We start from the raw sequence: 72,089 nt of genomic DNA, 5'->3' as shown, positions 1-72,089 counted from the left end.
GTTTTGGAGTAATTTTGATAATACTAATACTATTATTATCATAGAGGGCCAGTGGTCGGAGGGAGGGAAAGGAACCTGCAGTCCCTGATCAGTAGCCCCCTCCTGAGGAGGACCCTTTTTATATTGATTTAGCAGACACCGATGACCCGATCGGTTCGACTAAAAAGTTGCTAAAGAAAATTGGCAGAGAAATTTTACATTTGGCAACCATAAAGCCTATTACTCAGGAAATAAGAGAAAGGGGATCTGAATTGATGCACGCCTCTGAAACCTTAAAAGTAAGTATTAATGAAATTTGCAATCATAACAAGAGTTCAATAATTATTTTTATGTTATGCTCTTTTATGGCATTAATTAAAAAATGGATGCGTTGTCTTTATAAAAAAAATTGTGTGATTTTGAGCCCCATTCCCATGATGAGGGTGCTGCAAGTGGTTCAGGTAGATCACATGTTCCATTCCCCACTTCTATTTTCCACTGAATATATATAGGAATGATCATAATCATTTACAATACATGCTCGAACAATGCTTTTTTTTAATGCTCTAACAATCTTGTCCATGCTAGTCCACGCGTTCTATATTTATGCATGCTCTAACAATTTTATTCTTCGGCTTCACATCAATTGAATCCTATGATGACGCCACCTCCATCTAGGACAACCACAAATCTCTTTTCGACTACTGAGTCAGCAACGCGCAGTTTATAGGCATCGACTGTTGCACCATCTGTTGGTACACAAATCCCTCTTTTTCTCTCTTATGACAGCAACAAACAATTTTTTTTTACAACTTTTTAACATCAATTATCATTTGTTCTTTTATACTTCGTGACAAAGACTTATGAAACTTTTGAAACTTTTTGCAATAGGAGTTGCATCATCATTTCCTTGATGTTCCTATGTTCCTAGTAGGGGAACGGTGAAGGATGTCATATTGATCATCAGTGACGATGAAGGCATTCCATTAAAAGTAGCCAAAGTTCCAAGTACTTTAGAGTTATTATTATTCTATAGTGATATAATAGTAATTTATTTTTTGATCACTCTTCATCAACTAATGATCCCATGATTGTTTTGTAGGGAATGATGTTTTTTGGAGAAAACTTGGTGATGAGTGTTTGTGAATATTCGGGCCCACCCTGCATACCTGGTGGAACATCATATCCTAACTAAAACCCCAAACCACTATTTTGATTTCATATCATTGCTATAATAGTTTTCCTTTTCATCCATTTCTTGAACTATATTAAAGGTAGCTTCACTTCATTTATGAGTCTAACATGTTTTTTTTTTACTTAAAAGGTGGAATAACCAACGCAAACCATTGAAGGATGATCTTATAGAGAGCATGACCCAACTCTTTGGACCTCGTGCATTTGAGAGAAACAAGCTCCTTGAAAAAGCTGGTTTATGTTTGAAGTATATTAGGGACCAGTATAGAAAAAATTTACGGGATAACCCGAGGTACGAGCGTCCACCCTATGTTCCTGAGGCTGAGTGGCAAGCTCTAATTTTGGATGGAAAGTATAAAGCTGAGAAGAAAAATAATATTACACCAGTGGAGAGTACAACAAGGTATGTGATATTGTTGAGAATCTAATTATGTACTAATTAACCTCTATATTTATACTATCTAACATATTTCAAACTTTTCATAGATTGCCTGACACATCAAAGGCAACAAAGGCAAGACTCGAAAAGCACAGGACACACAAGCTTGGCTCTGGTGGTTTTTCAAAACTTCAAGCAAGAGTTGTAAGTATTAGTAAATGAAAAATTGTATCAATTTTTTTAATATAATGTGATGGGAAATGCTAGGATAGACTAACTTATCTATTCTCCTAATCCTCAACTTGGATCTCAGTGTTCCTCCACACCAATATATGATGCAGAGTAACACGCTTTGGAAGCACTGGTGTAAGATAAAACTCCTAGGCTTAGTTTTCCACTTCCACCAAGAGATTTCTCTTATCTCCTAGTATCCTATGCTTCTATAGGATCTCCTTATAGGATTAGATCATTAACTAAATCCTATTCACTCTTTACTACAAGAGTCACACCTTGAAAACTCCACCTTGGATGATCCACACCTTAATTTTGGTTCTCTTTCTCACTTTCACTTAGATGGATCTAAGTGCCAAATCCACTAAAACATCACAAATTTCAAACTTCATTGTGGGGACCTTCTTCACATTGAATACATTCATATTCCATCCCATTTTACTGATTTGGGAAGGTTCTTGGCTCTTAGGTTTATCATATTCAAGATTTCATCCAAACCCTTAACACATAACATGAAAAAGTCTTCAAAATGACTATAGAACACATCTCAACCACTGTATCAATAGGTTTTAGGCTTCAAGTATGATTTTTCCTTCAAAAATTGAAATATCACTTCAAAAATAGAGTTTTCCAGCCACTTCATTAACTCAAACTTTTTACAATATGCAACCAATGCTTGGAGATTCAAGACATCACTCCATTAGGTATCTTCTCCACCATTCTAGGGCCTATTTGGTCGAAAATAACCTCCCACAATCAAAGGAATCCAAGGCTATACATGTTGCATGGAATATTTGCAATAAGTGCAAAATGTTGTTATGACAACATTCTTACAACACTTGGTAACTTTGATAGATGCCTTAATCCTATATTATAGGCTTCTTATCCTCACATATTTTGAGGATCCAAGATCATTCATGATCATCATATTACTTTAATAACCATTAACCATTCTTAGGCCTAAGACATATTAATGACTTAATCTCCCTAACTCCTAACATTAAGAATTTAAATAACAACTAACAAAGGCTATTTGTGTGACCTTAGTCTTAGTGACTAATTCACCTAGCCAACATAAAACAAGACTTTCTAAGGTCCTCAACCAAATTACACTAACTTCTTGACTTGGCTAGAGTCAAGTACAAGCCAAAATTGACCAACTAGTAGAGGTTAGCCTAGGTGCTCCTGCACCAAGCACCAACAAACTCCTAGCACCTTGGAATAACTAAGCAATTCAAGTTATCACCCCAATCCTCTGTTCTCCACAAGAACATTCAAGGCTTGATTCACCTTCAAACAAGGAACTAATCTGCTATTACAACATCTACTCCTTTAATTCATGGACCCAACTCATCACATAAGGTTGCATACTAGTTACTTCTCCCTTGTACCATTCAAGGCCTCATACACCCAACCTTGACACCAATTGTTTTGGACAACTCCAACCCTCTAACATAAATGGAAACCAAAACAAACATCAACACAACCCAAAACAAATCAGGTCTAAGGAAAACTTGTTGCTACCAGTGACAGGGCAGATTGCAACACTTGACCTTTATTCTACACACCCAACCAAGAGTGAAATTGGATCCTCTAGGACTCCCAAAGACCAAAGACAGTTTAGAACAACTCCAACATGACCAAAATAAGGTGTAACAAGGGTTGGAAACCCTGCTAACTATTTACCATTTCCTTTTGATATTTTAACTACCCTCCATTGGTTGATGAAACAATGCAAGTAAAATTCACCATACCATGCAAAAATGTAGGGCTCAGAGTTCAAGAGATGCCTCGCAGAAGAGGATAAGAGAATTGGCTTCCAACAAGGCTATAGAGTTGTGGCTGAATGGCTACGAGCTGAAATTAGTGTGGAAGGTTCTAATAATGATGCATCTGAGCCACAGGTAAATAAGCTAAATTAAATTTATTTCAAATTGAATACTTTACCAATTAGTCTATTTGATCTTAAGTTCCAATATAAAGTGAGTATATCTGTTTTAAGCAAGCAATAATAACAATGCGTAGGATGTTGGAATGCAGCCTGACAATCCTTCTACGCAATCTGTGGATGTTGAAGGTTCACATGATGTGCATCCCAATGGTGGAGGTATACATTTGCTATTAAATTTTTTATATGTAATTGCAATTGGTGTTTGGATTAACGTAACATTTTGTATAGCAGCTGTAGAGGATCGAGGGGTCGATGTTCATGACTGTGTTGACGTTGAGTCCAAACAAAATGATGTGGTCAGATCTGGTAAAGAGTGCCATAGTTATGTTATTTAAAATAATTAAATACTTGTAACAATTATAATAAATTATTTTTAATTTAACTCTTTTATTTGTTACTGCAGAGGACCCCCCTTTACAATAGCATAGGAATTTGAGATCATCAAGAACAGAGAACAGAACAACTGATGAGGGGGGAATTGATGATGATATTGATGCTCCTCTTAGAGTTTACATAGAAAAAAGAAATAGAAAGAAAAAAAAGAAATGATTGTCATCTACATACCTTAATTGATAATGACTGAATTTTATGTCTCAATGAATTTAATTATGTGCTAATGAATGTTCATGAATTATGTGTTAATGCAGAATATTGATGAATGTTGCATGTTAACAAATCTAATGTGTTAATGAATGTTATCATGTGATATTGATTGAATGTTATATTTTATTAATGGTTGAAAGAATGAATGAATGTTAGATGTTAACGGGGAATGTAGAGTGATGTTAGGGGGAGGGGTTGGGGCCAAATGAGCTTCGACCTTCACGTGGTTGGCCCTGTTTAGTAGAGAATATTAAACTATTCTCGAAACAAAGTGAAGCTCAATAAGATACTAAATATTTCTCTATTTTTTCCTATGTTTATACTGTTGTCCTATGCATCTAAGGCTTCATGCTTTGACAAGCTAGACAAAGCTTATAGATAATTGAGTATAAAGATGCCTTGAACAAATAATATACCAATTTTCAACGGAACCAAAGAAATATCAGCCAGGCCGTGGGTTCATAAATAAGAATCTTTCTTGGCACTCAAGCCTATAGAAGAGAAGGTAATACAATTTTCTACCATGCTCTTGATGTTGAAGTCACACCTCCTTCTGAGCAATACAATAAGAACTTCAAGAATCAAAAATCAGATGATGAATCATATGTGAAGGCTCCTAATCAGCCTAAAGTCACATCTCCTAAGTTAGGAAAAGAATCAAGTAATGAGTTAAGAAGAACAAATCTTTTTTTTCATTGCAAAGAAAATTGGAAACCAGACATAGGTCTCTTGGTAAGGGTAAGGCATACCTTATTGAGGTGAATTCTGATGCAGGCAGTGATGAGGATAAATGGGTGGTTTTATTGGCTTCATTATCATGGAAAACCTTTGGTCATTGAGTTTCTCCTAGATTCCATGTGAATTTAGACATTCCTATTATCTGATGGTAAATATATGTAGACATAGCAGATAATAAGTCAAGTTAGTTCAATTCATATGTATCTACAAATGACCTTTTTGATGAAATGATTGCTCCTCTAAATGTCTCTTCACTTGTTGAGAAGTGGTGGTGAGCCCATGATTTGTGAGAGGATTAGACAAAAGGAATTTATGTGTCAATTTGGAGAACTTCTTGGAAGCTGTCAAGGATGAATGATATCTTAAAAATGTCTATGATGATTGCTACATTCAATGGTGCAACTGCAATAAGAACATTACTAGCTGACCTGTGTGTGAAGTTGGGCGCATTTGAGTTAGAGCAGTTGGTAGTTCTCAAATGTTTTAGCTGCTTGTTCTCATTCATTCGATTAAAATTAAAGCTATGATATAGATTATCATTGAGGAGTCAACACTTTTGGGCAAACAAGACAAATTTACTCATGCCAAATATTGGTAAGTGGTGTAAAAAGTACAAATCTAACTGCCACTCCAATGCATAGTGCTATGTACAAAAGACCGATTCATGCATATGTAGAAGTAAAGGGTTTCCATGAGCTAGAGGTGGAGAATTTAAATCCTAAAGCTACTTGTCTCCATACAACAACCACAACATTTAAACCGAGAAAGAGGAAAAGCTGAAGCCTCACTTGAAAAAGGAAGAACGAGAAAAAACCAAGTTAGGAAGTGAATGGGAGGAAGATTTTCAGAATCTAACCTTAATAGACCACCAAAAATAGTGGTAACAAGATACAAGGAGAGAAAATAGTTTTTGACACTTGGAAGGAATAGAAGCAGTTAATTTTTTGAGTCCTCCTTCTATCACAAATGAAATGAGTACATGGATTGATGATGATTATGAGATTGTGCTTACTGTATCTCAACATTATACATTGAGGATGACATAGTAGGGATTGAATCTAGGGGTCATCATTCAGATTATGTGAAGCTGCTTGGAGATAAGGATGTTGATCAAAATTATCCTTCACCTTTTAAAAAGTACATGACATTGACTAGCATGTCAGTGTTTGTGCATGAGAAGAGTAATATTTCTAATGTCAGTCAATCAAAAAATACATTGTGTGTCAAATCTAATCACCTCGAGGAAGATAGACAAAGAGATGTGATAGTGAAGGATAGGAACAAGTAGGTGAGAAAATGTTTTGATGAAACTATGGCAAGCAAAGAACTAGGGAAATTAAGGGATCGTGCTAAAGATGTTGAAAGAGCTCTATGATATCTAGGCATGCCAAGACGATAGCTTCACAAGAAAGAGAGAAGTTTTAGAAAATTAATTAGGAGAGATTGTTCAGACTAAGTATTGTAATTCAAATATTGCTTCAAGAACTTCACTCACATGTACCTTGTGAAAAATCTCAACATATAGCATTGAAGTCCTTTAAGGATGACGTAACAAGACAGTAAGCAAGAATAGATCAACAACTATATATCGTAGGACCTTGGATTGATATAAGCGAAAAAATGATAAGTTGATAGATGTTCATGAAAACATAAAAAACAAAAAATCAAGGTGTAGGAACAAAACACTTCAAGGAACCAAAAGACAAAGGAAGAAATGATAAAGTGGACAACTGTAATGTCCCCTTTTTAGCATTCATAGCATGATGTTGTCATTAGCCTATTTCCCCACGGTCCTATAGGCTAACCAGGACATTAAAGGGACTTAGAGGCCATTTGGCCTAGATAGTTTCAGTTGCAGGTCTTTCTGAGGGGTTTTGAGGCAACCTTGGGCATACTTACTATTTATAGTAAGTCATCTTGGGCATGGGTGGACATCCAGTGGCAGCGGTATGTCGATGGTAATTGTTTAAAATCGGCAAGAAGACTTGTTTATCATTGATAAGATTTTTTTTGCATTGATAAAACTATTTTATAAAGTTAAATTTAAATATTTAACTTTATTAATGCATAGACTATAGTTTGTGGAAAATATTTAAATTAAAAGAGTCCCCTTTATTTTATAACATTGGAGACATAAGTTACATAAAGGGAGTGATGTTTTATCCCACATTGAGAAAACGAAAGATTGAGCTCTTGTGAGAACACTATAAAAGAAAGGGAAGAGCTTCTTTTAAGTATGCTTGGAAATATCAAAGAAATTGGGGAATTTTCTGGAGATTATATCTCAATAGTTTGAAGGACAAAATCCCTTCAAGCTAAAAATCTTGACACCATGTAAAGATATGGTCTTGAGATTCAACATAGTAGCAATCTGAAAAAGCAAATACGAAAAAGCAGTCCAAAAAAGCGAAACCAAAAAAGCAGGCTGAAAAAGCGGGTACGAAAAAGCAGTCCAAAAAAGCAGAACCGAAAAAGCAAGCCGAAAAAAGCAAAGCAGAAAGGGCAGCATTGAAGGAAATTATTACATCGATCTACAACCAGGTTCTTTTGTTAGTATTGCTTTTTAGGGTGTTATAAGCTTTCAGCTATAAGTGTGCATTATACCAGCATTATCATTTTGTAATCCATGTAAATGCCAAAGTCTTGGCCATATTTCATGAGAATTATAATTTTTATTGCAATTAAGAAGATAATAGTTGCTGGTGTCATTTAAACAATTTAATATCATTATTTATCAGCTAGTTAGTTTGCATACCAACTGTTTGTAAAAATGCCAATTGGCTGTAAGTGTTCATTTCTCATGCTTATATCATATATATGCACTTAATATTGTCAAAATTAGTAGCACACTCATGTTAAGTCATTGTGTAGTCCATTTTAGTCTTCTAGCACAAGATTCTCATTGATGTGAATTGAAGAAAAAGTCATTTGAAGCCAGCTGAAATACTATATCAGTCATACGTCCCTTGCATGTGAATTGTTTGATGAAATTCCTTGAGCTTTCATCAACATTTTTTGAGAGCAGATTTGAGGAGGGTTATTACAGTGGTATCAGAGCTTGCTTGCAAAGTGTTTGATGAAATGTCAAACAACTGAACTATAAATATTTTTGGTGTTTGAAGAAGTTATAACCTCTTGGGGTTATTATAGTGGTATCAGAGCTTGCTTGCAAAGTGTTTGACGAAATGTCAAACAATTGAAGTATAAAGATTTTTGGTGTTTGAAGAAGTTATAACCTATTGGGGTTATTACAGTGGTATTAGAGCCATAAGTCCTACCATCCTGTGGAGGTCTTATTTGGAATAGCCGGATAGAGAGAAAAAAATGTTTGACAACATGTATATCAGTCCGGATCAGGGAAAGCAAAGATTCTTATAGTTATTAGACACCTTGGCACAGGGACAGCGATTAGCAGAGAAGAAAGCATAGGAACAGAGTCAGAGATTAGAGCTTATGATGCAGATGATGGCTTGTCAAATGGGGTTGAATGCTAATGTGGGTGGAGGAAATAATTAGAATGGTAATAATCAGGATGGGGCACATAATGGAGGCGAACAAGTTGGGAACAATTTTGGTCATGCACTTAGCAAACTAGGACAATGATTTTGTGGCCTATGATTCCCATATTTCCTCCTAGAGCTCCAGAGCAGCCCGTACCAGAGCCCCAGATCATTGATATACAAGACCAGGTGAGGAGAGATTGGGAAGCTGGAGGTCTAGATTTTGTTGTTGCAATCACCTTTAGGGAGTATATAGATGTGCGGATGAAGCATATGCCACGTGGACATGACAGGAACCAGAGCTATGAGCTACAGAAGAAAGTAGAGAAACTTCAATTACCATATTATGATGGCTCGAGGAAGTCTACAGCAAGAGCCTGGGTTCAAAAGCTATACACATACTTTCAAATGAACCTTATGCCTGAGGAAGAAGCTATTAAGTATGCAGCAATTCACCTGGATGGGTTAGCACACGAGTGGTGGCATCATGGTATGGTCACTATGGGTCATGCACACATTACCTCATATGTGGAGTTTACGAAGAGACTGATTGAACGTTTTGATAGGCCTAAGGATCGTACCTTCCCTATGACAGGAAAAAACTTGTATGAGGAGTTTAACAGACATGCTAATTCAATATAGGGAGACATTAGCACATCTTCAGGGAATGGTTTACCTGCATCATCTTCACAGGCAGAAGGGGTTTCAGATGTTGTGCAGGTTGAGCCAGTTGCATCAAAAGGTGATATCATAGGCACATCAGATTGCGTGATTGACACAAATAGTGATTCCAGTATAGTTGGGCTGGATGAAGTTACAGCAGTTGAGGATACTGGCATGTTTGAGGATAGTACAGTTGATCAGAAAGTGAGCATTCAGGACTTTGCAGAAAATGAGTATCAAGCATAGTTGGATGCTTCTTCACATGAGATAGAGGCTAGTAGCTCTTCACTTGGTTTGGCAAGCCAGTTGAAGACAGGGGACAAGGATATTGTCGCGGCTTTATCTCATCATGACAGGATGCATGGATTGATTGAGAATCACATTTGGATGATTCAACTGTAGGAGAGACAGAAAGGAGTCACAACAGGTTCATCTTGTGATGACTTACAATAGATCAAGGAAGGCATGGAGGCAATGAAGGTAAGTTACATACACCTACTTTCAGATTGCGACCATCTCCTTAATCTTGCAGGGATCTATTTAGATGCATTGAAGAAGAAGGAGGGGGAGGTTGACTGGCTTTCTCATGAGCTGGAGGATACTCGGAATTCCTTGGTGTATATTCAGTTGGCTCTCCAAGATTCTGAGAGACATTTGGACAAGCTTTGTCTTGAGGTGAGCTCAATTTGGGGGTTAGTGCATATACCAAGGACTCAGTTTTCTTTTACAGTCAGGTCACATGTTGATGATTTCTTAGAGATGACAGAGTTTACAAGACAGTCCCAGTATCTGAGTATTACAGATGATAGCTATTCTAAGGTTACTCCTTTGGACAGTGTACCAGGGATAGAGTATAGGAGTTCGACCAATCGGCACAATCATGTGTCTAGTCAGCTGCGAATTGGCAAGCGAGACATTGCTATTGCGTGCGAACATTTTGATGCTGCTCGCCAGTTGTTAGCAGTTTATGGATGGGGTTCTCCTACTAGTGATGAGCAGGGAGGCATTTATCTTTCCTTGACAGAGATCCACTCTTTATGGGAGGCTATTCAGAATCTGAGACAGAATTATATGCAGTTGGTAGCCGATAGAGATTATCTTATGGAGTGGGGGATTACAGCATACAAAGCATTATTGGCCAAAGAAGATGAGGTGAGTGAGCTTAGTCAGCAGCTCGAGGTGACTTCTGAGATTCTTGAGAGTGCACAATTGGCTTTCGAGGAGTCACAATTTCATTTGGCTAAGGTGACCATGGAGTTAGAGCGACTGCAGTCTTTACCAGATTTTATACAGTCACAAGCTGTGGTGTTTGGTGATCCAAGGATGTCCATGGTCGAGATTGTCAAAGACAGTGGAGATGGGAATGCATCCATCCTTGATACTAAAATTGGCATATCAGGTTCGTTCCCACTAGAGTCAGGATAAGTTGAGTTGGGTGCTGCAGCAGATTGTTGTGGTATGCCTGACATGGTGGTGGCCTCTAGTACTGATGGCACAAAGACTAGAGATGTTGTATCAAAGATCATGTGTGATATTGGTGAGCCGGCAGTTGGCATGGTTCCTGCTAGTAATACTACTCCCTCGGTGATGTCTTAAGAGGTAGTAGTCAGTTCCAACATGGTTAATGATCGATTGCAGTCTAAGCCACTAACTAAGATTGGCGCATTCTATCAGCATTACACTGTGAGGTATGCTCATCAATTTAACTTTGATGACCATGTTGATGAGATGATGATACAGAGATGTACTTTGGTTCCTAGTGCTTGTCATTAGTTACGGGACGGTTTGACACCTCGAGATGAGAGTTGTGATGGGCATGACATGGCATAGGTTCTACGGTTGACAGCTTGATAATACATGACTTAGAGCAGGAGTTTGGGAGTGATGCTTCAATAGTTATTGTTATTGATTCTACGCCTTTGGCTATGACATCTCGTGACTTAACTGGTGATCAGTCACAGTGGGTTGTATCACTTGTTCATGGTGAGATGTTGACTAGGGTTGGTTCTTTTTATCAGCATTATACTGCAAGGTATGTACATCAATTAGCATTTGATCCTTGTGTTGAGGAGTTGATGGCAGGCAAATTTGGTTTGGGTTCCATTTCTTGCTATTTATCTTGTGATGTCTTTTCACCATCAGCAGTGCATGGGAGTTATGGTTATGAGACAGTGGCCAGTAATCTACATAGTTGTGTTAACTGCAGTAGATGTACAGTGTGTGGATTCTTTGTATTTGGTGCAGTTTCATGTGCGAGTGGTCACCATTGTTGCAGAGTTGGATTGTACATTCCATATAGGCCAGTGGGATGTGTTGATGGTATTTATTATGTTGGAAGTTTGGGTTATCTAATCTACTTGGGTTCTGATATTTCGAGAGCTTGTTTCTCATGGGTTCCTGACTTTGGAGTTTGGGTGAGTTGTATCCACCAATTTGATTATGGATTCCTCTTGGTTAATTTTCAGAGGTTGTTGCAGGAGCCTATGTTGACTGATAGCAGTATAGTTCATGACTACATTTGGGATCCAGGTGGATTGATTGGGTTGTTGTTCAACCATTGCTTGGGGACAAGCAATTTTGGGAAGGGCGGACTGTAATGTCCCCTTTTTTAGCATTCATAGCATGATGTTGTCGTTAGCCTATTTCCCCACGGTCCTATAGGCTAACCAGGACATTAAAGGGACTTAGAGGCCATTTGGCCTAGATAGTTTCAGTTGCAGGTCTTTCTGAGGGGTTTTGAGGCAACCTTGGACATACTTACTATTTATAGTAAGTCATCTTCGACATGGGTGGACATCCAGTGGCAGCGGTATGTCGATGGTAATTGTTTAAAATCAGCAAGAAGACTTGTTTATCATTGATAAGATTTGTTTTGCATTGATAAAACTATTTTATAAAGTTAAATTTAAATATTTAACTTTATTAATGCATAGACTATAGTTTGTGGGAAATATTTAAATTAAAAGAGTCCCCTTTATTTTATAACATTGGAGACATAAGTTACATAAAGGGAGTGATGTTTTATCCCACATTGAGAAAACGAAAGATTGAGCTCTTGTGAGAACTCTATAAAAGAAAGGGAAGAGCTTCTTTTAAGTATGCTTGGAAATATCAAAGAAATTGGGGAATTTTCTGGAGATTATATCTCAATAGTTGGAAGGACGAAATCCCTTCAAGCTGAAAATCTTGACGCCATTGAAAGATATGGTCTTGAGGTTCAACATAGTAGCAATCCGAAAAATCGGATACGAAAAAACAGTCCGAAAAAGCGGAACCGAAAAAGCAGGCTGAAAAAGCGAGTACGAAAAAGCAGTCCGAAAAAAGCAGAACTGAAAAAGCAGGCTGAAAAAAGCAGTTCGAAAAAAGCAAAGCAGAAAGGGCAACATTGAAGGAAATTATTACAGTGATCTACAACCAGGTTCTTTTGTTAGTATTTCTTTTTAGGGTGTTATAAGCTTTCAGCTGTAAGTGTGCATTATACCAGCATTATCATTTTGTAATCCATGTAAATGCCAAAGTCTTGGCCATATTTCATGAGCATTGTAATTTTCATTGCAATTAAGAAGATCATAGTTGTTGGTGTCATTTAAACAATTTAATATCATTATTTATTAGCTAGTTAGTTTGAATACCAACTGTTTGTAAAAATGCCAGTTGGCTATAAGTGTTTATTTATCATGCTTATATCATATATATGCACTTAATATTGTCAAAATTAGTAGCACACTCATGTTAAGTCATTGTGTAGTCCATTGTAGTCTTCTAGCACAAGATTCTCATTGATGTGAATTGAAGAAAAAGTCATTTGAAGCTAGCTGAAATACTATATCAGTCATACGTCCCTTGCATGTGAATTGTTTGATGAAATTCCTTGAGCTTTCATTAGCATTTTTTGAGAGCAGATTTGAGGAGGGTTATTACAGTGGTATCAGAGCTTGCTTGCAAAGTGTTTGACGAAATTTCAAACAACTAAAGTATAAAGATTTTTGGTTTTTGAAGAAGTTATAACCTCTTGGGGTTATTACAGTGGTATCAGAGCTTGCTTGCAAAGTGCTTGACGAAATATCAAACAACTGAAGTATAAAGATTTTTGGTGTTTGAAGAAGTTATAACCTATTGGGGTTATTACAACAACCTAGCTGAGACCTATGACCTGAAACGTTGTCCAAAGAAATCAGACAAGGAAAGTTTGGAAAAAGAGAGATTTGACTTCAGAAACAAGGATAACTTTCAGCTTGTTAATAATCCCTTATTTGAGGTTAGAGCTAATGTTTGATGTTCCCTTATATGACTCCTAAGGGTCTGTGACTAAATCCTTATATTTTAAATTACAATAAACTTCTTTCTATTATTACTTATACTCAATTCTTTATTTTGCCACAAATAAATGTTAGGTATTAATAACAATATTTTTTCGAGGTAGATATATCAATACAATTGTGCATGTATCTTGATGTTATGTACAAGTAATATCACCCATGCTTCTGATATATTCTTTAATTCACTGCTAGAGAGATCCAACTGATCTTTGGTAAAGAATATAGACAAACAATATGCAAATGTCTTTTTAAGTAGTTCTGATATCTTCAATCAAACTTTGATAACCAAAAACACTTCCAATAATGATGGAAATGACTTTGTGAAAATTCCCAATCCAATCAATATCAAAGACTAAACAAGGATTATATATATTGAAGTTGGAAGTATAGTGATAGTCAACTAAATGACCTAATGTCATAGATCTTGATGATCTAATGTTGATTAATGATCTACAATAAGTATCATTAGAATTTTTGTAGAGCAATTTGCAAGACCAAGTAATCACTGTTACAGATTTATCATAATGTAAAAGTGATATGTACCATACTGGTCTGAAGTTATTCACTGTATCTGATATCTGCCTTATTGAATGTGATATGATTGATTCTGTTTGGTTTGTAAAGACATTGGATATTTATTTGATCTCTGCTAATATAATATCTTTGTAATGGTGATGACCCAATGATGGGTGATCTATACTGTTGCAATTTCTAATGTAACTCTTGTTACTTATGTGATATATATGTCATTATTCCTGATCTTAATCATTGTACTCATGGGATCTGGCTTTTTGATGTCTAGTGGATTACTACCACTTATGTTTGTATAGAATATAAAGTAACCTTCTGTCTGAATAATGTCCTTGGACTGGTTATTGATGCCTTTTTAATATTATTTGAAGAATTGCAACTCTTCATTGCATCTTTTAGTATTTGGCTCCTCTGTCATTATTGCACCCTTTTGGATAACTAATCTGTGATTAGTATTTGTGATCAGCATGATATAATTTAAAGAAAAAACACTTACATTTTAGTATCAAGCTTGTTCTCTGAATGAATGGAGAAAAACTAACGACATATCCATTTCAGCTTTGTGTTTTTTACTGTTAGTATTTGATTATTAGAACATAACTATACATCCTTGTGAATTGGAGTTTCAGCAAAGATTTAATATTATTTGGATTTCTTTCTTATTGTAGCAAAGATTATGGAGGCCCTGAACATTCCAAGAGGTGTCCGACGTGTGCTTTTTTGAACACTTATTACTGACAAGTATTTTAAGTTTTAATAATATGGATCTGTATAATTCTAGTTTGAATACAATCTTATTGTACATTGATAGATTTTCTTAACAAGTTTTCAAAGTGTTTTCTGTAAAGTCATTGTTCACTCCAGTTCGATCATCTTGACTTTTAGCTGCAGGTGCCTTGCCTTTGGTCAAGCATAACGCTTTCCTTAGGCCCATGTAATATGGTGGGTAATTTGTTGGGTTTCTCCTTACCAATGAAAACTTTGATGTGACCCTTACTGTATGCTTTTGCCATGCATAACATGAATAAAAAACTAGCAATACTACATTTTTGTGCAATGGGTATACTGAAGAGGTAGAAAATCAAATAGAAAAAATATAGTGTTCTATGTTTTGCATGTATTTATGTAATACATAATTACTAGGCACCATTACGAATATCTTCCTTATTTGTCCAATGAGAAAGGACTCTAATTGCAAAATTTAGGAGCATATCTCATGATTTATGTCTTCCTCTTGCTACCTCTCCCTATCTCCATCTCTGCTTTAGCTCTCTCTACTTATTTTATAACCTATTTATCCCTCTATCCCTATCACCCTCTTTCTATATCTCCTTATATCTTTCTCTCTCATTCACCATCTATATATCTCTTTATCGCCCCTTCTCCTTATTCCTCCATATCTCTTTATTTGTTCCTCTCTATCTTTCCCACTTTATCTCCCTGAACATCTCAGCTTTTAGAGAAGCAAAAAGCTTCTGCTAGTCAGGATCAGGTGAAGCAAAAGGCACTGCAGATTGAGAGCATGTGGGCACGAGTAGAAGAAATGGAGAAGGTTTCCAGGGGTACTAGTGGTGTCCTCAAGGAAATGCAGCAGAAGCTTGAAGATATGGAACAGGAAACATCAAGACAAAGACAATGTGCAACAGAAAGTGAGCAGGAGCTCTACAAAGTTAGGCATGATTTTGAGGTTCTAAGGTCTAGTATTGATAATTTAGTTGGTGCACAGGAGTCTCTCTTGTCCTCTAAGAAGTGAATCCAAGAAATGGAGAAAATTTTGGAAGGGTAAGCCTGCTCATCATCTGTTATATATGTTTTATTTGGGCCAACTATCATGATTTTTGAAGCTGACTTTTGACTGATCTAAATTTACTAGGTACAGGTTTTCATTGAATGTTCTCATTTTTAAAGAAATCTTAATGTTTTCTTATTGTATTTCATTCACCGTCATCATTTTATCAAATGTCAAATAAGCTATATCTTCGTAGGGTAGACATCATGCAATACAGATGAGAATGTGTAGTAGGAATTTAGAATTTAATGATATGTACAGGCCATCAACCAATTCTAAATACCATGTTATTGCTTTCTATTTTAATATAAAATGGTATGTTCAAAAGAAATAGAATTATAGTGAGGAGCACTACTCTTGATTGATTTAAAGCAGTGTTTACAATGAATATGGTCCATATAGTTTTTTAGTCATGAAAGTTAGCCACATTTTTAAGATATCAAAATATGTAACTATAGGTCATGGAAGATATTAATTTATTAAAAGAACACTAAGCATTCATTTTTACATGTGAAACAACATTTATTTTCTCTAGATTTTCATTACCCGGATTTATCAAAACTTCCAGGTCAAAAAAATTCATGGAGGGGAAATAGATTTTGCTGATTATTTATTTATGAAATTCAGGCATGATTGAGTGAATGTTGTAAGTCTATCCATCAACACCAGAATATGAGATATTGATCTTCTACAGAATGAGATGCATGATGTAGAATTACATTTTTATACATTTGCTAAACAATTATTTACTCAGACGCCAGGTTAATTTCATTTCTCAGGTTGAACTAACATATTTTTGTTTTTATAATTTCAGTTTTATGCGTGTACTTATTAAAATTAGTACAAGGCTATTGAAATATCCCAGAAATTGCACTTTTTTTTGAGAATTACAGGCTTATATTATTTTCCCATTCTTTTTTCATCATGCCAGGCCGGCTCAATTCTGTATTACAACATTACATTTGTTATATGCCCAGCTAAATTTTTGAAGTAGTTGAATTTCATCTCTTTAGCCATTTTATTTCTTAAATGATTAATCTGGATTGCTCTATATCCTAATATATTACATATGATAAGAGGAAGCTTTGTGAAAGCTTTATATACTAATAGAAGTCAAGTCACAGAGTTTGTTGTATATTCTAGTTCAACACTGGAAACAATTTTTGTGACTGGTAACAATATTCACTTTGTTTTCACCAATTAGAATCATCCACAAATAGAATGACACACTACATGATAAACAAAATAAAAAGATGTTAGAAAATGATTGATTATGGTGTTCTTGTTCATGATGGCTGGAGCACACATTCTGGTCATTATTTTTTCTTTTTTGAGTCACTTAAACCTTTCAAAATTATTTTTATGCTAGGAACTCTAGGTTATAGTCTTAGAAAAGTATTTTATTCATTAATAATTGCTTCAATCTGGCTTGTAGGTGAAGTGAACACAATGTTCTTATTGCTCAAATAAATTTGATCCTTTCTTAGATTTGAGCCTAGAGATCATTCGAGCAGATTCCTTGTTGAAAGCATTATCCCATTACACGGCAGTGGAGCAGTTAGATGGGGGTGTGAAAAGATATCAATGTGAACGATGCAAAGTAAAAGTGAAGGCTCTAGAACAACTCAAAATTGATAAAGCACCACATGTTCTTGCAATTCATCTCAAGCGCTTAAGTGTAGTTGGATTTGGAGGAAAAATTAACAAAAAAGTACACTTTGGTTGTACGTTGGATCTCAAACCATTTGTTAGCAGTTCACATGTAAGTAGCCCTTACAATATTATTTTCCAATGGATCACATTTTCAGTGGAATCTAATAATATAGTTTTTGTAATATCTACTGGTTTTATAATAAATTTTACACATTTGAATGATATTCTAGTTTCTCTATCTATTGATCAATCATAGGAGAGCAATTTTAAGTACACTCTTTATGGTGTTCTTGTTCATGATGGCTGGAGCACACATTCTGGTCATTATTTCTTCTTTTTTGAGTCACTTAAACCTTTCAAAATTATTTTTATGCTAGGAACTCTAGGTTATAGTCTTAGAAAAGTATTTTATTCATTAACAATTGCTTCAACCTGGCTTGTAGGTGAAGTGCACACAATGTTCTTATTGCTCAAATAAATTTGATCCTTTCTTAGATTTGAGCCTAGAGATCATTCAAGCAGATTCCTTGTTGAAAGCATTATCCCATTACACGGCAGTGGAGCAGTTAGATGGGGGTGTGAAAAGAGATCAATGTGAACGATGCAAAGTAAAAGTGAAGGCTCTAGAACAACTCAAAATTGATAAAGCACCACATGTTCTTGCAATTCATCTCAAGCGCTTCAGTGTAGTTGGATCTGGAGGAAAAATTAACAAAAAAGTACACTTTGGTTGTACGTTGGATCTCAAACCATTTGTTAGCAGTTCACATGTAAGTAGCCCTTACAATATTATTTTCCAGTGGATCACATTTTTAGTGGAATCTAATAATATAGTTTTTGTAATATCTACTGGTTTTATAATAAATTTTGCACATTTGAATGATATTCTAGTTTCTCTGTCTATTGATCTATCATAGGAGGGCAATTTTAAGTACACTCTTTATGGTGTTCTTGTTCATGATGGCTGGAGCACACATTCTGGTCATTATTTCTGCTTTTTTGAGTCACTTAAACCTTTCAAAATTATTTTTATGCTAGGAACTCTAGGTTATAGTCTTAGAAAAGTATTTTATTCATTAACAATTGCTTCAACCTGGCTTGTAGGTGAAGTGCACACAATGTTCTTATTGCTCAAATAAATTTGATCATTTCTTAGATTTGATCCTAGAGGTCATTCGAGCAGATTCCTTGTTGAAAGCATTATCCCATTACACGGCAGTGGAGCAGTTAGATGGGGGTGTGAAAAGAGATCAATGTGAACGATGCAAATTAAAAGTGAAGGCTCTAGAACAACTCAAAATTGATAAAGCACCACATGTTCTTGCAATTCATCTCAAGCGCTTCAGTGTAGTTGGATTTGGAGGAAAAATTGACAAAAAAGTAGACTTTGGTTGTACGTTGGATCTCAAACCATTTGTTAGCAGTTCACATGTAAGTAGCCCTTACAATATTATTTTCTAGTGGATCACATTTTCAGTGGAATCTAATAATATAGTTTTTGTAATATCCACTGGTTTTTAAATAAATTTTGCACATTTGAATGATATTCTAGTTTCTCTGTCTATTGATCAATCACAGGAGGGCAATTTTAAGAACACTATTTATGGTGTTCTTGTTCATGATGGCTGGAGCACACATTCAGGTCATTATTTCCACTTTATTCATTCATCCACAGGCATCTAGCATGCTTTAGATGATAATCGGGTATACATTTGCTACAGTTGTGAAGACATGATTAATTTTGTGGAGCAAGCTCATTATAATTTGTGTATAACAAAATACACAAAAGAACTACAATTTTATGTAGAACATTTTCTTTATATGGTAACACTAATTATATTGAAGTTTCTTAGACCGATTGAAGTTATTCTTATGACATTTTTTACTCTAGGTCTATTCAGTCAATGAGAAAAGTGTGCTTTCCCAGAAAGCTTACATGCTATTCTATATACGAGATAAGAAAACTAGCATTCAAATAGTAGGTGGGTCTGAATCTCAGTATAATGGCTCTAAACTAAAGAAGAGGGTGTCATTGAACATTGGACATCCAAAGGAAAACCACTTACAAGATTCATATGCCCCCCAGGTGACAGAAAACATGCATTCTTTCCCAACGACAACAATCTCTTTTAGTGTTGTAGGTGTAAACAAGATATCCCAACAGGTAGAAAAATTGTCAAATGTCAATTTTTTTTCAAAAAGTCTAGAAAAGAACACAAGTTCTGGCCAATCATGTAGTAAATCCAAATCATCAGCAGATCATGATGCTACATTACAAATGGTGCCTCCAAGAACCAATGCTATTCAAACAAATAATGTCTTCTAGTCAAGTCATACCATAAGTAATGGATGCACATCGAATGGGTCTAGTACTAAAGTTAAGAAGCAGGAATCTGAAATAAAGGGAAATGATTCTGTGGGTAATTTTAATATTATGGTTGTTAGACATTCTTGGAACTGTGATGTGAGCAATGATAATGAGAACTATATTGGTAGAAATTCTAAAGCTTATTCAAAAATTAATGGTAACAGATCATGAGAATGTCAAACATTCTACAAATGGTTTGACAGGTATTATTACTTAGCATCATGCTACTAAACTTCCAAAAAATGATTCAAATGGTAAACTTGTAGCTGGTGAGCATCTAGAGAATGGTAGTGTGGTCCACAATTCTATAGACAATGAGAGTGAGGCTGCTAAGCTCCTATCCTTGGAACATGGTTCCTTATTTCAGGTGCTTGTTTTTTGTATTAATGTTGTAGTGTATATGTTTGTTTTTGAGAAAATTGCTTTTAGTCCTAATGAATCTTTATATGTTCCTTTTGGCAGGGAGGCAAAAATGGTACTTTGCTCTGTAAGGGAAGGGAAATGAATGGGTCATGTGTAAAAGCTATGCATCCACATAGGTTGCAAAAATATAGTCAAGAAACTAAATGTATTTCTAGCCAAAAGTACCAAAAACACCATGGCTGAAGGCGCAGCAGGCTGAATATGCTTGCGGCGAGGTCATTGTGGTGGCAACAGCAGTTGGTGTCGCTACCACAGCGGCCCTGTTGCAATGCTTGTCGCGGATGTCGCAATTGCAACATTCGCCCGACCATTGCGACAGAATGTGTGTCGCAGACACAGCGTCGCCATCGCAATTCTTGCATGGACGTCTCAATTGCGATGTCAATGCAAGAATTATGACGGCCGGCAGCATCACCACCACAACGAGCCTGCCGCTAGGTGTCGTCGCGTCCCGTCGCAATTTTTCGAGGACGTCGCAATTGCGACATCTAGGGAAGTAATGGGATGGCTACCGCCATAGCAACCCCGTGGCCAGATGTCGACACGACCCTGTCACAATGCTTGGGGTAGACGTCAAAATTGTGATGTACATCGCATGCATTGTGATGAGATTCGTGCCGAAATAAAGTGGTTTTATTGCTACAGATAGGCGTCAAAATTGTGACGGCAGAGGATAGACATCGTAATTTGCGACTAAAAAACAATGACCTCTATTACTGTCGCAGTGGCGACACATTGCCGTCATAATTGCGACACTTAGCCATCGCAAATCAATGCCAAATGTATTAGTGTAATTAAGTTGTATTGCCCTGATATCAAATTGCCTCAATCCTCGCCTTTTTGAGTTATGGTTATTTTCAGAATAAGCCTCATTTTAAGCATTAAAATGGTCACTTTCCCTAAGAATTTTTGAGAAATTTTTCCCTTCGAATCCTCCGACTAATCACTAGCTTCGTTTAGCACTTCAAATTTTTAAAATCTAGTCCTCAAGTCAAAAGTTCTCACAGGTTAATGGAAGGAACCAAAATACGTATTTTAAACTTGATCATTAACCATTAACCTCTAAAAAGGTTAGGATAATTGTCAAAAAATGTATTTCACTTTGAAAGCTTAACCATTAACCTCTCCATAAAAAGGTTAAGATAAGTTTGTAAAATTAACCTTTTAAAAGGTTAAGGTTTGGGGGTCAAAACACGTATTCCAAACCAAATCATTAACCATTAACCTTTTAAAAAGAGGTTAATGTTCGAGTTCAAAATACATGTTTCTAAGATGGTTATTAACCTTCCAGATGATAAGAATGAAGGAAATGAAAGGTAGAGACAATGGGTATAAGCCATTGACTTGTTTATCAAGACAATATTTCATTACACCAACATGATGGATGTTCCTCGAAGACATGTATACACTCAAGAATTATGGAATCATGAACAAGATATGGAATCACAAAAAAAGCATGCCAATCTCATGGAATGTTATAGCTCATAGCCGAGAGACAATGAAGCATGTGCACCAACTATTCAATAGAGGAGGAAGCTTATTTTATGTGAGAATTGATCATCTCAATGCAAACATGGTAGTGGGCAGGAGTTAAAATACCCAACTTTGATTTTTTCTTCAATTTTATTTTGTGGGAACCAAAAAGCATCGTAGCAAGTGATAGAAGAGGATATGCTTCTTGATGAACAATGTCCAATTGAGGATGATTTGACGCAAGGCATCGCTGCACATTTACTAAATCCATCTATAAAAACTCCAATCAGTATGGGCATTGCTAGTGATTGTGGATCTTGTGAGATGGTCAGCAGTCTCATGAAGAAGATAGAACACCATCTACTCCTAACAACTACTCAAAGCGCATTTCCCATAGAATTCAATGGAAAAATAGATACAAACTTAACTAGAAAGGGAAGAAGAATTAGGGAAGGAGTTGGAAAATTATTGTCAAGAAAAGATAAAAGAAATTAAATAAGTGAGCAATCGAGTTATTGGTTGGGTTCAAAAAAAGGAGAAAATTGAGAAAGACTCCTGGCCCAAAATATGGATCAGCTCCTAAGGAGAAGCTCTGAATAATAACCTTTATGGACTACCTTGACCATTATGAAGATTTAGTTATAGTTGAGGTTTTGCAGTCCTTAAACACAATACTTAAAGCCTATGAAATCAACTTTGTTTTAGCACTAGACAAGAATATCATCATAAAAGTATTCAAATCTTCTTCCAAGGTTGAGGGTGTGCACAAAATGGAGTGTCCAATCATGTCTTAAGCTTGCTTCAATAAAATGCAAATATTGAACATGGATGCTAAACTGTCACCTTGGCTTTAGCCATAGACACCAAGTTCATCTTTTGATTCTATTTGTAAAGTTGTAGGAGGAGCCACCATGTGGAAGAATGATGGATATATGACCAAAGTTTAGATGAAGAAATTCTTTGACATAGTCTTGATTTTGATTCTTTATCAAAGTTGAAACTACAAAAGCGTCATGCTTGAAAATACTATTTTTTGTCATATTTGGCCATATGATAAGCATTTGATTATTCTTGGTTAATTTTATTGAGGTTAATTAAGCTTTTCCAAAACACATATTTTGGAAGTAGTTATTAACCACAGAGGGGTAGTTCTTAACCTCCATGTCTAAATTAAGGAGTCATTTTTGGCTTTGTGGGGGACTTTTTTTTGGATTTTAGAAAAAGGGAACAATGTGCTAAAGTTTTGATCAGAAGATGATATTTGGAAAGTGTGTACAAATTTTTTCTTCGTAATCATAAATTTCTTTTATGTTCTTAGTGAAAAGAAATAAAAAGGAAACACATTTTGAGTTCTCTTTCTACATATCTGAAAGTTGAAATGTTGATTCTTTCTGTGTAATGGGTGTTTTCACGGTATTGTGCAAATGTTCATAAATTATTGAATCAGCATTGTGCTAATAGTAGCCTTCAAGTATAGATCTTGATTGTTGTTATCAGTAGCTTATGTTAATTCAAGAAAGCTTTGAAGTCGTGTGGTGCATTCATCATCATGAGCTTTCTCATCTTTTAAAGTTTGAGTTCATTTTTATTTAAAAACTTCAAAATTATATCATAGGAGGGAGTTGCCCCTCAAAATGCAGAGGAAGGTTGCATACCAAGGGCCTATCCAACTATTGTGAATGGTTTCCCACATACACTCCATTGGGCCATTTTTACAGTGACAAATTTGTTTACCAACAGATTTTTGGCGACTCTGCTAGGGAATCAAAACAAGAAAGATTAATCAGTTCCTTGCGATGAAACCGCATGAGAATGTGCTTCCAATTCTCCAGTTGAATCTTGGTTTCCAAGACATGCAAGAAGATATTATTTCAGATTTGAACACTCTAGCCTGGAGGTGTAGACAAAGTTCTCAACAATATCATCAAGTAAATAGGTTTCTAGAAGAAGAAGAAGAATTTGGGGAAATCTTGTGAAGAGCTCCTATTGGTCAAAATGTTGTAGTCATTGAAAGAATAGTTGTTATTCTAAGAAGAAATAGGCAGAATCTTGGTCACATCCAAGGTCAAGAAAATAATAATCAGTAAGTTGGCTAATGAAGGTACCTTCTCTTGAATGAAGGTTGGTGATTCTATTTAGAAGATTGAATATCAGGGGCTCTACCTAAGTTTCAAATTCAAAGCATGGTTTGGTACAAAGGGAAAGTGGAAAGTGATAGTGATAGTGACTCTGATGAGGAATATTTTTCATATCCAAAGAAACCAATTCCTGATGAGCCTTTACAAGTAGATTTCTCGAAGAATTTCTGTGGTGGCAAAAGGCTAGATCCTAGAATGGTTCATCCTTGCTACAAATTTTTCAAAAGATCAAAGAAGATGATAGAAAAGATTATAGGTTTCTTTCTCATGATCATGATTCTTCATTTGCAAAAGGTTCAACATATAAAGATAAAGATCTCTTCACAAAATGCCTTTCATCTAAATCAGCAATGAAGAATAATGGAAATGTCTCTCATTCACTTGTCCCTCAACAAAATCAGATTTTCATCGATCCTAAGCAAGTTAGCTTCTTGAAGAGTTTCTATGGTGGATGAAAACTAGATCCAGAAAAGATTCATCCATCTTTGCTCTGAACCTTGCAAAAGATAGATGAAGAAGATGGTAAGGATAATTAGTTTTTCTCTCACAAGCCAAAATCATTTTCAGAAAGAAGTTCCACATGTGAGCATAATAAAGAACTTGATCAAAAAACTTATTCATGTGAATTGTGGATGGATAATGGTGGTCAAAAAGGTGCCCCAATTCCTACACCTATTGCTCATCAAAATCATATCTCCATTGATCCCAATCAGGTTGAGTTTTTAAAAAGCTTCTATGGCAATGCACACCTAAATCCTAGCAAAGTCCATCCTTCTTACTTCAAACACTGAAAGAACTTGAGAAAGAAGACCCATGCAAGAATTATTTTCTTGATAACAAAATATCTCTTGATCCAAATGTTAGAAAGGACTCATCTAAATCTTCATGCGTGAAAGAAGATAGAGATTCTATGTCTAATCAAGGAGAAGGTCAAAAAATGAAGTCTATAGGAGAAGAAGGGTCTACTAATGTATCAAGGCATCACTGTGAAGATTTCCAAACCAAGGAGAACGTATTCAATCATCTAAATCCTAATGAGAAAGAAAAAGAAATATCAAATGTTTCTCAAGAAACTACACGACATGTGATTGAGGATGAGGGGAATGTGGATCAAGCTAAATTTCATACTTCTTTTATTCCTACTTGGTGCCTCAATGCTTCAGATGATGACTTCCTCTGTGGAGAAGATCTTTATGTTCATCCTTCCATGATCATTCAAGGTGAAGGATCTATTAACAACATCAGTAATTCAGATGTTATGACACAATCTAAAAACATTACCACCAATAAAGACATAATCTCAAGTGAAATCTTACAGACATCTTCATTAACTCCTGAGATTGAAGTCTTTACTTTTGAGGATGTTGAGGAGTTTTCAGAAAGTGGTATGATCATCACAAAAGTAGATGATCATCTTCAAGAGAAAGATAATGAGTTGTCAAAAAATCCTCCTCAAGGTTACATGCAAGTGGAATATGAAGCTTTCCCATTTTGTGAAGATGGTCATCAAGAAGAATCCATGAACCAAGTTTGTGAAAACATTAATGAAAATTTAATAATAGGTATGATGGAAATGTGAATTAAAGATGGGTTTCACGTAAGAGAAGATGATACATCAAGTTCTCACTCTTCCTCATACATGAAACCTAAATTTGAAGCATTCAAGTTCACAAGTGGAGACTACAATGAAGAAAACATTGTGATGGTATCTCGCACTAAAGAAGTACTTGGCCTTGAAGAAATGTGTTGTGATCTAATGATTGAAAAATGTGAAGATGAAGGCATAGATGACGACGATTCTCTTTTAAAAGAATTTATTTTACATCAATATCAACTGATGATCAATTCTCCTGATCAGATAGGCTCATTAGAGGATGTGCACACCAAAATAGAAAAGATGATTATTTCTTCTTTGAGCGATCTGATGGAAGAAGAGGAAGAAATGCATCATGGGAAGATTCATATTGGAATAATTTCATAGAGAATGCAAAAAAAATCATTCTTGTGGAAAAGAAAGAGTGTTTAGTGTCAAAAATAAATTTAGGAATTCATGATGACCAATCACTACAATTTTAAGTGGAGGGCTTATCAAGAAGAGAAAAGGATCATAAATGCTTTTAAGAACTTGAGAGCCTTATACTTCAACTCTTTCAAAATGAATTCGTGAATGGTATGCAACATGAAGCAGAGTTGATTCTGAAGTCAGAGATTTTTTATGAGACATGGTTATTTGGATACATTCCTTTATCAAATGATGTGAAGCATATTAGGAATCTCAAAATTAGAATTCAAAGAGTGAACTTATACTTGAGTCCACGGGAACCTGAAAGTTGCCACATGTTAGCATGCCATGGTATTTATTTTCCCCAACCAGTGAATGGATTTGCATGATTATACCTTGAGTCACTAGAGGTAGGGAAACCTGCCTTGTATTTAGTCTAGATAATGTTTTGTTGCACCTAGTCTTCCTTTCAGTTGTCCCATTTTTGGTGTTCGTTCCCTCTTTTTCAAAGTCATTCCTGTGTGACTCTATAGCCCAATGGATAAGGCATTGTTCTAATTTTTTTTGGATTCGAGCTTCATCCTTATAATGTCCTTGTCCCTAGATAGAGCTAGTTGTTGCCCTAATATCAAATTGTCTCCATCCTTGCCTTTCTGAGCTATGGTTATTTTTAGAATAAGCCTCATTTTAAGCATTAAAATGGTCACTTTCCCTCAGAGTTTTTGAGAAATTTTTCCCTTTGAATCCTTCGAATAATCACCAGCTCCGTCCAACACTTTGAATTTTTAAAATCTGATCCCCGAATCAAAAATTCTCACAGGTTAATGGAAGGAACCAAAATACATATTTTAAACTTTATCATTAACCCTTAACCTCTAAAAAGGTTAAGATTAATTTTTTGAAAATACGTATTTCACTTTGAAAGCTTAACCATTAACTTCTCCATCAAAAGGTTAAGATAAATTTTCAAAATTAACCTTTTAAAAGGTTAAGGTTTGGGGGTCAAAACACGTATTTCGAACCAAACCATTAACCATTAACCTTTTAAATAGAGGTTAATGTTCAAGTCCAAAATATGTATTTCTAAGACGACTATTAACCTTCCAAATGATACGAATGAAGGAAATGAAAGGTAGAGACAATGGGTATAAGCCACTAACTTGTTTATCAAGACAATATTTCATTACACCAACGTGATGGATATTCCTCGAAGACATGTATACACTCGAGAATGATGGAATCATGGACAAGATATGGAATCACAGAAAAAGCATGCCAATCTCATGGAATGTTGCAACTCACAACCGAGAGACAACAAAGCAGGTGCACCAACTGTTCGATAGAGGGGGAAGCATATTTTATGTAAGAATTTATCATCTCAATGCAAACATGGCAGTGGGCAGGAGTTAAAATACCCAACTTTGATTTTCTCTTCAATTTTATTTTGTGGGAACCAAAAAGCATCATAGCAAGTGATAGAAGAGGATATGCTTGCTGATGGACAATGTCCAATTGAGGATGATCTGGCACAAGGCATAGTTGCACATTTACTAAATCCATCTATAAAAACTCCAATCACTGTGGGCATTGTTGGTGATTGTGGATCTAGTGAGATGGTCAGCAGTCTCATGAAGAAGATAGAACATCATCTACTCCTAACAGCTGCTCAAGGCGCATTTCCCACAAAATTCAATGGAAAAATAGATATTGACTTAACTAGAAAGGGAAAAAGAGTCAGGGAAGGAGTTGGAAAATTATTGTCAAGTATAGATAAAAGAAATTAAACATGTGAGGAATTGAGTTATTGGCAAGGTTCAAAAAAAGGAGAAAATTGAGAAGGCTCCTGGCCCAAAATATGGATCAACTCCTCAAGAGAAGCTTCGAATAATAGCCTTTATGGACGGCCTTAACCGTTACAAAGATTTAGTTATAGTTGGGGTTTTGTAGTCCTTAAACACAATACTTAAAGCCTGTGAAATCAACTTTGTTTTAGCACTAGACAAGAATATCATCATAAAAGTATTCAAATCTTCCTCCAAGGTTGAGGGTTATGCACAAAATGGAGTGTTCAATCATGTCTTGCTTGTTTCAATAAAATGCAAATAGTGAGCATGGATGCTAAACCTTCACCTTGGCTATAGTTGTAGGCACCCAGTTCATCTTTTGATTCTATTTGTAAAGTTGCAGGAGGAGCCACCATTTGGAAGAATGATGGATATATGACCAAAGTTTACATGAAGAAATTCTTTGACATAGTCCCCGTTTTGATTCTTCATCAAAGTTGAAACTACAAAAGCATCATGCTTGAAAATACTATTTTTTTGTCAGATTTGGCCATATGATAAGCATTTGATCTTTCTTGGTTAATTTTGTTGAGGTTAATTAACATCTTCCAAAACACATATTTTGGAAGTAGTTATTAACCACGGAGGGGTAGTTCTTAACCTCCATGTCTATATAAGGAGTCATTTTTGGCTTTGTGGGGGACTTTTTTTTTATTTTAGAAAAAGGGAACACTGTGCTAAAATTTTGATCAAAAGATGATATTTGGAAAGTGTGTACAAATTTTGTCTTCGTAATCAGAAATTTCTTTTATGTTCTTAGTGCAAAGAAATAAAAAGGAAACACATTTTGAGTTCTCTTTCTACATATCTGAAAGTTGAAATGTTGATTCTTTATGTGTAATGGGTGTTTTCACGGTAATGTGCAAATGTTCATAAATTATCGAATCAACATTGTGCTAATAGTAGCCTTTAAGCATAGATCTTGATTATTGTTATCAATGGCTTATGTTTATTCAAGAAAGTTGTGAAGTTGTGTGGTGCATTCGTCATCATGAGCTTTCTCATCTTTTAAAGTTTGATTTCATTTTTATTTAAAAACTTCAAAATTATATCATACGAGGGAGTTGCCCCTCTAATCGTAGAGGAAGGCCACATACCAAGGGCCTATTCAACTGTTGTGAACGGTTTGCCACATACACTCTGTTGGGCCATTTTTACAGTGACAAATCTGTTTACAAACAAGTTGATAAGCTTATTGTGGGAGCTTTGCTCCTAGAATTTTAAGACCATGTCGATTTTTTAATTTTTCGTGATTTAAAAACTCTTTTTTTTTTTAACTTTACGAATTTTTAAATATGTATTTTTGTATAAAAATTTGAAAACATTGTAAGATAGAAACTCTATTAAAATAGAATTTTTGTGGAGACATAAGCACAAATATATATTAGATTGAGACTATGTAACTAATTTTTTTATTGTATTAATATTATATTTTGAGTAACTTTGAATATAAAATTTTAATATTAAAAATTAGATTTAACATTAAATATGATAGAGTTATTTAAATGTGATAAGGAATAAATCATACGATTAAAATTTTAATGTGAATGTTAATTTATTTGTCTTAATAATAATTATATATTTAAAAAAATTAGGCTCCTTTTCAATGAGTTTAGTTTTGAACTTTAATTTTTCTTAGAATGAATTTGTTACACTTTTCATTCTTAAGTAAATTTGATTGCTTTACAGAATGACATATTTTTAACAACTTGGATTTTCTATGATAAACTTCTTAAAGACAATAATCTAAATAAGAATTCTGACAATGCTTTTTTCAAAATATTTTTCATATTTTTAACCACCTTCCAGAGTTGCCTTGATTCTCACATTAAATACATGTCAAGAGGCATGCAATTATCTCTTTTGTTATCTTGTTCTATTTATCCTTTTGATACAATTCTTCTTCTTTTTTATTATTCAATAATTTATAAATCTTGTTTTTATTTGTCATCCATGTCTTTTTGAAAAGTCACAACCCTTCATAATCACAATCATTTTAAAAAATCATAACATTTCATAATTACAATCTTTTCAAAGAGTCACAAACATTCATAGTTACAACATTTTTGAAAAGACGCATCCTCTCATCATTGCAACCATTTGAAAAAACCACTTCCTTGCTTTCTTCTTATTCTTTTCCTCTTCAATAAATCCTTATTTAACTCTTTATCTTCTCCTCCTCATCCTTCTTCAAACTGAAATATCCTCCCTTTTATATCTTAATTTGAAGGAGTTGCATCGCTTCATTACATATCTCTTGACTTTTCATTAGATTTAGTCAAATAATATTATCATATATTATATTATTCATTTACTTGTCTTTTTTTTTTGTGAATTAACTATAGAGGGATCAAATACAAAATAAATCAAGAGTTAATCCGGCGAGGCCAAGTCTCAAATACTGGGAGTTCATGGAGCAATAAAAAATACAAGATAAAGTTTATAGATGAAGAAATAAGTCTAATGTAGAATATAAGTGTGATCTTTGACCCAGGCAGTCCAACCCCTTGGGCCCTCCATCCAAACAATATTCTTCTTCTCCTAAATTTGCGCCAGCATGCTAATTTGATGATCAGTTGTATTTTTGTTCTTGTTGACTTCATTAGTGAGCTTCTTCAAGGTAGCTTCAAAATTGACGATGTTATCCATATGGCTTCTCCAGTCAAAGTCATCCTTAAACTCATAGACGAACATGGTGGAGTGACCAACTTGGAGAAATCTTCTAAGCTTCTTCCTATTCAAAATCATATTCATGTTCACCTGCAAGGAAACTTTGAAATATGTGATTTTCGAAAAAACTCAATAAGGGATCTGGGAGAGTCTTGATACCTTTCTTCGTTTCTACATTTCCAAATTTGCCAAAAATGTTAGAGGATAACATATTCCAAAAAATATTAGTGTCCTTCTTAACATTGTCAATATATCCAATAATAATTTCAAAAATATTCATAGAGAAGGGGTAGTTGATATCAAACATATGCAAAATGCTTTTGGCAAAAGAGCAATCAAAGAAGATATGTTTGCAAGTGTCAAGAAGACCACAAAATCTGCAGACATCAAAATCAGTAGAATCTTTCCTCAAAGGGAGTCTGTCCAGAAGTAGGAGCCATCTAAAACATTTGATCTTAGGTTCAATGGGAGATTTCCACAGTCTGTCAAGGTGATTTTTCCACATATTATCATCTAACTCAATATACTAGAGTTTGTTAATATGGGAAATAATGTCTCTATTGGCATCAATGACTTTGTAAATATTCTTGACTTTAATTTTTCCACAACCGTACCATCAGACCATTTTATCTTAAGAAATCTATGGGAGTCCACATGGCAGACCATCGACAAGTCCTTATAGGCTATGACGATCATGTTATAGATTCAAACCTGAGAAATAAGAACATAATATTTTGTGTTTATTATCATTTATTATTAAATCTTATATAGAAAGGTATCATATGTTCTACAATATTTTCTTTTGCATTTAATTTTATTTATTTATTCATTTATTGTAATTTTAGTATTATTTAATTATTTTAAATCTTATACTAAATATTATTTATTGATAATAGATTATATATATACTATTATTATTTCTTATTTTTTTATATTTTATATTAATTTAAATGTGATTTTATTATCTTTTATTTATTTAACAATATTGTATTATATGATTATTATTAAAATTCTATTTAAAATGGGGACATGACACAAAGTCGATTGGGCAATTATTTCTATGGAACAAGATTGTATGACCAAGACTACATCCACAATGACAAATTTTTGACAAGACATTAATCAAGCTAATAGGCTTATTGTGGGAGCTTTGCTCCCGGAATTTAGTTTTTTGTCAAAATATTTGTAAGACCATGTCAATTTTTTAATTTTTCGTGACTTAAAAACCCATTTTTATAAATTTCTAAAAATAAATTATTCTTTTCTGACACTTTTCTTTTAACATTGTAATTTATCTCATTTAAAAAACTTTCTTAATTTTCGTAGATTTTTTTGAAAATATTGTAAGATAGGAACTCTGTTAAAACAAAAAATTTGTGGAGACATAAACACAAATATATATGAGAGAAAATATGTAACTAATTTTTTATCTTATTAATATTATATTTTGAGTAACTTTGAATATAAAATTTTAATATTAAAAATTAGATATAACATTAAATATAAGAGTTTTTTAAATGTGATAAGGACTAAATCACACAATTAAAATTTTAATGTGAATGTTAATTCATTTGTTTTTATGATAATTATATGTTTGAAAAAAAAATTGCTCTTTTTCAATGAGTTTGGTTTTAAACTTTAATTTTGTTTAGAATGAATTTGTTACACACTTCAATCTTAAGTAAATTTGATTGCTTTGTAATATGACATATTTTTAACAACCTAGATTTTCTATGATAAACTTCTTAAAGACAATAATCTAAATAAGAGTTCTGACAATGTTTTTTTCAAAAAAAAAAAAAAATGACACAACCTATTGACTCATTGTTGCACATACACAAAAGTGCAACTACTAGTTTAACTATCAATGACAATTGATTTTAAGAGTATATAAATTTTAATCATATTAAGATGGTTAATAACATTTTTAAAGTGGATGATCACAAGCTTAAAAGTCTTTTAAAACACCTCCATAAAAAATTAAATAAAAACGAGGACAAAAATTTATTAATCACTAATGCATATGATACATTATCAACACTAACACCTTACACTCTTAACAAGATTGTGTACATATAAGCAATGATGGGAAACTCCTATTTCACACCTCCGATATATAGGCAAGGAGAAACCAAAACCACACACAGTTATACCAAAATATAATGAATGGCAAAACCATAGTCATGCAATACTACACCCACCTTTGAGGCCATCTTTTGAGAATAAAATATACCTCATAAGACTTTAGATAGGCTCAATTAATGAGTTCTTCAACAGAAAACATAATTGAAAAGTAATCTTTGACCAATGACTCCCTAACAACCCACATCCTCAAATCTAGTGCTTTATTTTAGTATCCACTAACTCATGTAATTTATCAGTCATAACAAGATTTTCCACTTCTTCCACTAGCACCTAAGTTCTTATAACGTGTCGTACTTAACCACGATGTCAACCATAATTATCACTAGCGTGTTACCACCTCCTTCATAAGTGCACATAACAGTGCCAAGAATCAAAGAAATTAAATTTTACAAATTGTTTTTCAATTTGCATTCTATGTATTGGACACGCATAAGTATACATGCTAGATAAATACCACCTTAATCCTAACATAAATTGAGTGTCCTTGCTTAACTATGCAACAGCTACTTCAAAAAATTACTCTTTACAGTTTGGAAGAACTACAAAGTCCCGCTAAGAGTGGACAACAAAATGGTATCAATCCAAGGAAGACGAGAATATTTTATAACAAAGTGGTACATTAAAGCTGACTACCCAAACGAAAATATCCATCTCAATTATACTTAGACATCAACTTGCTTGCCTTGCACCAACTGTATAATTTTAGCTATGAACAACTATAAGCTCTTAATGGAAACTAAGCCTCGACAATTCAAGTAGAACAATTCTTAATCAATTCCCTAAACCAGACAAAAAATAACAAAGCAAGCATACGCAATCCAGCTATGTCGCTCACAGTAAGATAATAACCATCTAATAATAGAGTTTCCAATATCCAGTAATACATAGCTAAAAGTGTAGTTCCTTATAAAATATACATAACATAGCCCATAATGGTAAGATGTTCAACGCACCAATTGTCTCCAACTCCCCAATCATCAATTTTTTCAAATCAAAGTTTCACTAGAGAGAAAACGATCAGGCAGTGTCTGCTTTAAAAGGTATATATCACTTTCCACATTTATTATAGACAATATTTCCATGTACAGATATCAAAAAAATGCAAGATTTAACAGGGTAATATCCTCCACAATCTGCTTGCATTTCTTCATGAGACAGAGACATCATGCTTGAAACAACTTCTCCAGAGATGTCAATGCCATTAAACCAGTTTCGCAAATGAAATTATAATAAACACAACAATGTGAAGACCTAAGATGTACCCAACAACTAAAGAACGTAATATCATAAATTTTCGATAGCCTCCTGTCCGTAAGCCTAAAGCATCTGATGCGGCATGCATTAGCTTGCTTCCAATCTCTCCAGCGTCTTTGTTGACTCTTGTACGGGCTCCAATAGTTGAAACCTTTGATTCATCATATCTGTTATTTATAGGCAATAATGCTGATGATGATGCCAATATAGACCTCCCTACTTTATTCCTTTTAGAGTTTGTTTCCCCATTTTCAACATGTAGTTTCCTCCTGGCCTCATTTGCATCTTCTAGTCTGAACTCAAGAGCGTTCCTCTCATTTGCTAATGCTTCTAACTGTGTCTGCCAGGGGTAAGTCTCAAACAAGTTATTTTAGATATTCATAAAAGACACTTTTGACAACCTTGTAGCCTAAATAAACCTTGCATATTTCTATATTTTGACAAATCATTTGCAGAATATTTAGTTGCATGGTATGAAAGGGAAACAAACGACCAAACTTGAATTTCATTTCATTTACTCAAAGCTTGCATCCATATATTTTTTTAGTTTTTAAATTTTATGTAGGACAATCCCAGGGAAACAATGCAGCTTTACTCACCCAATACGAATCCATCTATAGTAATCCCACAAATTTCAGATGAGTTAGAAACCTTCCTATTTGTTTTTTCATTTGTGGATCAATAAGTAAAATTTTCCCTAATAAAATTTAAAACCAATTGGATTGATCCTAGAAATTTCATAGCCAGTACCATTGACCTTGAAAACTGAAAACTTATAATTTAGCACCTACATTCATAACTGTACTAATAGTCATCAAGGCTAGGTTTAATAGAAAATGGTCAATTGTCTATCTATAATATACCTGCTTGGCCATTAGCTGCTCTGTCACGCTCCGTAGTCTACGTTCTAGCTCCTTTTCCCTTTGTGCTAGAAAAATAAACAAGGGATCATTTCTTCATGAACAGTTTTAAAAGCATTTTCATCCTCCGCATCTTATAGAACACTGGTAAATTGAAAATACTCAACATAATCAAGTCCATCTAAGATAACATGATTTATATAATCATTTAGGCCATAATGGTCTGTAAGTAACTAATCAAAGAAGAGCCTTGCTATCATTTACAGACATACCTGGTGAAAGCTGGTGAGATAAATTATGCTGCAAAGTGTTCCACTTCTTCTCTAGTTCTATCAACTTATCCTCCCAGGATTTCTAGGGGAAAAAAATCAAATATTAGTAAGCTATGTTTCATCTTGTATCATAAAGTCATATAAAATATTAATATTTTGCCATAAATGATAATATAAAATAGCCAAACCAGCTCATTTTTCTTGTCCTCTATCTCATCTTCCTTCGTTGCTGCCACAGGCGATGAAGAATAGGAACCTGTTTTGACACCAATTTCAGGTCCATTTCCAGACCTGTGCTTTTCTCTTTCTAGAACTAAATCTTGTAACTCCTCCAACTCAATTCTCTGATTCCTACTGAGTTCTTTGACTTCCTGTGGAATACTCATAGTTCAGAAACAATTATTAACAAAGATTTGAGCCAGTGAATGGACAGTAAACAGTACGACCAACGAAGTAAAAAGCAAGGGTAAAAAAGACAAAATCAACTAAAACAATTAGAATTTAGCCCTATCATGTTCTGACTAGAGAATTACTGGTGCCTATGTGCCTATGTATTTTAATTTAAGATACCGGAGGGATTATTAATTTATTTGGACTTCCTTTAATTGTTAATTTAATATTTCTATTTTTTACAAACAATCATATATGAATTAAGCAAGCATTACAAGGAGTGTAGCACACTGGCTTCCACAAGGCAAGCCTACCACACTGAATTGGATGGAATTTTCTAGGTTGGGTGTTCCTGCCACTCGTCAGGCCAAGGGGTCGAATTGTCTTGGTTGGGTGTTTTATACCCTTGGGCTTAGTCATGGTGAACAGTCTCTGGACACCCTGAGTTAATTGTTGAAAAAGAAATTAAAGAATTCAACTAATATTACATGGTTGGATATAGACTAAAATTAAATTATTAGTGCAATTGATTTATATGCATTTATAAGTTACTGGAACCCTAATCCGTAAGGAAATAAATAACCTTATACATCACATTCCAAATGTTGACTAATTGTATTGCAGGTTGAGCCAAAGTTTATGTTGGATAGACAATTTGTAAGTTTGTATTTTAATGAACTCTATCTCTTAGTTTCATTGAACTTGCGAATCTAGGGCAAGATTTAGGTGCATCCCACTACAATTGGTATTCGAGCATCAATCGTGCTACCCTGTAGGGACAAACCTACTTTGGCCGCTGTTCAATATTACCATTATTACAAAATTATTATATTACTAAAGTCATCATATTATTATTATGTATATTGGATTTAAATATATTTAATAATAGTTTTTTTTTTTTTTAGACTGCAGGAATCGGTGTAACATGGCCCCCCTATAAACTGCAGTGCGCCTAGTAAACTTTTTAACGTGACCGGTAGCGCTAGCGCGACACGCCCACCAGTACCATTCTTGTGGCCTTACATTACTAAAGCTCCATCTGCTCCAACACAAGCCAACTTTTGGGCAATCATCATGTCATTTATACCTCCATGTTCTATTAGAGAACTCTTTACTAGTTCAAATATGCTTTCCGTTTTTGAATTATCTTTCATTTTAACAACAGTTGGTAGGTTGGGTTGGCGGACAAAATTGTGTACACTATAGACATGAATGCATACATCACCTCATCTAAAGATAATGCAATAAAATTCGACTCTTTAATTTTTGCCTTCACATTTTCCTTTTCAACCTTAGCAAGACAACTTGCCCATTCTCATCCGTTGTTTACTGACTAGTGACTCCTCAGATAATAACAAATTTCCAAAAAAGTGTAATAAAGCACTCAATGATGGGTAGTCATCATGACACTTCTTTTTCTCAAAATATAAAAGACAACACTTAAGTGAAGAGCTTTACCCATTTCTTCTACTTGTATTGCTTTTCCAAGAAGAGATACAATTGAGCCTTCTACTTCAATAAGCTTTGTTTGTATTTTCTCCTCAAATTAGAAGATTTCTGCATTCTTAACATGTTGACATTCCTCCTTGGTTTTCCATCTTGTCACTGATTTTTCCACTCCATCTATGATTTTCTTCTCATAAACTTTACCCATATGCTTTTCTACGGTGTCAATTTTTAGCTGCAACATCTTTTTATTTTTATTTATCCTTGTGCATATCATACATCTACATTCTACCAAAGTGATGAGGAGATAACAAGGACAAAGCCTACAATAGGCTCAATATTGGATGGAAAGAAGAAATTTTTAAAAAACTACAAGGAAACACCAAATATGAACAACACCTTACAGGTTACATGTGTTCATTCATGGCAAGCACATAGGGATGCTGCCTTACCAAACACATGTTTCTTCAAACTGTAGCCAATTCCTACAAATGGCCATGAAGAAAGTAATGTACATTACTCCTACCCGCTCTCCACCACACTCAGGCCACTTCACATGGTGATTATGCGAGCAAGAGGCATTACTGCCCAATTTAATTTCCAAAGATTCTAGTGTGAGTCTGGCTTCCTACAACAATAACTTCTACAAAAAGAAAAAAATGCTACTACTACTATTTTATTCAGAAAACAACAGATATGATATGCATCCCTGATCAATTTGTAGTGTGAATAAAATAAAACCAAAACCCAAGTAGCAAGAAAGCACTACAATTTTATTTATTTCATTTGTTCATCTCAGTCCTTCACACAGAAAAGAAAAATCTCAAATCATACTCTCCAAAAAGATTTCAGAGAGAATTTATAAACAAAGCCAAACAGTTAAGAACTGGTTTTGGCAACCACCAGACCCGTAAAGGTTTTGTTTAAACCTTTACTAAAGTTATAACAAAATATTAAATTAAGCCCTAAAATTAAACACCACTCCGAATGCAATGCAAACCCTAAAATTTAATAATAACAAAAAACATTTAAACACCATCACAATTGCAAACCAAAAATTTATTCCTATGCCCAGCACTTTCTCCTGCAGCACAAAGGGTCACCTTCATTTGGATTGAGCACAAGTTCAATGGATGAATACTTTGAGGCTCATTCTATTTGAAAATTAATGATTGATAAATCCTAGTTCTTTTTTTTGGATTTCACATAATTTTTTGCTTTGTATTGCTTTTTCCCTTTTCTAGTCGTGCACCATCACCATCTTTGGAATTCTCGTCAAAGTCGATTATATTGTTTTGGCTACTCTGGGTATTGACTTGAAGTTCTTGGCTACTCTAGGTATTTACCTGAAGATCTTCTTCAAATTCATCATGATCAAAGATATCAGGTTCACCAGCATCTTCAATATGTATCAGTGGCACTAGCAGTGGTTGGGAATCTTGTAAATGTACTCATGATGTTGTAGCTTCCTGATTTTGGCCACTAAAGTATGATGACAATGCTCTGCAAGTGCTTTTGGTTGGTCTTTCTTGGCTTCCACCACATGCAAGACTCTTACCCTTGTTCATGTTCGACATCTCCAAAGAAATACATGCTGCCAAAAAAATCAACTTGTTGAAAAAAGTGCCAATCAACTATTGCATATATTTATCTAAATACGATCCATTGGTTGTACAACCTACACTATAAAATATTGATGTCTTAGGTCTAGACCACCAAAAGTCTAACTTGTACCTACTAAATAAGAACAAACTAAAATTGCAGAGTCTAGATAGATAGGGCTCTGAGTTACTCACTTTTGCCTAAATTGCAATCGTCACTCACCAATGCTCTCAGCAATTTGAGAAATTGAGACTCCGTTGCCGATTGGAATTGAGAGAACCTATTGATCTATGAATGTATTTATACCAATCCTTTTTGGCAAATTCCGCAAGAATATTATAGTGTATACAAAATATTCGACGAAGCCCGCATTATAAAAACACGTCATATGTTATTTCCAAGGTGAATATGGTTTGTCCAATATATGGCCGTGCATTATAAAGTTGGCAAAATTGAATTAGTGTGGGACATGCAAAATATTTGTGGGGCAAATGTCGTCCCTCTCCCAATAAAAACATTTAAAACTATGGACGAATTTAGTCCATCCAAAAAGTTCCCTTCGAAAATCATAGGCGAATGTGTTTAATTTTCAGTGAGCAAAAAATAATTTGATTGGCTATATTGCGTGAAAAGGAGAATCGATAGCATAAATCATGTGGCAATGGGCCCGAGGGTGTGACCCATTTTTGGTAAAGTCGGGACGACACGCCCTACCACATGTGGAAAAAATTCACCAATCAACGTAGACCAATGAGCGAAATTAGCCAATTGGCAAATGTTTGCCACTAAAGTTAACCTTGCCCATAAGTTGCATCAAGGATCTCCTGTCCATCCAATGTCCATAGCTTAATTGCTCCATTTCCGACAAACTTCTCTTCTCTGTTATGGACCAAGCCACTTGACTTTACTTTCCTAATTTAATCTCATTTCTTCCATTATATTTCAATACCAATTGCCCAGGAATGAACCATAGCCCTCTAAGATGTTTGTCATGCCATATTTTGTGCCTATGTTGTGCTACCTCGATCGCCCATTTCATCATCATCTAACACTCATCCAATTTGTTTAGGACATATAACCTCTCCCCAAGGCTTTCCATATCTCCAAATTGGTTCTCTATTGAAATACTTAGGCTGAAAACCATGAATTATGCAAGTGCAACAGCTTCATGTCTGTACATCAGCTGAAATGATGTTTGTTCAACAGTTACCTTGTACATCATATGATATGGCCATAGTATTGACAGTAGCTTCTCTTCCCAATCTTCTTGGTCCACTCTGCACGATTTGTACATCACAGACACCAATATCTTGTTTGTCGCTTCGGCTTGGCCATTTTCTCTCAAGTAATATGGGCTTGTATAATAAACCCAAGTTAAGCATATTTAATTTCCTAAATAAATTTTCTTTATTACTAAAAGAATAATTAAATAATTAGATGATATTATTATATTATTATTATTTTAAAATATAATAAAGATTTAAATAAATATCAAAAATTAAATATTATTATAAACATATTATAATATATTATTATATTATAATATATAATAAACATTTTTCATATCTTATAAATACACTCGAATGAAGGAAATATTCAATACTATTTCCACACTATTGGAAAAATCTAAGACTTTATATATTGTTATAATAAACCTTATCTTAAGACCCAATGGAGCTTCCGGCATAGGTGAGATAAATAAGTTTCCATTGGAAGGAATACGAGCTATGGAGAAACGATATCACCGGTGGAAGGAAAGTACGCAGGGGATGAATAGGGATAGAGAGACATTTCCATTCAAGCAACCCAAGATGGAGAATAGGAGAACATGACGTCAGATATTACAGGACAGCAAGCAACACTAATGTGAATCAAAGGAAGTCTATTCAATCCGTTGAATCACAATATCAAGCAAGTTATTAATATAAGTCATTAACACCTTCAGACAATCAGAAAATTTGACGTGAATGTAGACCCCTGTTGATAAGCGGAGGAGGAAGAATTGTGAAATCAGACAGGAATGGGTTACTATACCATTTAAACTATTATCTAATACGCTCTATGTGATGCACGGTGGACTATGGTCCCTGCCTAAACAAGTATCATAAGGAGGAGTGACAGTTATATATAAACTGTTGATTATATTTGAAACATCGACTACATAGATACGGGTTTATCTTACTTCATGGGTGATTTGACTAACCGATGTTATGAGTGGTATAAGCAATCTATGTTAAGATAGCATAAGTTCTGATTATGAACTAATGAAATCATAAAGACAATTCTGTTGAAAGGTCACGACTCCTGCAATGTAACATATAAGTAGGTAATGAACAAAAGATACAGGGGAAAAAAGGGAAGACATCCGGAGATTGGAGAGCGCCAAGACACAAGACAGAGATCCATTTCTCATATCCACACACACGGGGATATAAGCTGTTAAATTGAGAGGGGAAGAAAATACGTAAAAGTGTATTAACAGATAGTGCATCTTACAAGGGATTCAAAGGGGATGCAGTCACAGCGAGAGATAAACAAGTAACTCAAGGGAGTCTACAGACGAATGGTTTGATCAAACAAGAAGCAAACAAATATCGGGCAAGGCTAGGAAAAATAGCTTCGAACCCTCCATACAAAGGAATCAAAGACAAACGGGACAACGTACAGTCAGGAAAGAAAAACAAAAGACAGAGGAGTCTGAATAATAAAAGAAATGGTGACACAATTGTTATAGTGTAATTCCATCATTGTATAACATAGCGCATTAAGATTGAGAATATCCAGGAAACACTAATCGATATAAGACCATAACCAGTGATTAGAAACTGCTGTGAATTCAGTAGACACCCTGACTGTAAATAACAGGCTGCCAAACACATCTTTTTCTAATTCAGCATAGTACCAATTACATTTATATACCAGAGTATTATCAATCTGATGGCATAACCAAGACAACTGCATATATTCATTTCTGATATAGGAGGATATTATATCAAGATTTCCACGACTTATATAGTAATTATTCTAAGCTTGGAACTATCAATCACATCGGTCACACAATCAGCCCCTTATTACAGATATAGAGGAATAGCTCATCATTATCTATCTCTGATTGAAGATCAAATAACTGTTAATAAAATAATCGGTTAGAAGTTTGGATTGAAAAGCACTTCTTTCAACTAAGAGTGTCTCAAAGCTTTAAACCAAAGGAAGGAACATTACAGCTTGACAAAGAATGGAAGATCTTAAATTCCATGGTGAGTAGCCAGATAACATGATTTACGAAGTGGTCCTCTCTGTCACTTGTCAGTTAGATCAGGATCCCTTACCTCGTGATAATTTGTTCATAAATGAACCTTGTTCTGCTCAACGCCGAGTTGTACAACAAGGCCCCCTACTCCACCCACTTCGTCAAGTACTTCATTGCCACAGCGATTTATCTACACCTCCTTGCACTACTAGCTTTCAGTGGCCCGATGAAGCCACCTTTCGAATAACATTTGCACTAGTGAGGGATTCAAGGGCATGAAGTCCCACTTCAATAGTTTTATGGTCATCTGACATGTGTGACACCCAACAATCCACTCTCTAGGATCATTGTATAACATAGGCCACCATGGAATTGCAAGTAGAACCTTCCTCACCATAGTGTCAAGTCCCATGTGTCTATCGATCAGACTTTCATGTGCCTCCTGAAGCACACTCAATACTTCTTCCTCCATGATGCACCTTTGGAGTACTTGGTTTGGTCTCATCTTATACAGCAATTTGTTGATCAATTGAAACACATCCTACTCGTGATCTAATCTCAACAACGCCCATTATAATGGGGTCCACTATCCACAACCAACATATTTTGGAATGGAGTAGAAAACTAAAGCAATCCACTATAGAGATTGATTTTGTAATGCAATTCCTTGTCACTATTTGCCCAAATCTGTTCAAACACTTGTAGGCCATGGACACTATTTAACAGATGGGGATTGATCATCATTTCAAAATCAGAGATATTAAAATTGAACCAGAAAGATTAAACAATAAACTCTGTACAAAGAATTACCCTAGGAAAAACCCTCTTCACAGAGGGAAACAACCCAGCCCAAAAAAACCTGTAATTTTTATTATCAAATAAGCTTTTACAGAGCTCTAATTATAGAGTTATCACGAATTCAAAATGGATTGACTAAAAACAAGACTATTGAATGCACTCTATAATAATTGAGGCATTACAAGAACTCATGGAACTTTATTACACATAACATAGGACTTCAAGAGAACTCAAAAAGTGTTTTCAATCTTTAACATATTGAAAATCGATAGAATAGTGCTAACATAGAGATGACTGAATTAAACTCCATTAGAAAACAACGAATGAAGAAATACAAGACGACTGAACCTGATGTCATGTTTTCCGGAAAATAGAAAACTTAGCTGAAAAGCATATCCATCATGATATATGCTTTTGTCTAAGAAAAACATTTCAAGAAGTATCACCAAGAGTTTTAACGGAACACTGAGAAAAACTTCGAGCCGTGATTCACAAGCATCATCACATAACTGACAAGCATGGCCATTCAAAGTCGCAGTGATTGGAAGACAAACGTTACCACAACTATTGACAATTGGCTATATGTAGATATGTAAATGTTGTCATTAATGGCAACACACGATGTACATGCTTATAGTAAACCTCGGAAATAAAGATACTTATCTTTTTGGTACTCAGAAAATTGTCTAAGTATGAAAATGGTTTACAACAGTGTATTGTTTTCTGTATAACTAGTTTATATGATGTTATTCTTGAGAGAGAAGATATATAGAGACAGTATACATGTTGATGATGATGTGTATAACCTCAAACATCAGTCAAACAGTACGGAAAAGAGATATTTAAGATGTACAAAACATCGGAATGGAAGGTAAAGGAATTATTTTGTTTACAAAATAATTACTTGACCAATTAGGGACGACATCCTAGATGTTTATTTTAAGGTGGGAAAGTTTATTTTGGTCTTAGCTGACCTAGCAACAATTTGTGAAAAGGCATGGTATTTATGCAAAGATATCTTGCAAGATTATTTGGAAGTGACACGCAAAAGTTGTGAATGCGAAATTTTGTATCATATGTAGAAGTGAATTTTTGATAACCTGAGTTTGTGATCCGAGATCGAGTTGAGGCCAGAGATCAGCTGAAAAAAGGTGCAGCATCTACTTTTGTACTCAAGGAACTTTAATTACTTGTTTGGGCAATGAGCTCTTCTTGTAATTGAAAGTGCATGTTTGGGCAGTGAGCTCTTCTTGCACACATTGTACCACAACTCCTAACAGGGTTGGAATCTCCTAACAGGGATTCAAAGTCTCCTAACAAGGACTACTGAATGTGTTTATAGACTCCTAATAGAGTCCATCCTCTAACATGGAACATTTATATTAGTACATCATCTTGTGGGTATCATCCCCACCGGGGTTTTCCCTTGGCCAGGGTTTCCCTAGTTAACAAAATATGGTGCTATGAATTCTCTCTGTGCATGGTTACTCTTACTGTTCAGCATTACTTGTTTACTTTCTTATGCATGGTTCAAAGTAATTAATAATATCCAGTTGGTGACAAAAGTTTGTAGAATATTGATTCTCCCCCGCCCCCAATATTCCCTATTTCTAACAACATCTTAGCTTCTCTCCATACCGCCTCTCAACAAGCGAGACTAAAAGCTCAATGACAATTATTGCCAATGACTAAGCTTGCCACGTTATCATATGCACATGAAGGAGCAGTCGAAATTTTAAAAAGCAAAAACTTCAAAACTTTTAAAATAGATTTCTTAAAAGAGGGAAAAGGTAGGGCTAAAGTGATTATTTAATTAAATATTAATTTTTATCAATATTTAATTAATAAATTTTTAAAATAAAGGAAACGGCTTTTTTTTCGAAAATAGATGTGGTGGTGGAATTTTGTTTTTTGGATTCACATTTAAAATCAAATATAAATTTTATTAATATTTAATTGATTATTTTTTAAAATAATCCAAAATTCATTTCAAATCTATTTATACCAAGCTGTGTCATAAGGTGATACAAATTTGAAGTCCCAGATTCAAACATATCATATCTTTTTAAAGACATTCCTCTATAATCATCAATTTAGATGTTACTTATTGTCAATTTGGATTTCCTTTATAAGCAAGTTTTCATTTTCATACACAAATGCGTAAATGACACACAAACATCTTCTTTGGTCTTTTTAGTGGTCACCGTAGGATTGAGAGGTCAAAAAAACACTTCCAAAAGTCTAAAAAAAATGTTCGGAGACCAAATTCAGTCCAGGTCTAGACAGCAAATTCTTTAAAATTCGTTGCAAATTCTGCCCGGGTTCCTCTGACAGAATTTGCAGCAAATTCACAGCTCTGCAAGAGAATTTGGAGAGAATTTGAAAAGGACCAGACTTTGTACAGACTTTGAGGGTTGCTGGAGATAATCTGGTAACTTAGGTTTCCTTGCAGCAGAGCTACTACATGAGCAAGTGTACAATCATCTCTCCTTAGCACAATTACTACTGGACTGCTAGGCCTTGCTTCCCAATCAAGTAACACCCAACTGCCCACTTGATACAAATTGCAGGCCCAAGGATATGGCAACAACAGACCAGGAAAACACCAATAATGGCATTTGATTGCCACAGGAATAATCGCCCAAGTATGGTGATTTATTAGACGGCCCATTAGCATATTTCTTAGGCGTTTGAAATGCAGCCCGAATATGCCACCTAACTTGGAGTAGTGACAGCAGAGTTGACGCCAAAGTAGCTGAATAATAGCACCTGAATTCCAGAATAATGATCGCCCAATATGCAACAATTAATGGACGCCAGATGGGAAATTATATAGCAGGGTTATTAACACCCAAGAGCAGAAATACTAGGTGTCTAGTTGCAGAGATAATGAACGCCTGAAATGCAGATATAAATCGCAATCTATAATAGTGATAATAATTACTGAACTTCCAACACAAAAATGCCTTCCTAGGAACAGTGAATATAGTAGAAGAAGCTGCCCAAATTCAGGTTGCATGAACGCAATTCAAATCCACTGTACCTCAGCAATGGATTGAATGCACAAACTCGGTTTCAAACCCTCACAAGAAAATATCAAAGCAATAGACAAAATGAGATAATTAATCCTTCTCATGGAGACATTTTTATAATTCAATTGTGTAATCCAGCTTTAACTTCTCACTTAAGAGGTTCTCATTCAAAACATCAAATTACAACATGAAATAAGATAAAGTCCTTTAATAATTAATGCCTTGTTAATAACTTTATTATATGAACTCCATAAAATGCTCAATCTATTGTTAATGAAGACCAACTACCTGTGCCTCCACTGCACTGCTAAATATAGCAATCGCTCCGAAATAGACTTAGTAAAATAGCAAGTCTGCCACAAAGACCCTCAAAACTTACTATCAGCTTGCGAGGGTCACCAATTCTGGCTACAGGAACCTGCTAAAACAGGGACTTTACATTACTTGACAACTCATTGTTTATGACAAAATTCTGAAGGGGAAGAAGAAGTTGGGATTGCATTTCCCAATTTCCATAGAAGAAGGAAAAACTGAGATATGTTTATGTCTAAAGGCAATAGAGAGATCATCGAATGAACATCACTTCTTCAATCTGCCACTTTATCTGAAAAGGTTTCAATTCGATCCCTACAACAAGATCATATCTGTAGCGGGATCAAAGTATCAACAAATAATTCACCTCGAGGACTTTTGGGAAAATGCTGCAAATGAGAATGAAATTAGAAAGAGGATGCATTTAAGACTATCATTGAACATGATTAGAGCATGCAACATATTCCAAGTGTCTGATCAAATGGATGAGGACCCAAATGTAGTGCAAAAGGGATTCAATTTGGAGAAGGCAACTCATCCATGCAAATGGCAAAGGAAAGAGGTCACAGATCTTAACATACTATCAAAGCTAGTCTTCGATTTTACAAAGTAGTGGATTGAACATAAACTCAACAAACTAGTTGTGCCAGAAAATGGATTCACATATCGGTTAATTGGCCATCAACCACTTAGGGATGAACAACCAAGGTGCAAAGGTTTGAATGGAAAGAATTCAAGCAAAAGCTTTCAAGCATGCAAAAGAATTGGTACGAGTTTATAGTGGGGCGTTAGCTGTACTCTCTAGGATCCAATACATGGAGAAATCATGGGAAGATGAGCACATTTACCAAGATGAAGTGATATCCGATATACATAATCTAATGGAGACCCAAAAACAGGCATTGATCAATGGTCAATGGTGGAGTTATCAACAAATGGGATATCTATGACTACCTTCAATGGTAAAGTGCAGTGATCACAGCCAAAGAAATGTTTGAGAGCTTTACCATGGAATTTGCTCAATAGAGAAAGACAATTGACAACATCAGGCAAGGGGTGTCCAATACAATTGCATCATTGTTGTCACAAAGATTGGTGGAAGATGAAATAATAGTGGACAACATGAAAGGCAAGTTAGAGGAGTTCTTTCAACTAAATGTTTGCGAGAGAGATGATTTTGAGAACTTCTCCATCTTCTCAAACACCATGCACACCATTTAGGACTTGTTACTGGATTGGGAGGAAGGTTTAGGAAAGGCGGAAAGAGCAATTGCAGTTCTAGAGTTCAAGCAGGAATCGACACCAAGCATCAACACAAAAGAATTGGAGACAATGCTGGATCGATTTCATGCCTTCAGGTTGTGAAGTCAAGGATAGATGCATTTAATGCATAATGAGTGTGAGCTTAGTGGTCATTTATTGCAACCCACTCTCTTTCCAAGCAAGCATGTGTAGTGGTCATTTATTACCCACTACAATAGTGGATTCCATTTGGTATTAATGTAGATTCCTTGTCTTTGCCCTAACCCTAATTAGGGCTGATGTGGCACGATCTAGGACATTGGCTATTGATTTCATCCAAACCATCCGTTGTAAAAGAGGACCTGTATAAAGGCCTAACTTCTCATTGTAAGAGGAGGATTTTCTGAGATTGTTGTTATGAGCTACTAAGATAATAAAGTTTTCATTTAAGTTTCATCAATACTTGATGTGTTTAAGTGCTTGTTTCTTCTCTTGAACTCCCTATTTAGATTGTGTTTAGTTTAGAGACAATGTTGTGATTGCAATGAAGAAAATGATGGTTTTTTATGAATTCCTTTGGTTCATACTTTTGATGTCTTAGTGATTCTAAATCATTGTGCAAAGTTAGCCCGAACACTTTTTTGCGTATGCTTAACTTCCATCATTGATAGACATTGTTCTATGTGATGGTGTATATGATGGCATGAAAATTTGTTGCAAAACCCTTGAAGATTGTGCCAGTTCACGTATAGTTGTAGTATAACTTGGCAAAGCATAGCTTGGTAATTGAGGAATTTGTCCACCAGAGTACCATTTATTGTTATCACTGCCCTTTGGATTGGAATAAAATATCTAAACCCTATCCTCATTTCATTTCCACATATTCTATGAAAATTACACAAAGTACTTTATTGCAAAACCTTTGGATAGCTCTGACATCTAGTATGACTTGAAATTAATCTGAGCAAATACACGTAAGCCTCCTTGTGATCATCTGCAAATCACATCAACCACTGAGCTTATCCACAGTCAAGACTTCACATTAAAGGAAACTTGGAGTCATCATATGGTCTCGCAATCTTAGCAGACATGAGACTTTGTTCAAGAGAGGATAAAATACCTTGGTATTTTGTTCTACTATTTGGTGGGTCATAAAACGTGCATCAACACTCCTCATGACCAACTTCCTCCTCTCTACAAGTGGCATGTCCCTTGCAAAATGGGATGTGGATAAATACTCGGCAATACTTGTGTAACACTCTGGCAGTACTACAATATGAAATAGATGAGCACTTGGAAAATCATTACTCACTCCCTCGGTGGTTCTCCAAACTTAATATGAGAGAGCTGTTCGGCAATTAGATAACTCTTTCCAAATCATACAATGATAGTGAATGTGAACTCCTACAACAATAGCAAGTATCTGCTCACTCTCCCCTATATTATGGGTTTGTTGATGAGGTACTCAAAGCCTGATGTTCCACATAGAAAGTGAAAGGTGTCACCAATAGGTAATATCGAAATTTTTTAATGGCGAATACCGTTTTGAGAGCCTTCCTCTCTGTAGTGCTGTAATTTTCTCTACCTTAGACAGCAACCTACTGGTAAAGTACATCAAGTGGTCCAGTCCATGATCTCCCACCTATGCTAGTATGGGTCCAATTGCAAAATTGGATGCATCCACATGCATATGGAACTCCTTGTCCCAATTCAAGTATGCCAAAATAGGAACACCAATCAGTCGTGTCATCAGCTCCTAAAATGCTTCCTCTTGCGCCTTCCCCCAAGTGTAGGGTTCTCCCTTCCGTGTAAGCTTGTCTAATGGGTAGGATATTTGAGCAAAACTTTTAATAAACATTTGGTAATATCTTGTGGCCCAAAAAGGACTTCACCCCTATCGTGTTTGTAGGTGCTTCCATTTCAACAATCACATGTACCTTGTATGGGTTTTTCTTCAATACTACCTTGCATACAACATGCCTAAGAAGCTTCCTTGCAATACCATAAACCTACAATTCTTCAGGTTCAATGCTAGTTACACTCTCCTACACCTCTCCATGCACTCCTTGCGAGCCATGAGATGTGTCATGCACACTAAATATCGACCAGTCATCCAGAAAGGCTTTGAAATTCCTGACCGACATTTTATCAAATACGTGCAATATGATATTTTGAAATGTTGTTGGCATGTAACAAAGTCCAAAGGGCATCCTATTATATGTGCACACTTCGTCTTTCACCATAACGTAGTCTTCAACTTATCGACTTGTCCTCCTTACCTATATATATCCATTAAGGAATAGATTTCATGCCCCACCACTTCTTTGTGGATTCTATCAGTGAAAGGAATTGGGAAGGGGTCTTTCACCGTGACTACATTGAGGAATTAGAAGTCTACATTGATTCAAGTTTGGTTCGTCCCCTTCTTCAGTGATATAACAATTGGAGAGATCCACTCACTTGTCTACACTTTGAAAATATACTCGCATCCAACATTCATGCAATCTCCTCTACATGTGCGACATAGTTCTTATTCATATTGTATGGTCTCTTCCAGGTTGGTATGGCACCAAGTGCCAACAGGATGCGGTGCACACACAGCTCTAGAGGTAGAACTTTTAAATCTTTGTGCGTTCAAGAAAATACATCCTTATACTCCATAAAAATTGTAAATGTTGTCACTTTCAAGACGGGATTCCAATCATTTCCCATTAGGATGTTTATGGGATTAACCTCATCGTCGAGGTTGATAACCCTTTGATGAGGGTTCCTCGTACCGAATTGGCTTTGTCATATCAATCTGATATGTTAGTACCTCATTCACTTGGGTCTCTCCTTCAATATACTCTATGTATGTTGAAGGGAACAAGTACTCTTCATCCACTTAAGTATGTCGCAATGGAACAAATCATAATCTTCCATTTGCCAAAAGAAGAGGTTGTTCATGGAGTCTAGGTCATCCTCCAAACAACCTTCCAACTCCAAGATACCCTCTGCACTGGGTTCCATCTATTGCCTTCATTCATCTTGGCCATCCATACCTCCTTCTTCAAACTCAAAATTATGACAAGGATGTCAGGCCCTTGCTCACCATTTGTGTCTTATGGTCAATGGTGAACTTTTTGTTTGTTTCATTTCTAATCGCAGTTCACCTTGCCTACCACCAGCCACCCTCTGTCAAGGATTGCATCATAGCCCTTCTTCTTAAGTTAAATTACTACAAAATCTAGCGTGAACGGCTAAGTGTTGATCATTAGTCTCTGTGCCATGAGCATCCTAAACGGCTTGATATTGTGTTGGTCTACACCAACCAAGTGGAAGGTTGGCAGCCACATTGTTGGTTTCCCCAATTTCTTCTACATCTGCTTTGGAATCACAGTAACACTAGACCCTCCATCCATGATGATTCCTATCAGAATGTTGTGAGAATACCCATTCCTACTACTATTAGATGTCTCCCGCTACTGATAAGTAGCAAAATTGGATCTACGGAAGCGATCATGGATGCCTCTACTCATTCTACATGGTATGCTACACGATGTGGTATAGGTACAATGTTTGGAAAGGTCATGTGCAATTGTGGCATTATTTACAAGAGGTCTTTAAGTTTGATGGGAACTTCTATCTACATTATTTGCCACAGGATGTTCTGCTTAGCCTCTATCCAAAGTGAGGTGCTTGCCATTTCGTGTATCTCCCTCCTCTTAGCTATCATCTCTTCTTTCTATATTTGCCTTACTCCGTACAAGGATCGAAGTAGGTAGCCTTATTTGCATGTGCCCGTGTGACCACCAATACCTCCTCCTTTGTGCTCCACTTTTCAATATTCAACAAGTTGACAACAAACTTTGGGCAAATTGCTTCCTCGTGGTCTCATGGTCCACACCATCTACACAGGAATTGAGGCATTTCTTCCTTTGAGCTGTCTCGAGCAAAATGTCCCCACTAGCTACTTGTGCAGTATCGAATCTTTGGCCTTCTCTTCGCATCATAGTAGATGTGACTCTAGCTATTGTTGTTATTATTATTGTCGTTGTTGCTCCTTCCTCTACGCATGTTGTTCCAAAAGCTACTAGATGACGTTGTGGTGTTATTTACCTGAGGGTTGGTCGCTTTTGTTGATGTGGAGGGCTCAAGTGAACAACACTTGTTGACCCTATGTCTTCATATTGTATGGGCATTCCTTAGTGGAATGATCGCTAATCTAGCAAATGTCGCATAACATTTTCTTCGGGCATGCCCCTTTCGAATGCACTCCATACACCAAAAGTCTTCATCCTCATTCTTTTTCGTACTAGCCTTCATGGAACTAAATTCCCGCATCATTCTTAGCATGTCATTTTGGAGGGCTTGTACTTTCTTACTTGATTCCTCATCACTTCTTTGTGCAAAGGAATTGCCATCCTTGGATGATGACTTCTGCTTCTTCTTTTTAGCAATCTTGCTCTCACTTTTCAAGTCCATCACTCTATTTTATGTGATTGCATATGATGGCGGAGGCACAATTTTCATCTCCTTCTTTAGTGAGGGTCTCAACCCTTCAATGAACTGCCACTTCTTTAGGCCATCCGCTAGTTGGTGTCCATTTTGCCCAATAACTCTTTCAACCTTTGACCGTACGCTCCAATGGTCTCGTCCTTGGCCTGTTTGGTGCTACAAATTTCTATTAGGATTCATGATCATCTCGCAATAATTGGAACTCTATTTGAAACTCCTTCAAGTTTGTCCCCCGAGTGACTCGGTTTTTATCCACCTCTAAGTACCAATCTATCGCTACTCCCATTAGCACGGCTAGGAATTGCTTCGTCCACTCATATTGGTCTATCACCCCGTTGGCAAACCAGACAGTTTCACAAGTTCTATTGTCCTTCCAATTGCCTATGATTTTTGCTAACTTCTATTTTTTAGATATGACTACAATTTTTGTTAATATCAGTGTAGTGTGGTTTCCAAAAATGGATGCGTTAGAGTCAGATGGGTTATTTTGGCTATCGTGCCTATGTGTCCCTCCAACACTCGTAGTTGCACTGGTATCCCTTGTTCCACCATCCTCGGTCTCTCCTTCTCCCCCTTGACCTCGCGTGTCTCCTCTTTTGGTGTGAGAGTGAGGTTCCTCAATCGAGTCTAGTTTCTTCTAATGATTTGCCTTGGTCTATGTCTTCATCGTTACTTTGTCCCCTTCAGTGTGGTATCTTCCTTTCGTAGCATACTCTCTGTACTCTACATCTTTGATTCCACTTGTTGTGGTGCCTACCAGGTTCCCTTTGGACAACCTTTACTAAGGCCTTCCTTCTGCAAGTCTCTTCAACCATCTTTGATGCTCTGCTCGGTCCTCGAATCTCCTCACCCTTTGAATAGCCTCAAACTTGTCTATGTATTCTTTCCAATTTTTGTCTTTGTTTAGCAGATTTGACATTAATTCCTCCTCTCCGAAGGGTTGCCTTGTCATCTTCTACTTTCATCCCTTTCCTCTGTCTCCCTTCACCTGTTCTCCTCAACCCTCTGAAGGATTTTCTAGCATTGGTTCTCTTGAAAACTTCCTCATGTAACTGTTGCAGCACCAAGGATGTTTGTGCCAACAATCAAGGGAGCCTACTCATCAAGTAATCTACAACGCACCTTACTTAGAGAGATTGCCATACTACACTCTCGGGCACTTGTTCTTCCATAGCCTCTCTTCGTATGTGGGTTTCTATGGACGCTTGCAGCAATGAGATGACGTCAAACATCAATGCTCCTTCTATCTCAAAAAACTCTAGAAATGTATCGTCTTCATCATGGATACTTCCTTTGTTGACGGGTTGTCCCATTATGCGTCCTTCGGCATGTACCACTCCATCACTCCCAAATTCATTTTAAGGCCACGGCGCCAAATGTTTATCACTATGGGTAAAGGTTTAACACTTCAAAATAGATAGTTATGAAAAGTAATATATAATGCAACACTAGGATATTATCAAAGAACTCAACAACTCCTTTATTAACTCTAGCAATTGTTTTCATTCATCAGATTCACAATGACATCATTACTCCTTCATACACAATGGTGATGATTGGATACAAGTAATAGAATATAATGTACCAAAGGGTTTTGACGAACCGTCATGACCAACCAACTACCCAACTGCCTATCCCTTTGGAAACACCAATCATATGTTAACAACTATTTTACTGACAACGGAGTTTTCAGTTTTTTATAAATAGGTCCAAGATTAGAATCACAACACTTTGAAATCATAGAAACTAGAAAACAATGACATTTAACATGTGATCAAGAAACCTTTAGCTTAGCATCCAATTGACGAGCTTCATGAGACTTTTCCTGAATTTTTTGCTGCCCAGCTGCAATTGCTTTCGCATATGCTTTATTTTCTTCTAGCAATGAAGCCTCCCTTAGTTGTGCCTGGACAAACAAGGAAATACCACTTATTCTGAAGAAAAATGGAAAAAGAGTGAATAACTAATTAAATGATCTTTGGAATAAGTTGGCAAAGAAGTTTTCTTCTGGAACAAATAAGATGTGTGACCAACACAAATCTGCTAGACATTCATCATTTTAGAACAGCATCCACGTTGCTCAGAAAAAAAAACTGTAACAAATGGTATAAATATTTGATTGGGATGTGAAAAATTAGCATGTAAAAAGAGATTAACAATTAAAACTACAAAATCTAAGGAAATAATTAAGGCGTTTCTATTTATTACAATTTTAGGCAGTTACAGGAAAATCTACGATTGTCACTGTACAAAGTACAAGAATGCATTTAAATAAAGCCATACAAAACAAATAATCAGTTGATTTCAGACATTGGCCCATGTATTAGAATATCTACAACTGAAACTGTACAAAGTACAGGAATGCATTTAAAAATTGCAAGATATAATGATAATCAGCTGATTTCAAACATTAGACCGTAGTCTATGTCATGAGCCGAGTAACATCTTTTTAACCACAGTGGGAAGGTCAATCAACTTTTACGAAAATATTGAGAAATATGAGTTTAACTCAAGTTCCCCATTGATTTGTACATATCAGCAGTACTATTACCTAAGCGTGTTACTAGATTCTTGATATGTCTTATTTACAATGGTGATAATGCTAGAATTCATCTTCTTCCCTTTCAATACTCTTTTTCAGTTTTCTTTGTCTAATTTTACAGAATGCTTGTCAAACAAGGGACCTTGGTACTTCATATCACTTCTGTAAAGATGCAGAGCTTTCTGCCAACAGGTTAATGACTTACAGAGTAGTATTTTTTTCATTTTTGTTCTGAATTTACCATATGGATCACCCGACGGCATTGGAAACAAATTAGTTGAGGCTCCACCAGTATGGAATTGCAAAAGATCATTATAGATTGTGAGAAACTTGCCAAATATATCTAATTCATGTAAACTGAAGGAGCACAAACCAAATAAACCATATTTTTCAATTCCGTATTGGATTATGGACACCGATATATCATGCTCTCCCAGTGTTACCATTGATCGGGATAGATAGGAAGTGAAGAAGAAAATCTGAAAAAAGTGTAAGACAGTACAAACACAAAGCAGTGTGGGAGTATCAAGCAACAAGATAACGAGCAAGAGGAGTCACAAGACAAGGGAACACATGGCAATGCTGGTGAGAAAAAGACAATATTTCACAAGGATCTGAGATTGAGGTTTGAAGCAAGAGCATTATTGGGTTGTGCGGCAATCTTGCATCATGGAAAGGTGAATATTGTGTTTTAGTCTAGCTCTTTGAATATATGTTAGGTTACGGTTACCATTCTGTACAAAAGAAAGTTGGTGCTTTTCGCCACAGTTTGAAATTGGCTCTTGCAGTTTTGAGCACAATTGGATTAATGTTTAGGAATGCATGGTTTAAGCTTTCATGCTTTATATCTTATGATTTGCTGTAGTTTGACTGTAGGTTGGCTGCTAGTTGTCTAAGATGTACTTTTGTGCAGCATTCTGATTTTGGCAATTTTCTGAGTGGTCTTGTTTGATGGCTTAGGCCTATTGTTGTGAGTCATGAATGCTGGATACTTGCTTTCTATTTTCTGATGTGTCGTAGATTGGATTAAGGTTGGCAGCTGTTTGACTGAGATGGTTTTTTGGCACCACTCTGATTTTGGGTTTTAGATCCCGACAAGATCTGTTTGTAGTTTGTACAAGGGCTTCAGGTCCTTTCAAAAACTATTTTACCCCTAAGCATAAACATTTGAGATGATTTGGATGAGTTAAAGATAGTAAACTGGCTTTAGAGTATTTATGCATGGACAGTTGTGCATAGTTGATAGTTGTGATTGTTTCTCTTTCCAGCAGGTTATTTGGAATTTGTGCCACCAAAGTAATATTTCAATTTGTTAAAGATTTGTGTAGCTGAAGAGGATGTATGTGGTGTAACACATGAAGAATCTTCACTGTTTTTACATTTGAACTTATAAGTCCGTATTTTTGGCTGACAATATATTACATGAGGCATTGAGCTTTTGCACCATCTTCTAGACAACATAGATCAGTGAGAAAACTTGAAGATGCTAAAGGTACTCGGTCTTGGATCGAAAGGAAGTAAGCAAAGAAGACAGAATAAAGAAGTACAGGGAAAAAACATAGAGGAAGGAGAGCAAAGTGAAACGGTGAGGTATGAGATGGAGAAGTGCAATCCTCAGAGAGCTAATGAAGTGGCAGAGCCAAGTTCATTAGAGTTGTGTCCAAAGTTGAGGTTATTTTAGTATGGTTTATGCTAAACTATCATAGTAAGTGTAATGACACGGCTGTTAAGAGGGTCAATTGTAACAAAGTGAGAAGTTCAACCCTTGGTGAGATCATGCAAACTTAAATAAATGAGAATGTGTTATTGTCTTCCACAAGATGTCTGTGTCATCTAAATATTGTGATGTTAGGTTGCATGGTTGGATAGTCCTCCTTTGGGCCCTCTGAATGTAACCGCATCAAGGTTTGGACTCCTTTGGGTTATCACAGGGGCAAACGAGTTGGTGATAGTGTTGATGATATACATCGGGCATCATTTCCTTGGGGAACAATAGATAAAAATCCAAATCAGACTTTACCTTCTTACCTGACTCTTCCTGGTAGATGCGCCACTTTCTATTTCAGGCTATTGGTAATATCCTTCCAAATTTGACAGAGGAGGCCATTTTGAAGAGTGCAAAGGAGATGATTGCAACTGTTGCTTATAATTCAAATTAGGGATAGAATTTATGAATCACCCTGTGGATCAGATCAATCAGACAGCTAATGCAGAGGGTCTTGAGTTAGTTTCACAGGGACCTTATCTTAAAGATGGAAATAATGGTGGTACTGATGCCACCATAAATTCTAAAGGTTTTGTTTGATCACCTTTTCAAATTGTTCCCACCTTTTAAAAGTACATTAGTTCAATCTTTACTGAGCTGCCTGTGTGAGGCATTTATACTGTAATTAACCAATGATGTGCTTTATTAATTTGACCTCCTACCGTGATTTATGAATATTTTGTAGTATCTGACTGTCCATTTGGCCTTATGTACCCTTTGTAGACTTTTTACTTCAATAACTTCAATACCATAAAAGCAGTTCTTTGTGTGAATCATTTGATAAATAGATGTCATTTGCACTTCCATTAGTAACCAATCCTTAATCTTTTCTCCTTTTTCAACTTCCTAAACCAATATAGTAGTAGTAGAAAACTATTTCTCATCTGTTATCAGAGACTCCTTTTTCTAGACTCAAAAAAAAAAAAACACTCATCTGTGAGAAATCTAGTTGAGATCTATTTCTCATCTGTTATCGGAGTCTCCTTTTTCCAGACTCAAAAAAAGATAACTCAGTGGGCTTTGGTGATTCAAATTTCTATTTCCTCAGTTCAATTTATAGTTTTTAGACACGGTGTTTGATGTATGGTGAATGACAGTCATAACCAGTTTAAAATTAGGCTCATATCAGAAATAAAGTTCTCAAATTTGTTTTGAGAGAAAAACAAGAAGCTAATTAAAGGTAATGATTAAAATTCTTAACATGATGAGGATCATAAATAGAATCTCAAAAAGTCAATGCCCGACCCACATCTAGACACACAGAAAACAAAGCCCAAGGAACTAAAAAGTAAAACTGCAGAGCAGATCTCACACGCAAACATGTAAAACCACTGAAAATGGTGGAGCCTTTGACAAAAAGCAAAATAAAAACCACCAAGATGATGATACAACTGTACCACAGTGCACACCTTGTGGCAGAAACAAAACTGAAGCAAAAGCCAAAGAAAACCTTCCATTCTAGGAAGAAGTAATCCTGATGATGATATATTTCATGCATTTCACATCTCTCTCTCATAAACAAATTTGGTTCATCAGATTGAATAAATGAATTCTGTGACCTGAAGTTATAGCTGGGGCCTGAAACTCACATAAATGTAACAGATTTTGTTCTCTAGGCTTAAAATGGTAAATTTGCAATCTGAAAAAACAATCAGCACTTTTTACTGCAAGGCATACAGTGATAAAATAGGAATCTATGGTCCTATGTAAGCAAGATCCACATGACTGCAAATTTAAAAACTTGTAACTGCATATAAAACAACGCAATTGAAAATTTCGAAAAAAAAAATGAATAAACTCAGAGTTGCAAATTAAGAAACAAAACCTTGTAGCTGAAAATTTAAAAAAAAATCCGTGACTGCAAATTTGGGAAAAGTTGAAGACTTTTGACTGCAAATCAAAAAAAGGTATTATTCTACCCACAATCCTGCAACTCCACTACGCATTTGTTGCAAAAACATGATGACTTTACCATGGTTTTGTGCTTGGAAACATTCAGTAGTTTAGGATTTTGTTTCTGCAATTTGATTGGCATATGTAATTGATGGTTGACTGTAAGATATAAATCTAAGGTTAGTGTTACATCCCAATTTGTTACCTAATTTAAAATATAGCCGTTGAGGTTCACATGAAGTCAATTGACAGTTAATATGGTTATAATCCTATGAAATGGTAAGATGGTTAGTCGTTATAATTTCAAAATGAAGATAACAAGCTAGTTGATCATTTATTCATGGAATTGAGAAGAAGGTTAACCGTTATGATTATTTATGATTAAATAATTTATAATTTAATTACGGAGAATTTCCTTGCAGGAAACACGTCGAAGGGGTGGAAGCATTGCCAGAAAAGAATTAGGCAGGAGCATCACCATCACTGGCCAAATGGATTGAGGATCTAGCAACTTGAAACAGGATACATTTGTGGGACCCGCATGAGCTATTTAAATAAATAACTTGAGAAAATAATTGGGTTAAAATATAAAACGTATCTTTCATCATATTATTTATCTTTCATCATATTATTTTAATAAATATTTATATACGTGCATATAATATAAAAATGATTTAGCACCATTATAATTTAATAATTTAATAAAGTGATGTTTACATGTACATATAAGATTATAATAAAATTCGAATTATAATAACAATTGAATTATTATAATATTCGAACTATAATCGTCCAACTCTATTCTTTCCAATTTTATATTCTTTGCTTTTAAACTATAACACTTGGCATGATAAATCAATTTAATATTTGGCAATTCAAATTGTCTTATAATCTTTCCAATTCTCTTCCAACCTTTTTATTTTTCTTTTTCCCCTCTTTTCCCAATTGATTTAATACTTATAATTCGAATGGGCATATAATCTTTTTGTAACCGGTGGGAGCCAAGGAGTCGTGTTTGCTCTCCATTTAAGAAGCCGTGAGAGAGAGTTGAAATAACCTTTCTCTTTAAACCCGACTTCTTCCTCATTCTATCATTATGAATGCTATGTTCTTAGCTCCGGTTTCATAACCTTCTGCAGATATAAGTATTGACGTCTTGCTTATGTTGCTGTACCCATTTCTTCTTCTGAAGTAGAAGCCGTGAGAGGAGACGGGGGAAGAATAAACCGCATACCGGCTACGATCTTACTTACCCTCTCTGCCACCTTCAGCACCCGTCTGCACTTCCAATTACAAGCAGCATTTCTGCCATGGTACTTAGCCATTGAGGAATAGGTATTCTGTATTCTGGATACGTCTATAGCGTCCAAAGGAGGACAGATTTTACCAATTCGATTTGCAAGTTTTTAGACACATTAAGAATATATAACAGGTCATGAAGTATTTCCCTACGTTTTCATTTCTTCCTTTGTTTGAATGTAAGTTCTACTGTTGCCGGCTAGGCATAAAAGTCAATTTATTTTCTTAAGACTGTGATCATCGTATGTAGCTTGTTGATAGTCTCCTGTGAGTTTATTAGAGTTTTCCATTTTTTTAAATTTCTCATTGTATCTTGAACCATCATTAAAGAAGCTGAGTGGTAACTTTGATTAAGGAGTCTCATAATGTTGTAAGAACCATCATGAATGATATTGATAACATTAGCAAGATTTATGCTGTCTCAAAACTTGCAAAGGATATTAAGATCATAATGCTCATTCCAAGGTTGAACGAAATACAGCAAAAGCATTTCTAATTCATAGCTCGACTTTTCACTAAGTATAATGTTTGATTGAAGTAGGTACATAATGATAGGACTGTGAATAGAACAAAATATGTTTTCCAACTCCTTTATAATCTGATTTGAATATCCATCCATAGCCATCTATGCTTTGTTAGACTGAGATCAATTTATAATACTTGCTGTTGGTCCCCTGCATTACATAGAGATCATTGAAGATCTTCAACGTGTATCCTTGTGATTTACATCATATATGAACTCAAAAGGTAGCTGTAGAAAACCTGATTGATTGTGTGAATCAACATCAATGCCCATGCTATCATAATTTTCCAAACATAATCAAAATACTTATAACACCGAGGAATTCACCGACAAGATGCCATAGAAATGGTGAAGAGATGGAGTGAATCAGTAAGAACATAGAAGAGAAATCACATATGTATAAAATTAATAATTTTACTCACTAGCTCCTGCATGCTCCTGATAATATCCTCCCACTTTCGAGTCTAGTGGTGTGGTTAAATACCAAGACGCTCAGTAGATGATAGATGATCCAAGTCCAATTCCAAGTAGGGAGGGCCTTTCTCGTTGGAGCTTGTGTGGGGAATAAGTTAAGGTCCGAAGTTGGGTGGTAAAGCCCCTGACAATGTTTCTCCTCTCCCAAAGTTGTTGGACGTACAACAGACAAAGATAAGCTATACATTCAATTATTGTCGAAAACAGGTATTGTACTTTTATGATGTATATGCAAGAAGGTAAGATTAATTGAGTAATTTCATGGTTACAATTATTTTACACCTAGATGCGAGAGATAGATTTATGGATTGTTTATCAATTGTATGAATATCGAATATGAGCATATTTCTAATCTTGAGTTATTGCCACAGATAAGTAATCAGAAAGAAAGGATTGATACAGTGGTATATGAATCCTTAATTGATTCAGTGGTAACTAGAACCCCAAATGATACAGTGGTATCGGAAGCCCTAATTGAATCAGTGGTATCAGAAGCCCTAATTTATACAGTGGTAACTGAAGCCCTAAATGATCCAATGGTAATCAATGCCCTAATTGCTATAGTGGTATGTGATGCCCAAATTTTATATGGTGGTAATTAATGATAATCATCATTAGATTTTGATATAGCGGTATTGGAAGGAATTTTGTTATTTGGTATTGTTATAGTGGTATTTGTGGACTAACCTGGGTGGTTACAGAAGCATCCTACAATGATTTATGGATTCATATTCCAAGGTACGTGGATATTATTTTCTATATTAAATTCATTGATGGTGTTTTAAGTTCTTAGTTAAGAAATTCTGTTTAACTGTTTTTTTTTTTTACCGTCCATTCCTTTCACATGAACATGACTAATATAACTGTCATCCTATGAAATTAAAGTAGTAACTGTATTCCTTTGAGTATGTTAGTTGTTAATTAAGACGTGGGGAAAACAGGATGTTACAGTTAGAAAAAGCTATTATGTGAATCAACGTTTTTTGTTGCTTATGTCTTCTGCTTATTTACAAAAAAAATTCGGGAGCAGTTTTTTGTGCTTTGGATTCAATGTTCATAAATTTTGTAGAATAGCCGAAACTGACTCAAATTTAGGACAGCTAAGTTTAGCTGAGTCACAAGGTTTTGATAACCAAACTTTATCTTATCACTGACCAAAAATAATATTACAGCACTAGTTGTAAATGCAGAGCAACAATATGTCAGAAAAGAAACCCATGGCTCAAATACTATTACAGACTAGAAACAAACTGGGGAAATCTGTATGCATACAAAGTGCACAGAGATAGAGTTGTTGTTATCTGCAAGAATCTGTGTCAATATGGATATTGATCAGCATATGAAGCTACTCATTCTATCTCTAATCTGCATTCATTCATTTTTGAGTAAGTGGGATGTCCAGGGTTAATTCCTTGTCTTCAAAAGGAAACACATATCCAAAAGACTACTGGACATTGGAAAGGAATTGGGAAATTTGAAGTATGGCAAAGTCCACAGAGGTGGGACTGTTGCTGAAGCATGTAAGAATCTGTGTCAATAGGGATATAAGTTGTTAGTGCAACTTTAACCTCCACTTTCTCTCGCGATATACTGATAACTGTCATTGCATGCTTTGTTTGCATTAAGCTAACTATTGAGAAGTGGTGTTCAACCCATAACGCCTATTTCAGTTGCATCGGTAGTTTTCTCCACTAATTCCAATCTGCAATAATAGTTCTTCACCGTAATTTCAGTCATCATTGTAGGTTAAACACTGTATAAATCATGCATTATTTGCTGATTGTACATGGTTAATGATGAAAAAAAAAACATTTTATTCTTTAGCTGCTCTGTTTTAATCTGTATATTATATCTGCAAGTTTTCTTTTCTTTCTTCTGCTAGATCCATCATGTGGTACGCAGCTACAGTGCCAAAATTTGACATAATATCAAAGCACAGGAGCTAAGGAGTGTAAACAATTATTTGCAGGTACTGAAGATTAGAGCTATTTTAGGATGGAATTTCCATTGTATTAAGGTTTATGTTTTTGTGCTGTTTTGGAGATTATCTTAAGGAGTGAATCATGTATAAGAATTGTAGATGTAAATATTATGGGAGCAACCAACATTGGGCATGAATTGTGTCCTACTTTCTCACATGATACTGTTCAACTCTTGCTTGAGAATGCCTCAAAAATCTCAAGTTGCTCCTTCTCCACCCATAAAGACAATTGTTGTACCTTTATTGATTGCAACTCTTATTCCTGTTAGGTAGGATAATTCCTCTCTTTGTCTTCTTGACTGGTGTCCATTTCTAACAGACATCGCATCATTGTTTGTAGAGTCTCACATTGCTGACTTAAAGGACACCATTAGGGACCTTCATATCCTCTTCTGGTGACAGCAACTATGGAATTGATACATCTTCTGATGTTGTGGGTGCATCTTCAGACCTATATTTACTTCCATCGTGGTAGTACTAGATTCTCATTGGTTCAGACAACCATACATCCATGGTCACTACACCTGAATCTTCTATGGTACCTGATTTATCTCATCAGCATTTATCACACTTTGGCATCGGCTTAAAGACATTTGAGCAGCAATTGAAGGGGTCATCTTTGTCTTTGGACTATGACTACTTTGGTCTCCATCAGATTCTAGATTTTCACCTTCAGTAGTATGGGCTAGAACACCTGATCTAATTATGACAACTTTCAACATAGCCATGGAGGCTACTAAGAAGTTTTCAAAGACATCATCATACATTTGGATTCCACTTCCAACCAATTTCTATCCAGAATAGGAAACATTTCTACATTTGTATTTTGTTTTGTTTCTTCCCGAGGGAAGGAATGTTGTTCGACAATCATGGACTATCTTCTAAATCCAGTTTCAAGCATCTACCATTGACTGCATTTTCGTATCCTTTTTCTATGACACCTTCTTGAACTGCAGCACGGTAGCAGCCATGCAGAGTTAGTGTAAATTTGAGGGGGGCTTTTGTTCCCACTGGATTTTCCCTCTTTCCTCTCGTCAGGTTTATCTCTCCTTAGACTTAAGGGGGGTGTAGAGCAATTTTAACCTCCAATTTCTCCAATGATATATGGATAACCTCCATTGCATGCTTTGTTTGCATAAGCTAACAATGAACAAGTGGGGTTGAGCTCATAACACCTCTTTCAATTTCACTGATAGTTCTCTTCGTTAATTCCATTCTGCAATAGTAGGTCACTTTCTGAGTAACGGATTATGCCTAAGATCTTCACCAAATTTCAGTCATTATGATAGTTGAAACATTTTATAAATCAAGCATTATTTGCAGATCGTAAATGGTTAATGACAAGAATTTCATTTTATTCTTTAGCTGCTCTATTTTCTTTCTCTGTTTTATACCTGCATTTTTTTCTTTTTTTTTCCCTTCTGCTAGACCCATGCTGTGCTGTGCAGCTACGGCTGCAAAATTTTACACGAGACAACATATCTATCGAAACGATCCACCTACCATATGAAAAATCAAAAAAACTGATATTTTTCTTTTGAATAAGGGAGTTGTCCATGGTTAATCCCTTGTCTTCGACTGAGTGACCCCTGTCCAAACTACTCTTAGTATGAAATGACAGAAAACCTAAAAATTGGCCAATAACAATAACTTTACGATGATCCGAACTAATAAGCTAATATCGGGTGTTAAGGAGGTTGACCCACAATCATTAATTCTCCTTACTCAAAGCTAAGAAGCAATTCACATGAACTTCATAGTGAAATCAGTCTGATAAGTAAAAAACACGGAATCACTAGAATGGTATAGACAAATACTTGCAATCGGGTAGCTTGGTGGGCGTTTCGCTCGAGAGAGAGAGCGGAGGAGGAGGCGAGGGTGTCTTTGTGCAGATGGGGTAAAGTGTGCGCTATAGTCCCAGGGGGGATCCTACGCTGCAACTCCTCCAACTTCTTCTCGAGCCAGCCACTTCTGTCATTCAACCGCCTTATTAAATCTTCTTCCTCGGGGCTGAACTTGGGTACAATCTCATACTCATACGCTTCCTCGCCATCTCCATTTCCTCCCACCACATCTGCAGCCCATGCCAGCAATCCTGCCATTTCTTGTTCTACATGTGTATTGCCGTTAGTCTTAGCATTACTGACGCCCAATTGAATACCAACACCGGCAACAGAGACAGATTACACTCAAGACTATACTTATTGGACAAGTTTCTTTCACAATACAAATCTGAAGCTTTCAAACAGAACCTGCCCGCTTCGAGGGAATTTTTGGGGGCGTCTCTTTGTTCAGTACAGGCAAAAGAATTGATCGCTTTGGGAGGAATACTACTCCATAATTAGGATCCTAAACTATAGAGTTATATAGGAACCTAAATAAAATGGATTAGCTCTTCGGAAAAAAGAGTGTAATGGTGATGGTGATAAGTATCTATTAAATATATTAAATACACAGAGGCATAAATAAATAAAAGAAAAAATAAATTAGTATATTAAAGAGATATTGAAGTTCAATTAGTAAAAAGGTTTTATATAATTGTAGGACTAATAAGGTCAATTGGCAACCTATTAAGTTGATGATATTTGTACAATTCTAACCTTAATCATGATATAAACTAATCATTATCCTATCCTAATTCTAATCATAAACTAATCATATTCTAAAATTCAACCCTATGTTAACATAATTGATGTTGTGATAGCAAGTGATGTTTAGTGGTGTCATTATATGGATTTGATTGCATGATAATTAGTTATTATGTTGTCATCGTTGTCAATTATTGACCTAGTGTTCCTAATATGTTGCCAAGCATAAATATGATGAGCAAGGTGTTACATTGAGTTTTGGTAGTAGCAATCCTTATGAGAACATTGGAGATGTAGATTTGAAGGTCCATGATATGATTTCTATTGTTGAAGTTATTCTATGAGAACGTTGAGGTTGGATGAATATGGACAATGAAATTGCTAGAATCGTTAGAGACGAGCAATAGGTGATTTGATTGGTTTGTCAAATCTACGATAAGTTAAGTGGAGTGAACACAAGAGAAAGTAAATAACATTATTTAGATGATATAGTTACAACTGCAACTCATTAGTGTAATTGGTGTTAAGAAAATGTTATTGGTGAAGAGAGATGGCGCCATGCCCAAAATTCAACAAGGCAAAAACACAACTATTTTTTTTTTTGAAAGATACGTTAATGTTTATAGTTTAGTCGAATGACTTGATGTTTAATTAAAAGGGTTTACACTCAAATCAGGTTGTGGTTATTCTAGAATGGTACTCGTTATGATTGAATGTGTATAAGTTGCATTCTAAGGTTATGGGATTACGTCAAAGATTCAGATATTGTCGATTGATTTGAATTTTCGATTAGATAAGAAGATACATAATCTACACTTTAACTTGGAGATGTTAAAGTTAGTTTATGGGACAAAGATTGTGTCGTTTGAAATCTGGATTCAAGTTTTCTATGGTAGGTTGTTGGGTTGACTATCAATGTTTGCAATACTAAGTTAAAATGGTATTTTGGGTTATAACCCTTCACCTTTAATGCTCCTGATTAAGACACTTCGCAATGCATGTGAAAATTCAATTTTTCGAGTCAATGGTTCTAGGGTATAGCGACGTGAAGATGTTTTATGATTACCCTAATTGTTTTTTGAACACACATTGTCCTACCACAACATACATACACATATGCCCCTATGTCTTCCACTTCATTTTGATACAAAAATTACATTTCTCTTTGATGAACTTCTTACTACCTATCTTTTCTTTTCTTAACTCTAATCATTTGATTATGCACTACTAACTAGGTCTCCGTTATTATTTATTTGAATTGATTCTATTTTATTTATTTATTTATTTATTATTAATATTATCATTACTTTTCTTTTAATTTACTAATTTATCCTTAAATGCTAATTTTATGTTCTAAATACTTACTTCACCCTTTACTAGGACTATGACCATATCTAGTTCTTTACCCAAACAATAAAAATATACTTGTTTTGAATTATCCCTAAGTCTATGCTACAAGTCCCCCTTTAACAATTAACTTTATTTAACACATAAAAAAAATTAAAATTAAAATGTGAATACTCTTACTAACCCAACTACCTTAAGTCCTTAAATTCCTAAGTCTACCCTAACTACCCCTACCCCCTATCTTCTAGCCCTCCCTTTTTCCCTCTCTTCCCACATCGGAAGGAGGAGGGAGGGAGGTGTACTTGTCTTAAGGCACCAAGATATATTAATTACACCCCCCCCCCCCCCCCACCTTACTAGGTATGGTCGCCTAGTATATAAGGTGGAAAGGGGTTGACTTATCCCCCTTAACTTGCTTTTTCTAATTTTTAATTTTATTTTTGTCTCTTCAACACCCCATGACATTATAGATGTCAGGTCACCTCCTAGGATGGGGGAATTATATATTTTTATTTATTCATTTAATTATTTTATTAATGTTGGACTAACATAGCACTTCATGCAACCATATGTCATTATATTATATCTTTTTTTTTTGTTTACTACTTGAGTAGCCTTCATAACTATGATAGTTGACATTATAATTTTATATTACTAGGGGTAAAATATGTTTATTTTATTCTGATATTATTATTCTATTGACTATAATTTTTGGGAATAGATTTAGTTGAGTTGCCATACATTTTCCATCAAGTAAATGTGCACCTACAGGCTTCTTTGAAGTTAAACTTTTGCCTAGTTTCTTCATGCATTTTCTATAATTGTTTATACATGGGTTGATAAAATTGAACATTGTATAATGCATTATAATACCTATTAAAGCTAGAAATCTAATGTATTACACAAAGCAACTAACATAATATTAACAAAATCTAATTGTAAGATATTCTAATATGAACATAAATGAAATCTTTATTTGTTGGCAAATCCATGAACATCAAGTATTCAAATTCCATAATGATTTCTATTTCATGATTTAAACTAAATATGAATCCATTATCTTTCAAATACATATTCTACATTATGTATGAATCAAGATTGATCACATAATGCATCTAATTATTTCTATGAGCATGGAGAATAACAAAACAACAATGTATAGTCTTATTTACATCATACTAATGCCTACATTGATGCTTAACTCTCCTCTTCAATACATTCCTATCCAAGATTATGAACCAACAACATCAATACAATAAATCTTTCTTTCATGATCCTCTCAACTTAAATCCAACATTTAGCAAGCATGCACATAAGGTGATGAAATCACCATATCAAGATATACAAATGGAGGGGCCTTTTTACAATACATAGATGATTCAAAATTTATTTAATGACAAATGAATGAGAATAATAACAACACCCTTACAATACAAGCTAATTCACATAACAAGATGGAGTTTGTTTCTCCATTTCAACACAATACAATAGAGTCTTCTCTCTTATGCAATGAATAGACTACATGAACTCCAACTTTCCAAGATCATCAAGTAAAACATGCAAAATAGAGACAAAAATGGGAAACCATGGAGGCTCACCTCCCAACCTAGACCTCAAGGAGACCACCCACCGAGCTTGGGGAAACAAGGCACAAATAGTTGGACACTTTCACATTCACATACCATGCAAACTATAACAACACAATTCAACACAACACAATACAACCCATCCCAAGGATTGCATATAGATTCTACCATAGAATCAAGATGTAGGGTGAAGGTGGGCTCTCTCCATGAGGAGAATTTCAAATCCATGAATCACATATATTCACATATTCTTATAAGTAACATGCCCTTTCAAGAATTAACAATGTCTTCCTTCTTCATACACCTCCTCATACCTCCAAAGAATGCAAGTAATCATGAAGTCCATACTCCATTGAAACACATCAAAATCTCTCCACACATGGGAGAACTTTCTCAACTACATGAGTGAGCCCAACTAACCCCTTCACCCAAGCATCTCTTCCCTCCCAAGGATGAGTGATGCTTCACACCCATTTTACACAAACAATCAACATGGACAATCAAGATTCAAGAAAGAAATCTCATAAAACTTCTCACATTCAACACACATACCACAAGATTCTTCACAAAAACCACATCTACTCTACAACAAATCTACAATGCAATGAAGAAACACAATATCAAATCTATAATGAAATGAAGAGACACCATGGATCATAGATACCAACTTTACTCCAAGCAATGGCGAATGAAAGTTGTGGTAGAGCTCCTTATCCTCTTCCTTCAAACCCTAAATGTCTCTAAAGTTGCAGAGTGGGTAAGTGGGTTTCTAGTTTGGCCATGCCCCTATATATGACTCCCATTTTCGGATTCAATATAAAATGCATTCTTTTTGGGGTCTCCTAGGTCTTCTAGGCACCCTAGTCGTCACTATTAGCCCCCTAACTTAAATTATTATCATGGGTAGGGTTTATTTTCATCACAAATTCACCTTAGAGCTTCTTTTTGGCCCTCACAGTGCTAGGTAAAGTCCAATTCCAAATTTCTTATGGGTTAACCCTTCTTTCCCTTACTAAATCAAGGCAATTAAGTCGAATTATTAATTAAGGAATTTAACTTGAGATAAGGTGGTTGCATGATCCATCTTCAGAGAACGTGTCATTTCCACATAACAAGTACAAATGTCAAGTGACACACACAAAATTTCACTATACATCACACATGACATGTCTGGATCTACTCATGAAATACATACTACACACATACATCTCATGTTTACAAAATAAACACATCATAATGAGGTTTACAAATCTTCTAAAGATTCACCTTGGCAATGTCATATTAACATGTGTTTATATCTTGTTTTCCTATTATGTTTCCATGGTTCCTTTCCTGCACACTAAACTCGAGCATCAGTAATCCAATGAATAGTCCCATATAAAATACATATGAAAGTAAAGATACATAATAAATTTTATTATTCTACATTTCACATATAACACATTTCATAATTAACTTCCTATTCTCCATCATTTGCTTACATACATTTAATCATTAAACCTTAAAATTTGAATATTATCGACTTTTCTAACAAGATCAATTTATGCATTTGAATCACAACATAATTCCATTTTCTATCATAGTAGTGAAGTACTGAATAAATATCCATTAATTCATCAATTATGCCAAATTAAGTCCTAATACAGATCATAATGGAAAATCACAAGGTAAATATCATCATATAAGTAGCAAAATTTATTGTCCATCAAGTATCAAAATATATGCCGAGATATCCAGTCCTAAATAACAAAATAGAAATACAATATCTATGCTATGATGGGTCAAGGTGAGGCCTCACATCCTCCCCCCCTAGGCATGAAATTCCTCTTGGAGTTCATAAAAAGATAGGGATATTATGCTCTCATTTGTGTTGCATCCTCCCATGACACTGTGACCTCATCATAACAATCCCATTGGACTCTAACCTGGTCCAGCTCTCTCCCTTGAAGTGAGAGGGTCCGTCGAGCCAATATGTGAATGGGTTCCAAGGCTATCTGTTTGTTTGACTCCACCTACAAGGCATCCCAATCTATGAGGTGAGACTCATCATAAATATACTTTTGCAATACAAAAACATGAAATACATTGTGGATACATGACAGGCTAGGTGGTAGGGCTAGACGATAGGCGACTGGTCTGATCTACTCCAAAATCTCAAAGGGTCCAACAAAATGAGGTACTAGCTTAGAGCCCTTTCCATAACGGATTGGAATCTTAAGAGGTTGCACTCTCAAGAATACTCTATTACCCACCATGTATTATCTATTTATCCTCTTGGCATCTGCATACCTCTTCTGCCTATCATGGGCCTCTCTAAGTCGTTGCCTAATCTGTGTCACTTGTTGTTCCATGTCCTTGACCAACTATGGTCCAATGGATACTCTATCTTCGATCCTATCCCAACTCAAGGGTGTCCTGCAAGGTCTATCATACAAAGCTTGGTAGGGTGGCATACCAATGGAAGATGATGCCCATTATTGTAAGCAAACTTGGCAAGATGCAAGTATTCTTCCCACTTAACCTGGTTATCCATCAAACTCTCTGTCTATCCATCTGTTTGAGGATGATAAGTGGTGCTGAAGTTGAGCCTGGTGCCCAATATTACCTATAATTCCCTCCAAAAGGATGATGTAAACAAGGAATCTCTATCTAGGATGATCTTACGAGGAATTCCATGAAGTCTAACAATGTCTCACAAGAACACATGTGCAACTGCGGGAACAGTGAAGCTAGTCTGAACCGATGAAAAATGGGTAACTTTGGTCAAGGTATCAACTATCACCATGATGACATCATGGCAACGAGAAGACATCAGAAGACCAACACTAAAATCCATGGAGATAGTGTCCCACTTCCACTCCTTTATCTCATGGGGCTGCAAGAGTCCACTTGGATGTCCATGTTCTACCTTAACCCTCTGACACTCAAGACATTTGGCTACAATATTAGCAATCTGCATCCTCATACCTAGCCAATGATATAGTTGTCTTAAGTCGGTACAAAGTTTCTTAACTCTGGGATGTGCTACATAAGGTGCTCTATGAGCCTCTAGAATAATGAACTCACGCAAGTCACCTGTGGAGGGTACATAGATGTGCCCTTTATGTCGTAATAATCCCTCAAAATCTAATGAATAATCAACAAATTTACCCTCGAGAGGTCTCTGAGAGTGGACTATCTCGAAAAATTCTACATAGAATTCATCCTCTGGTAGGTGGTGCATACTACGCTCCCTCAAATCTATGCCTGTAACCATGGAAGCAAGCTCATGACATCGTCTACTCAAGGCATTCACCACTACGTTCTCCTTACCCTTAATGTAATGCACATCAAAATCATACTCACATAGGAAATCCATCCATCTCCTTTGCCTAGCATTAAGATTTGGCTGTGTGAAAATATACTGCAAGCTCTAGTGATCTGAATGAAGTTCAAATTGTCGCCCTATAAGGAAATGATGCCATCGTGCCAATGTATGGACCACTGCCACGAGCTCAAGATCATGAGTAGGGTAATTGAGCTCATGAGCCTAGAGTTTCCTAGACTTGTAAGCTATGGCTCAACCCTCTTGCATAAGAACAACTCCAATTCCATTCAAGGAGCATTTGTGCATACTACAAAGTCCACTGAGGGGTCGGGTACTGCTAAAATAGGTGCATTAGTGAGTGCCCTCTTGGGCTTCTGAAAGGCCTCCTCACACTTTTCTATCTATTCAAACTTCATTCCATTTCTCTGAAGAAAGGTAATAGGGTGAGCTACCCTAGAGAAACGTGTCACAAACCACCTATAGTATCTTGCCAATTCCATAAAACTTCTAACCTCTATGACACTGGTAGGTGTTGGTCAATTCATGATGGCTTAGATCTTGGATGGGTCCACTAAGATCACATCCCTTGATATCGCATGACCCAAATAATGTACTTCCCATCTGAAAAAGGCACACTTCAACAAGCTACCATAAAGTTGATTCTCCCTTAACCGCTGCAATACCTGTCATAACTGCTCTTCATGTTCCTTCTCATCACGCAAATAGACCAATATATCACTAGGAACACTACTACAAACTTGTCTAGGAATGTGTGGAATACCCATTCATGAGGCTCATAAATATAGTTGGGGCATTCATGAGACCAAAAGGTACTACTGTGAACTCGTAGTGACCATATATTGTACAGAACATAGTCTTGTGAATGTCACTTTCCACGATGCACAACTGATGGTACCTTGACTTCAAATCTATTTTGGAGAATATTGGGCACCTTATAACTGATCAAATAGATCATTAATCTTAAGTAGTAGGTATCGGTTCCTGACAATTGCCTTATTCAACTGCTAGTAATCAATGCACAATCTCAGAGACCCATCCTTCTTCTTAACAAAGATCATCGGTGCTCCCCAAGGTGGCACACTAGGTCAGATATGTCCCTTCTCCAAAAGTTCCTCTAGCTAAATCTTAAGCTCGTTGAGCTCATGGGTGATCATCCTATAGGGTGCTCTAGATACGGGTTCAGCTTCTAGCACGAGATCAATATGGAAATCGACT

The 72,089-nt window shown here is 35.6% G+C and overlaps 1 protein-coding gene across 1 annotated transcript; it reads right to left on the bottom strand.

The window, feature by feature from the left end:
- Window positions 1-33,418: 33,418 nt before the first annotated feature.
- On the bottom strand, window positions 33,419-64,199 carry LOC149547923 (golgin family A protein). The gene is made up of 6 exons (XM_089791968.1): window positions 63,843-64,199; window positions 53,332-53,454; window positions 35,168-35,350; window positions 34,980-35,061; window positions 34,711-34,775; window positions 33,419-34,187 (listed from the first exon to the last, which is right to left on the bottom strand). The coding sequence occupies exons 1-6, from the start codon at window positions 64,125-64,127 to the stop codon at window positions 33,795-33,797; spliced, it is 1,131 nt and encodes a 376-aa protein (XP_089648094.1). The 5' UTR covers window positions 64,128-64,199; the 3' UTR covers window positions 33,419-33,794.
- Between the last annotated feature and the right edge of the window lie 7,890 nt (window positions 64,200-72,089).

Source organism: Cupressus sempervirens, chromosome 7 (genome assembly GCF_028749045.1).
Source record: "Cupressus sempervirens isolate cs-2001-9-10 chromosome 7, ASM2874904v1, whole genome shotgun sequence".
In the NCBI taxonomy this organism is placed as follows: domain Eukaryota; kingdom Viridiplantae; phylum Streptophyta; class Pinopsida; order Cupressales; family Cupressaceae; genus Cupressus; species Cupressus sempervirens.
The sequence above is the reverse complement of the archived record's forward strand: the minus strand, read 5'-3'. Positions and strand labels throughout refer to the sequence as shown.

Coding starts and splice junctions, on each gene's coding strand:
- LOC149547923 (XM_089791968.1), bottom strand. CDS start 64,127: ATGGCAGGATTGCTGGCATGGGCTGCAGATGTGGTGGGAGGAAATGGA. Junction 53,455..63,842: donor ACCAAGCTACCCGATTGCAA/GTATTTGTCTAT, acceptor TTGTTTGTCCAG/GCACAACTAAGGGAGGCTTC. Junction 35,062..35,167: donor AGGACAAGAAAAATGAGCTG/GTTTGGCTATTT, acceptor TTTTTCCCCTAG/AAATCCTGGGAGGATAAGTT.